This window comes from Coffea arabica, chromosome 11e (genome assembly GCF_036785885.1).
Source record: "Coffea arabica cultivar ET-39 chromosome 11e, Coffea Arabica ET-39 HiFi, whole genome shotgun sequence".
In the NCBI taxonomy this organism is placed as follows: Eukaryota; Viridiplantae; Streptophyta; class Magnoliopsida; order Gentianales; family Rubiaceae; genus Coffea; species Coffea arabica.
The window spans coordinates 13585998-13658086 of NC_092331.1; the positions used below are offsets into that span (position 1 = coordinate 13585998).

Sequence of the window (72089 nt, forward strand, 5' to 3'; positions counted from 1 at the left end):
ATAAAATCTTATCGATGTTTTTGGACTTTCTTAAGAAAATACCTCAACAAATGTTCTATCTATAACTTTCTCGGACTTGTAAAATAAGAAATTATCAAATAAAACACAAACTCCTAAATAACTTAACCGTTGAAATCTGCCTCTAATAAAACTAGTAAATAAGTAAATAGGTTCTTCCACACTTGGTTTATTTTGTCAACAGCTTTGCTCTTATCCTAATTGGAAATGGCATTCTGGTGTTCCACAATGACATTCTCATGTTCCTGTTGCTGCAGGAGATAGTGGCACTGGACAATTACGCGGATGCACAATTTTCCTTGTCTAAAATCACATGGCAGTAGACACCTCTGACTTCTCATCATCCTCAGAGGAAAACGCCTTCAAATGAAATTTCTTAAAACTTTCTTCAGTAACTTGATCCAAATGATCCATCATTTCTCTTTCAAGATAGTTTTGGGAATCACCAACCTGACCTTCCCTGAAAAAGGTCTTGTTTTCTATGACCCGAAACCCGACCACCGAGTGTGATCCTGTTTTATTCACATCCAGATTGCTCAGATTCTTAAAACTACAGAACTCTACCACTTTACTCACCAGGCTTTCACCTTCTTTGTCTGTGGTGAAAGGCTGCCCCAAGAATTTTGCTAATCTCTTTGTATGGAAGCAAGGCTCTTTCTTCAAGTCTTCATATCTAAGAAAGAATACTCTTTCAGGCCATTCTATACTTGCTTTCCAATAACCCAACACATGATTCCAGTATGGTCCAAATGGTAAAGCACCTTTAGAGAACTTTTCAAATGCCTCTGCTAATGAAATTCGTGGCTCTGCTTCGGGTTTCAGCTTGTTGACAAAGTGCCACCATGACACTAACACATCCTTCGGGTCTCGATAAACATAAACAATATGGCAGCCTGGAGATTTTGTTGATTCTGGTAAAGAGTTGTAAGGAATGTGAGTGTGCATGAGAGAATTGGGTGGCTTTGGGTTTACAGGATTCGCGGCGGCATATAATTCCAGCGTGGGAACCAGTTCATGAGGGTTTGCCGTTAGCAAAGGATTTTGATCGGGATGACTGATACATGTACGATTTGTTATGGTAAAAAGAAGTGCCTTTAACCAGGTTGTTCCCGATTTTGGATATGTGGCCAGGAGAATGTCACTTGGTTGTGCCCGAAAATGTTTCTGGAGAATTAGGAGTCCCTTGAGAACTATGGTGGGACACCAAAAACCTTGGTACAAGTGAAAGTGCTCACTTAACCACCCTCTTTCCCTAGGGAGCACAGAGAGGATTTGATCACTGTCATCTTCTTTTTCTTTGTTAAACAATGTTTGTTCATCACCACCTTCAATGTAGGAAGAAGAGTTTTGGGTCAATGAAGGGATTGCCATGAGGAATTGGGACTTGAGATCTGGAGGCTGGTAGACACTATATTTATGATACGACATTATTGTAAATAAGTTAGTTGGATTAGTACATGTGCAAGCTGGCAGGCTCAAAATTCAATCATTCTTGCGAATTTGACGAGGAGGACCGCAATAAAAGAGAGGGCGACAGAGAAATGGACCTTACAAGAGAAGAAAATACTAGCATCCCTCTCCTGCATAAGAACGTGTGATGGAATCTCAGTAAAGATAACAACAAAATTTGATGGAAGCCGGTCTGTTTGGATTGTAAGTTATTTGGATTATTTGAGATATGTTTACTGTAGCATTTTTTGTGATGTGATGTATGTGAGATAAAAAGATATTGGAAAGATAAAAAGGTGTATTGGAAATTATAAAGATGATGTAAGCAAATAAAATTGGGGAAATATGAAGCAATCCAAACAAACCCCCCGATGGGTTTGAACAATTACACTTACCTCCCCTGAGATTTCTGACATTTACACTTACCTCCACTGTGGTTTGAACAATTACAATGACCTCCCCTGAGGTTACTAATCCTTTACAAATTCAGTCCAAATGATTAAAATATTATTTTAGAGAGTGAAATTAGAATTTTGTACCTGATTTGTCCTTTATGCCACATGTCCAATGAATGGCAAAGTATTACAAATTAATTAACAATTAATAAACTTTAACGAGCGTAGTTTATAGGCAAATACATATTACCTATTTAAAGTACCAACTCTTTACATGTATTTTATTTTCAAACATTTACTTTATCACAAATATTTATTCTCAAATACAGATTTGTATTTACTCTCAAATATTTAATTTTTGTTAAACACAAAACCTACCAGTTTTTCTTCCGTAGAAATATTAATATAACATTTTTTCAATTTCAGTTACAAATATTCATGTATTTAACATAAATTAAATGATTCAGAATAAAATAGTCATAAAGAACTAATACTTTACTCATGTAATGGATGAAAGTCATAAAAAATTAACATTTTATAGGCCATTTCTTTTTTTTTTTTAATTTATATTAAATAGATAACCTATCGATTTTCTTTTTACAAGACTATTATTGTAACACCTTTTAATTTTTAATTACAAATATTGATATATTTATTGTAAATTAAATATTTAAAAATAAAATACCTGTAAAGAGCCGGTACTTTAAATAAATTATGCGTATTTGCCTATAAACTACACTCCTTACTTAAATCAATAAACTACACTCCTTAACTTAAATCAATAAACTATACTCCTTACTTTAAATAGTGTAATTTATAGGCAAATACGCATATCCTATTTAAAGTATCGGCTCTTTACAGATATTTTATTTTCAAATATTTAATTTATGATAAATATATTAACATTTGTAATTAAAAATTAAAAAGTGTTCAAGTAATATTCTTGCAAAAAAAATTAGTAGGTTATCTATTTAATATAAATTAAATATTTTTTAAAAAATAAATGGCCTCATAAACTATTAATTTTTTATGACTTTTATCCATTACATGAGTAAAGTATTGATTCTTTATGGATATTTTATCCTGAATCATTTAATTTATGTTAAATACATAAATATTTATAATTGAAATTGAAAAAGTGTTATATTATATTAATATTTCTACGGAAGAAAAATTGGTAGGTTTTGTGTTTAACAAAAATTAAATATTTGAGAGTAAATACAAATCTGTATTTGAGAATAAATATTTGTGATAAAGTAAATGTTTGAAAGTAAAATACATGTAAAGAGCTGGTACTTTAAAAAGGCAATACGTATTTGCCTATAAACTACGCTCGTTAAAATTTAATAATTGTTAATTAATTTGTAATACTTTGTTATTCATTGGATATGTGGCACAAAGGATAAATCAGGTACAAAATTCTAATTTCACTCTCTAAAATAATATTTTAATCATTTGGACTGAATTTGTAAAGGATTAGTAACCTCAGGGGAGGTCAGTGTAATTGTTCAAACTACAGGGGAGGTAAGTGTAAATGTCAGAAACCTCAGGGGAGGTTTCTGAAATTATCCCTATTGTAAATAAGATAGTTGGATTAGTACATGTGCAAGCTGGCCGGCTCAAAATTCAATCATTCTTGCGAATTTGACGAGGAGGACCGCAATAAAAGAGAGGGCGACAGAGAAATGGACCTTACAAGAGAAGAAAATACTAGCATCCCTCTCCTGCATAAGAACGTGTGATGGAATCTCAGTAAAGATAACAACAAAATTTGATGGAGCCAATAGATCGCTAGAACAGCAAATCTACATTATCAATATGCACTAGCCAGCAAGGCAATCAAGTGGCCAGCAGGAACATTTCTGCTTGAGAGCTGAAATGGCAGGAAACAATATAGACATGGCTGATGTGAGTCATCCATGGGCAATTATTTCAATGGCATCGTAAACAGCGCAATTCACTGTAGAACTTGACAAATGGATCCAAAGCTCAAAAGTCATAGGTAGGGATTGTTTAGGAGAAAAGAACGAGTGGGAATATTTAGCTCAAAATTTTCATAGACAGATATCCAGGGCACATGTTAAATGTTAAATATGAAGGCCAATATTCATAAATTTTGTCCATCCAAAATCAAAATGTGGTATTGCAGTAAAGCAGGACCATCACATCTCCCCAACACTGCTCAAAAACAATCATTAGTGTTTTCCTTTCAACCTTGACCTCAAACAGTGCTACGGAGTCCAAAAACTTTCACATGGTTGCCTAATTATTGTATGTCAAAAGAAAGATTGCACTAAAGTTCAGAAAGTTTTGCTGGAATATGTAAGGCTAAAAGCAAAGAAAATGGACGCAGGACCACGGTTCATATTATTTTGAGGCAAGAAATAAAGGTAAAAAGACAAGGACAAAATTTGAGTTTCTGACATTAATTATTACCTATACCAGCTAAGAACAAGATGGCTTGATGGCACATAAGGGATTAGAGTTCAGTGTATACAACATACTTCTATTGCGCTTATTGATTAGGACTGTCAATGGGGCTGGGCCAATCCGAGCTTGGCTCGTTCGGCCCGACAGAAAGTCCGATGAACCCGATCATTTAGTGAGCAGATCTGAGTCTGAACCTAAAAATTAGGTCCAAATTAAATGTGAGCCGAGCTTGGGCCTTATTAGGTTCAAACCCGATATAGGCCCGGTCCTTTAATTACCTATATATATAATATTTATATTTTGATATTATGTATAATTATACATCCAAATATATTATTACTAAATACTAAATATATACATAAATTACAAAACACAAAAATACATCTAAAAACTCTTTCATGAGCTTTCTTGAGAGCCAATATTGGTAATGCATAACTAAATCTCTAATTTTTCTTATTGGTTGAGTAAATTTTTGTATTGGCATAATATTGGTTGATTTTTTTTTTGTCTACAAACACAAAAATCATCAAGCATATTTGGATTTAAATCACAAGATTATAAAAAAGTTTCAACTTTTAAAGATGTATTGGCTTATGATCGCATGTTTTATTACTATTTTTCATGCATTTTGAATGGATTAAATATAAATATTGTTGAAAAAATTTTGGTTTATATACGTTTTAAGAACTATTATTTGTTCATGTTTAGTTTTAATATTATAGTCTTGTAAATGTTAAATTAGTTTTACAACTTAATAGTTATAGTAATTATATTAAGAAAATTAAGGAGTAATAAGTGAGTTTGGGCTAAACCCAATTAAGGCTCACAACCCGAATATTATGTGAGTTGAGTATGAGTTTCACATTTACGAACCCGAAACTCATAGCCCGAAATCTGAAAATGATTCAAATTAAATGAGTTAAGTTTGAACTCATCAAAATCCGACTCATTAGGCCCGATTGACAGACCTATTATTGATGCTTTCCGATAGGGTTTTTTGTGTTTTGGGAGCATTTAAGTTGAGGTTGTGCCTGAAATCCCTCGTTTTGGTGCTTCCTTACAGCTATTGATATTGACTTATTCCCTTCTAGTCACCTAACCCACCCACCCCCCCCCCCCTCTCTTGTGTGTACTTGAGAAATCTATTAGTCTTGCCAAAAAGAAATATACCATGGTGACGACTGGCCTTCTAGCATGTTTTGTTAACATTCTAGAAAAATATTTAGTGCTCCTAGTTGATAGGTAAGAAGAAAGGTGATATCAACATGACGTGCGCAAAAAAGTTGAGACAAATTTGACTAATGAAAAAGAGATGGTCAAATCACGAAGTTGAGAACAGTGAAATGCCTAAAACAAGTGTTGCATGGCGTTTGGCCAAAGGGATAATATAATCAGTAGGAGACAATTTTAATAGTTTTGGAACTTTGAAGAAACAGAATATAAATTGCACATGCTTGCTTCTGTCACATGACAACTTGACAAGTCTTTTGGCTTTAGAGATAAACTGCTGGCTCGTCCAGCTGCTAAATGTTACTGCATTCTCAGTGGTTGTTTTCAATATTCAGGAAATTTTAAGACGACTGGAAGACTGTCCTCTTCTCCTGATAGTGAATTTAATAGGTGCTTTATTTGGACTTTTCTTTTCTTAATTTTGGAAAATTATTATGCTAATTCACTGATCCTTCTCATACTTTGTCTTTTGTGTTGAATTTAGGGTTCTTAATTTTGGCAAGATGCTAATTCACTGATTCTTCTCATAATTTGTTTTTTTTTTGTGTTGAATTCAGGATTCATGATTAAACTATGTTTAAAAGAGAAAATTTCAGAAGATTTGTTGAAAAAGAACGTGGCACGTTTGGTAAGGAAATTTCAAGGGTTATGAGAGGTTATCTCTTGAAGAATCATGGAGGCCACGATTGATTCTGTTTATGTGAAGTATAATGTTTAGGAGTTTTAAACATGTTCTTATGTTTTTGATAAAACTTCTTCAACAACTATCTTATCTACTTTCTCTCTCCTCTCGAGAACAAAAACTCTAGCTCTATTTTTATTTTTCTTGACTGGTTTCTAGTTGAAGGATAATTAATGCTTTGGTTCAGAAAAAATTGTGAGAAAGAATTTATTCTTACTATTTTGTGTATTCATGAATATTTTTATATTTCCTAAATTAACTGCTCATGGTTATGTTGTTTAATATCAATGGTTCGATATTTAATTAACTAGATGATCTAATGCCAATTAAAATGTCAATTCCATAATTGTTTGATAATTTTAATATTTGTGACAATTGGCATAGTTGGTTTTGTGTCGGGAAAATGTACAATCCAATCTAAATGAACAAAATCATGAGTTTGTTGGATAGAATCGATGACTTTTCTAACCTTAATGTTGTCGGTAGATTAAATCCTAAGAGCTTGTTTATAATTGTCTGTTGGCAAGAGAAGTAATTAAAGAGTTTGTTTTAATTATTGAGAAAGTAAAGAAAGGCAAAGAATCAGACCATATTGACTATCATAACCAATTTATTTGTGAATATATAAATTGATTTTTGCATCAACAATCAATTGATTAAATCAAAAGGTGAAATTACTCCTTTGGCTACAAGGATTGTTTTCATTGATTTAGTTTTACTTCATTGTTCATTATTAATTTCTTTTATATTATTGTGTGGTGTAGTTTCTCAAAACTTCCCTCTTAATTCCTGATTTTGTGAAGAAAATAAATTCACTAGTCCCTGTAAATACGACCTTACTCACTGCTATTTATAAATTTGTATTTTTGTTGAGTGAGAAATTTTATTTTATTGGATTCACCACCCACCATCTCCTATGAAAATAATTTTCTTTCATGTACCTTTTAAATTGTTGGCTAATTGTGTTAGGGAATTGCTCAACTCGCAAGGAGTAAAGTGAAAAAATAATGCACACACTTAATTTACTTGGAACTAGAATCGACTTTTTTGTCGAATATGAGTGAAAGTAACGACAAGAATCTTTGTAGTCAAATATCTTTTGGCAATCCCTAGAAATGATTCACAAAAAAGACTTGGGATGAATAATTCGAATCATTCACATTCAGGTCATGAATGATTGCAAAGATAAGTTTCTTTTGCTAATCTAAATTGAAGCATGTTATATAATTGATCATAGCAATATGGCAAGGCTTGATGAATTAAGCACGTAGATTAATCTGAGGTGTATATGAACAGCCCTAAACATCACTGACTACTAATTATTTGGAAAAAAAAGAAAAAAAAATTGGGGGCTAATGTGGCGGAATCATGTGGCTGGCAAAAACCACCAAGGGGTAGAAAGAGCAATACGCCTATCAATTAATAGCGGTTGATGATTTATGTAATGTCTATTGCATTGGCCAAGTTGGTGGAATCAAATGAGGGTGACAAACAACGACATCCAGACAAGCTCTAATTAAAGGAAGGACGACTTTATTTTATAGTTGGAATATTGGTGGATAAAGTCACATTGTTTTGATTTGTAATCTACATCAAAAGAATTGAATCTACTTTAAGGTTTTTTTTTGATAAAATATCATAATTTCATTAAAATCCACACTAATGACAGAAATTACATCATCAAACATCTACAGATATCAAAAGACATATATGAAGAAAGGATATTCCAAATCTGAAGAACAATAAAAATTATATTGTAAAGCTCCAAATTTAAAAAATAAGATAAAAAAATTGTAACTCCGCGAACATTTGTGCATGCTTCCACTCGCGCAAATTTGCTGATTAAGTGCTTCAAGCCCAGATATTATGGTGAGATCTGCTGAATAGATCAAAAAAATTCCAAATCTGATAATCAAAATCTGAAAAAACTCAAATCTAATAAAAGATAAATGAAAAGATTATCAAAAACTCTCACTAAGAATCCCTAAGAGAGAATAAAACTCTCACTAAAAAATTTAGGAGAGAAGAAAACTCGCATAGACAATCCTAAGGAGGGAAGCACTAGAAAATCTTAAGAGAAATTTTATTCACACAAATAAAAAAAAAAACTATAGAGAGGGCTCCTCCCATGAGAAAAGATCAGAAAAATCTAATCTTTTCTATGGGAGAGTTGAAGGAAGTTTTAGTTAAAGAGTTTTCTTCAAAGAGAAGGAAGAGAGAAGGAGAAGAAAAGGAACAGTATTTCTAAAACCTGAATTTTGTTATGTTAAGATTGGTATGGTGGTCGTTTGTAGATAAAGCCATCCAAAAGAGGGTCTTCTTAATAGTTATTGTTTCCTATTTCTAAATTAGATGTTCGAGTCTAGTGATATTTTAGTAGTTTACTTGGTTAACGTAAGAGTAACTGTTTGGTAGTTTGGTGTTTTAGTAGTTTTTTAATTTCCAAAGTCTTATGTACTACATACAAGGTGTTTTAGTATTGTAATCGGTTGAGAAAAATGAGAGGACAGGTGTTTGTAAAGGCAATTTTGCCTAGATTTATGCCAGCCTTAATATGAAAGTCGGGTGTACTTGTTGTTTGTGTGATTAATAATAAACTCCACTTCTCCCATATATTTTTATATGTATCAAAATTGTTTCCGTTGTGTGCTTTTTTTTTGTCCCAATAAGTGGTTTCAAAGCTCTGCGCTTTGATCATGGAGCTTGTTCACGAAATTAGGGAACAAAGTTAGAAGATTTGTTATTGACAATTAGGATGGAAAATTGGTAGTTTGGTAGAGATTTAAAAGGATACCCTACCAGGGTTGTTAATTTTGGTGATTGGAATTGACAACAACAATCAAACAAACTTAAGTTCCTCGTTGAAGTTGAACTTGTTGCAATTTGTGGAGTCCAAAAAATTAACCGAGATATATTACTGATGAATACTTTCGTCAAACAGGTTAGTTGGCATTTGATCCTATTTATCCATTGTGTATAGATTGGTTACTGACGAAAAATTTGGTGTGATGACAACTTATATTAGATATTGTTCTGGTCACATATGTCGGAGATAACCAATGTAAAGATATCTTTACTAATGCGATTTAGGACAGACTATTTATGATATCGTGCAAATTAGATGACAAAAAAAGAAAGAAAAAGAAGATAGAATTTTTTTTTTTCAAATTGTGAGAAAATCAATTTTTGAGATGCTTTTCAAAAAGCTTATTTGTTATTCTCATGTGCCTCATATCTTTTAGCAAGATATTTTGGACTTTGTGATAGATATGGATCCTTATTATGGTTATGTTTCAAAATTTGGTAATACATGGAAAGTAGATTTTGATTAAGACTGGTATACAGATAATGGAGAAATTTGGAAGTAAATAGAGGGATGGGTTGGGTGGTTCGGGGGAGGGATTGTAAGTGAGAGATTCCAAATTCGAACCCTGTAATTTACACTATAAAAAAGAAGATAGAGAAATTTATGAAAATTTTGAATTAGTTAATGATTCTAGGTTGCATGCATTGTTTGGTGCAATTATTAACAAGAATTTTTGAATGAGGCAGATAAAAAAAATTGCATAAATTATGGATGCGCACAAAGATGAAATGAAGTCATTGGTGGAATTGAAGAGGTCATTGAAGACATTGGTGAGACAGAAATTGTTGATTTTTGCTATTGATAAATTATTTAAGGAGAAAAATTAATTAATGAAGTTGGTTAATACCAATTATGAAGTTGTGAGATTAAGTGAAAGTTGTATCTCTACTTTAATTAGTTGGATTGATGGCATGAACCAATCAAAACGAAAGTATAGTTATGCTAGAAATTTTGGTGCTAATAATTATGATTTTGTGCTTTTAGAAAATTTTTTTGGTGATGGAAAAATTAAATTATGGAATATTTGATGAAGAGTGCGTGAACATATTTGAGTTTTTCAACAAAGGAGATGATGCCAAGAAATTATTTGACAAGTACGAGTTCCATACAATACCTTGTGTGAAGATGAAACTTAGAGTCATTTGCAAGTTAGTGTTTGCATCATTTATACATCAATCGAATTATTCATGGAGATTCAAGTTCAAGATAGTATTGGAAGTAATGACAATAGAGAGGCCATGATGAAAATCAAACTAAGCTATTTTATATCCTAATTATTTTAGTTTCTTGTTTTGGCGTTACTAGATTAAAGCTTTGTTTGATAATTCAATTCAACACTTAAAATTAATAGGTTTAGATCTTAACATGTTCAAATGTATTTAATAATAAAAAATAGAACATTCAAATTAATGAAGTGGCACTAAATTTTTTTAAAAAAACTTGCTTTGAAAAATAAGTGAAAAACTATTCACCTATCATTTAATATGATAAACACTCAAATACATCAAATTTAGTACTTAACAATTTAATAATTTAACAAATTCATATTTCAGATTTCAATTTTCAAACATCATCAAATGCACCCTAAATCTTCAAGGAGTTTACTTTTTTTTTTGGTCGATTAGAGTCCTTACACTTATTGGTTTCTTTTATATGTCCTAGTGGGTTGAACAGTCAAGTCTTGGTAAGTCTAGTCCTAGTGATAATTGGTTTAGCGAGTTTCCTTTTCTTTATAATTTGAGTCTGCAGGATGCCTTTATACATTGCATGCATCATTGTTTGATTGAAGGGGAAGCTCCAAGAAATTTGAGAGCCTAGTGAGATTTGTTAGTTGCCGGGCGTTAGAGAAAAAACTATGGCTTGGTCTTATTGTTGAGATTTGATTAATAAAATTTTTAAGTATTTGTTGAATTTAATTATTTTTCTCTTTTCACATATTTCTTTATGTGTTAAAAATCGCTTCTGCTGTGTGAAATTTTTTTATACCAATAAGTAGTATCAGATTCATAGGTTTTTATGTTAGGTGTTCGTCAAGTTAGAATAACAAGGAGATGCTAACAAGATTTTGAAGTGTGATTTTTTTTTTGAAGAGTTAGAGTACTCAAACATCGGATACAATTTGAGATTGCTTTTCAGACGCGAGCTTCCAACTCACATTATGAAACATACTAGTCTAGTTTTCCTTTTTCTAGAATTGGATGTTGCGGCAGTATGTTTAGATGTCAAAACAGAGGTGTGGAAAGTTAAGGGAAAAGACATTCAAGCATTTGTGGCCACAAACGGTAGGGGAAGTGTGTTGGCTGGGCACGTGGAAAGGGCTTTTGTGACTTGTAACCGGAAGAGCTATTGGGCGTTGAAGGGGACTCCATGTGCGCACGTGAAATGTGGAGGGGGCGAAATTAAGCAACTGGCAAAGTGAGGGTTTGTACGCGAAAGTACGGGAGGTAAAGAAGGCGCGAAGCTTACTGGATAAGCTAAACAGTGTAGGCGTATTAGAAAGGAAGAAGCGCCAAAACCGGAGCAGGAGGAATAGCAGAAGATAGGGATTTGTTATGGAGCTGGCGGCCGAAATAGATGCTTCGGATATGCAGTGGGATAGCGAAGGAGAAAGCGAAAATGTAGTATCGCTGATGCATGAGAGTGGAACACCTTCGAATTATAAAAGTTGCAGCAGTGAAAGGAAGGGCATTCGTCGGACGGCGGAAACAATGGTAAGCCACTCAACTCATTCCGTGAAGAATATGGTGGATTGGCTCTCGGATGAGCAGCGGTAGGCTGTCAGAGACTTTGGATTCGCTCCAATTTTGAATGTGAAGGGAGTAGAGGTTGACGAAGAGATGTTGAACTGGCTGATGGATAACTTTGATGTAGATCGGAGGACACTGAACGTTCATGGGTACTGTCTACAGGTGACAGCCGAGGATGTGGAATGTGTACTTGGCTTGAGCAGCCGTGGGAAAGATATTGAAAGCGAAAAGCGAAGGCAAGAGATGGATACAGAGTTGGAAAGAGAATTGAATATCAGAATAAATAGCGGTGAAATTGTAGTGGAGGAATTGAGGCACAGTATATGTAGTTTGCATAACGAAAGCTTAGAATTCAAAGTGAAGTTCGTACTGTTTGTTGTTGGTAGGTTGTTAGCACCAAGTTTGGATGACACAGTGAGGCGGGATCTGGTGGCTGTAGTGGCTACAGAGGAGAATATGGAAAATTTGAACTGGTCGAAATTCATACTAGACAATTTGGTGAAGAGCATCCGTGATAGAGACGGCAACGGAATAGCGGGATGTGCACTTTTCTTGATGGTATAAGAAATACGCACCATTTTGTATTAGAGACAGGAATTGCTGGAATAATGAAATTAAAGTTTGATATAAAGGACCTGTAAATGATGGTAGGCGTGTTTGTCCATGCAGATTTACTATCTGGAACGATTCTATATCGAGGGTGAGGACGAGTTTCGCAAGTTCCAGCCGAGAGGGCCGAGGCTAAGGTTTTGGGGAAGGTACGAGATTAATGAAAGCGTGCGAATATTGAGGAGGAATCACATATTTGAGGGGGAACAGGTAATGTAAAATCCTTTCGTGTGAATTGTTGTTGAAATTGCAAGCTGCATTTTGTGACGTTACTAGTAGTACAAAACTGAAGGCTTGTAGTGACAGGGCAATGTGCAGTTTTACAATAACATAAGCTGTAGAGAAGACATTGATAGAAGACTGATTGAAATTGAATGTGGTAATAAAGATGTGAAGGATAGTATTGGTAGAATGGAAGCAATGATTGAATGTCGTTTTGAAAGGCTGAGGAGCATGTATGAAAGTGGAAGGGTGTGCAAAACAAACCGGTCACTTGGTGTGGAGGGTGGGCAGAAGGACGATTGGCGTGGTAATGTTAAAAGAGGGAGTGAGTTACATAAAATTAGTCCTACAACGCCAGATGTTAGGTCCAAAAGCAGGAGTGAAAATGATAGAGTAACTACGAATAGTACTGTAATGGGTGAAAAGAGTGCATCAAAAATTACAAAGTGGAGGAGTAGAAAGAGACTAAGGATGGACAATACGGAGAAGCCTGTGTGGGAAGACAAACAAAACAGAAGGCAAGGTAAAAGAATAAAGGTATGCATCGGTTTGTGGCAAGGTATTTCGTAGCATTAGAAAAGTAAAGTATAAATTGTAGTTTTATGTACAGATGGATAGCAGTGGGATGAACGAGCCTCAAACGAAGATGGTTGCTTTATTGGCAAAGGTGAGTATTCCAACGTTCCAGAATTACTAAAGTATGGGAAAATATAGACAATGAAAGATGACATATTTTTGTGGTAGCAGGAAACGAGGCTGGCATCTATCGGCGAAAAATTGAGTGAGGGACGAGCAAAAATACTGAAGTTCTTGTTTGACACTCAGCTGTCGCAAGGGTATGTACTGGATCATGGATTTGTTAAATCAACAGTTCTATTTTGTTTTATCCTTTATTTGAAATTGCAATGGCAAAGGGGACAGAAAAGTATTTGCAATTATAAGGTTGACTAAATATGTAGTATGATTATCCCCATAGGGGAGAGGGCATAGCAACGAAAATGTTGGAAGCAGTTAAAATTGGTTTACAAGTGAGCATAAAACTTACAATTTGTGTGCTGTCAATCATGCCTGCTTATATAAAAAGCAAGGGTAGGTAACATGCTTGCATATAGAAAAAAAGGTGAGTATTCAAGAAGTTTGAGAATGGAACTACAATGATAACTCAATGACCCTTATGGTTAGTACATAACCGCCTTAGGCTAACTCAATGACCCTAAGGACTGATTGAGTCATTGAAACCGTGATTGCTGGTTGTATTAGTGAGGAAGAGCGAACCTACTCTGGCCGTTTTAACTCTCATCATTGAAAATGATGATATCAAGTTTGTAGATTATGAAACCGTAATACACATAGGGAAAAGATTAATGTACCCTGTTGTAATGACAGGGAAGTACTGGTGTCAATTAAGGGGCAGACAGCAAGCCGGGATGCAATGGGGTCCTTGCTTCCTGAAAAACCCATGGCATGCGATGTGAGTAAATCGAGGGATTGAAATTGGGTGGTGTTATGTGGACTGTTTCATGGAGGACGAAGTGATGTGACTTGAGTTTGGTGCAGATAATAAATTGCTATTGTGCGATGAAAACAGCAAGGCAGCAAAGGCGTGCTGTAGATCAGTCTATTCGATGGTGGTTCATGCCAACTTGGTTTCAGGTACAAGTGTTCGGCCAAAGTTGGGGGGTGTGAGTACGTACATTCATATTAAAATGTCATATTTTACTGTCGTGTTGTAGCAAGAGATTTTGGAGTTCAACAAATCAGCAGACGAGCTCTACTGTACGTATCTACAGGAATGTAAAGTAGGAGGTAATATAAAAAAGTGTGAGAAGGTACGAGAAGCTGCCCTGTTATGTAGCATAATGGAATAGATACAGATTCCCATGATGATGACCAACTAACCGCTGCTATGCTTCAGATATTCGTGCCAATGTGGCACAATGAGCATTGGTATATGTGTGTGGTGGACATGGCAAGCGAAGAAGTATTAATTTATGATTCAATGAGAGGACACGAGCAAACGGATATGAATAGGCGCAGCTCCGTGGAGACAATGGTAAACTAAGTTGGTTTGTCAAACATTTCATGAACACGACCATCACCTTTACAATTGGTGGCAGTAAACTTAAAATCGCATATGTTTTTCTTGTATGGCCCTCAGATTGAAAGGTTGGAAGCAGCGCTGACTTATGGTTTGGAGGGGCAGTATTCGTCATGCCTTTGGCTGTACAAAATAAAAGCTGCAGCCACATGTCCACAGCAACGGAATGCGTAAGTTGCACGTGCATAGGTTTGGAAGTTTTTTCCATGGTTCAGCAACGGTTGTGTCTAAATTTGTGGTTATGGTTTGTAATGCAGGTGGGATTGTGGGTTATTCATGCTGAAGTACATGGATATGTTATCAAGTGGAATTGGAAGCTGGAAATGGAATGAGGTAAGCAAAAAGGAATGGCGCCGTGTGGTGTAACAGTAGTGTTTGCTTGCTTTGGTTGCGAACGATGGAGATAGTAACAAATTTATCGGTGCAGTACAATTCGGAGCAGGAGCGGCGCAAAGTAGCACTGTCTTTGGTTCTGGATGATGCCAACGTTGTCCGTCATCAAATTATGCGGAAAGCGAACATGCACAGGAGGTTGGAGATGAATAAAGTTGAGGTTGGATGAAGGTGGCAAGATAGAGAGACAAAGTAGCGGCATTTTGTGGAAAGGGGCATGTAATAGGGGCTGTCATACTCGGATGCACGTCGTCGTAGCCCAAAATGTAGAAGACGGAGACAGAGTGCAAAAGCTGCCATAGTAAGGCAAGCGGTTGGTGTGTATCTATGAGTTTCATTAGAGGAAGGGAAAGCAAAGTGCAACCGAGCAAACTCGCCGGCGGTGGTGTGGGGAGACCCTGCAATGGGGATAACGAGTACCACAATGTTCATGTGGTGGAGAGTTAAGAGAAGATTCGTGATCCATGGTATGCACTCATTAGAAAGAAATGAAAAAAGATTGAAATATTTGATTTGTGGTAATTAATAATTAACGCGTTTAAATTTATGTTTCGCGAGAGTTTATGAATTAGGTGTGTTGACGTATCCGAAACAATTTGTCTTCAAACGGAGTTTAAACCTGCAATAGGTTAGTTTCTTGCTTTGCATTCTATGCTAACGGGTAAATGGCACTCAAGTATAATATCGATCCGATTTTATCGAACAAATAAATTAGCCATACATAGCTGGTGTTTTATTGCAAACCGTGTTGAATTAAAGTTTATCCGATAAGTGAAATTGTAAGTATGGGATATTGGTACTCTGTTGTCATAGCGGAGGAAATCCATAAAGAGCTTATTGGAAAAGGGGTTTAATTTACATTTAGCCGATAAATGAATATTTTTTTTAACGGAAAATGGTTACCTAGTACGGAGAAAGCCATAAAGAGCTGCTCTTTTACAAAGAGCTGATCTTTATTCAACAACGGCTTTAACTATATTTCATCCGGTAAATACATTTGTGTTTAAGGCACCTGGATACTACTTTGTCAGTGTAACAGGGTCGCAAGCCATAAAGAGCTGATCGACACTTTTCAACAACGGGTTTAACAGCAATTTCGTCCGATAAATACATTTGTATTTGATGCACGTCGGGGACTGTGTCAGTTTAACGGAAGAAAGCCTTAAAGAGCTACTCTTTAATGAACAACGGGTCTATTTTTTTGCTTTTCGATAAATGAATTTGTAGCTGAGGAACTTGGGTAATTAGGTGAGTGTATGAAGGAAGAAAGGCATAAAGAGGTTGACTCTTATAACACAACGCCTTTAATAAATTCGGAAATTTCCTAAATTTCCCACTATATCCTAAAATAAATTTCTAAATGCACTGCAAAGCTTTCTCGGTGGCCCTGTCACTGTGTCATGTACTTTCTCAACTTCCAGCAAGTCGAGGAATCAGAAAACTGGGCTTTGTTCCGTTCGTCACCCATAATTCACCAATAACTAAAATTTTAACGTTCTTCACCTATAATTCACCCGTAATTCTCTTGTTCCGTTCTTCACCCATAACTAATATTTTATATAATTATAATTATATAATTTATTAATATTATATACACATATATATTCTACGGGATAATTTCACAAACCTCCCCTGAATTAGCGTATGGAAAAATGGGAAACTGGATAATTTATGAACGAAAGCCATAAAGAGCTGGTGTTTTATTAGACAACTGATTTATTTTTATTCAATAAATAAATTCTTTTATGGAAAAGGGTACTGTGTTCTTATAATGGACAAAAGCCATAAAGAGCTGGGGTTTTATTGGAAAACGAGTTTTAATATATTTTATCCGATAAATAAATCTATTAATGGAAAAAGGGGTGCTTTGTTCTTATAATGGAGGAAGGTCATAAAGAGCTGGTCTTTTATGGGAAAGTGATACATTACGGAAGTGAGCGCGATTTGGTTTATGAAATTATCCCAAAATATTTAGAATTAGTTAATTTATTTATTTAAATAATTATAATATATATTTATATAATAGATTATGTAATTGTACTAATATTTTTAATAATTATAGAGAATATTATATATTAATTAGTATAATTTTTAGTATATATTAGTATATTTATAATAACAAATATAAGTATAATTATATAATATATTATTACCACATACACATATATATTATAAATATATGCACATATAATATACATTTATAAATATATATGTGGAATGTCAATGAGCTGAAGGTTAACATTTTGAGTAAAATTGGGCAAATAGGTCAAGATGCAAGAAAAAAATAGCAACTTATTATTTGGAAACGCAACTTATTATTATTCACCTTGTAGGAATGCATATGCAATCGTTTTAGAAATTTGTCTTGCTCAAATATTCTATTTATTGGAACAAGAAAACTAATCTTTGGACTTTGATTTAAAAATTGAAAGGGCAAATATGTAAAGTTGCATTCTCATAAAATTCTGTTTTTCCACATCTCTCCAACTCATACAGACTTCGTGTTGGTTAACAGATTCCATTGCTGGAGTTTATTTTGGTACAGACGCAAAGCAAGGAGCCTAGCTCAATTAATGTGAACCATTGCTCCCTGACCAACTGTTAGTATTGCACGTATCCGAGAGGTTAACCAGACGGACAGATTTAGTGTGTGACATTTAGATCCTTAATGTTTACACGAGAAGTTGCCAACAAACAATTAGAATGAAAACAGGCTAAACTTACTACATGCCAACGTTTGTAGCAGGAGTATATGGCTGACGCATCCTGCATTTGACAGCAATTACAGCCATTATCTGATAATTTTTCCTGATGTGCATTCGGGAACCTGCAGACAATAGGGTGATTTCCAACTGCGACATTTTTAGAATTTGCATAAAAAAACTCAGCTTGTATCCTTTGCAAACAAAAACAGAAGTAGGGGAAGAAAGTAGTACCAACATATATGAATTAGACAGGCCCAGTGTCTCACTAAAGCACAACAGGCACCTAATGTGTCCCATCAGAAGAGAGGTTCTCTCCTTCCAATGGTTTGGAGAAGGCTCCGTACGGTGAACGGTCCATAAACTGATCTTCCTCATGCTTTCAAATTTTCCTTTTTTTCTTGCTCTGTGCATATGATCAGACGCAATTTTAGCTATCATAACGAGGTGTTGAACTATTGTGAACATATTCCTGAACATGAATGCAATGGATACCTCCGGAGAATATCTGTTTGGGGCTTCCCGTTTGCGCGTCACTTGCTTTGTTGTGTTATGCAGTCCAAGCTTGCTGACAACATTAACATAAAAGTGCCAATCCACACTGCCTTCTGTTACAGGTGATTGTCCAAAACGGTTTCGCTTAATGAAATCTTGTACATTATCAGCACTGGCCAATTTCTTCAGGTGTCGTACAAAATCTCCTTCAGGATCTGCAAATATGTTTTGTGTCAGGCTAGCTGAACACGCTGTGCTTACCGTAGCAAAAGCCACATTTCAAAGCATCGCGAACCGCGTTTTACCCAAATAATTGTCTTCTACAGTGTAACATGTATAAGAGGTGGGGAAGATGGCATTGTACGGCTGAAGAATGAGTAATATGGAAACAGTTAGCCCTGATCATGTTATTTGTGCATACCGGAACATATACATCATAACGATCAGTGGGTATGGTGCACTTACAGAATTAAGGAACGATTTATACGGAGAATCATCGACTAATATCGTGTTAGAGCTGTTGTACGACTTATATTCTCCCCACACATGTTTCAGGTCCTTAAACATCACCGTTTTGTCTGGATTTTCCCTAAGGCTGGTTTGTGTCATAGTGCACCGCGACTGATCCTGCACAATATTGATTGTTCCCGACTTTCCTTTATCAGAAGTCTTGCACACGGACTGACTACACACAATCGAAGTAATTTGTGAATTACATCTCACCCAAACAAATAACAGTCTCTGCTCCAAACGTTCATTAATTTTTTTGGATAGACTGTCCAACACTGGTTGAATATTGTGGCTGCAGAAAACACAAATGTCTTCAATTTGAATGATAACACAAAAAGTTGTATTGAAGTTCCAGTTAATGAAGTAATTCAAATATAGGTTCGCGGATACCTTAGCTTCGATGACCAAACAGCCACCTCAAAATATGACAGACAGACCTTCAAAAATTCAAAGCAATGTGGCCTGAAGTTAAAGTCCCGATTTCTGGTCGAATGGCGAAATGCACTGCCCAGAACCACTCCATTCAAATCAAGAATAAGAAGCTTCTTCTTTGAATCATTGGCGGACGCAAGTTCTGGCGGGCTTTTTGTTACCCTTGTACCTTCGACTGGGGAAAAATTGAAGGCATACAGCATTTCAGCACATGGATTTTGCATGTGAGATCCAATTTGAATGTCATAATGCGAAATCAAACAAGAGGAATTGGAAAGTGTAAAGCAAAGATCTGGGGTCGAGAATTTATTACAATGTCGTGAGCAGCAGCCCTGCAATAATGGAATAGCGGGAGTAGAAAAGCAATTTGTGAATGCGATGGTCACGGGGAGATGCATCGGAACAGAGGTACGTACACTTTTAATGGTTTCCTTTATACAAGATTAATTTCGTACCAATAATTTGCAAATGCCCTAAAGAATTTAAAATTTAATATTGCCTTCATATGCAACGAACCAATTACAGTAAAGGCGAGACATAATGTACCGTTCCCTGTTTCCTGATGCCCCACATCGTTGGTAGCATCATTTTGCAAATCTCCTCTGGTTACAGCCTCATGTGCCTGTTTATTTTCTATCAGGAACGCAGCATAAGCGAACGGGTCCGCAAGTTTCCCCAAAGCGATCTCCCAGGCAATAAATTTTCTATCAATGACAGCATCAAGCTGTACATACATTCAGAAATGATGTCAGACGCAATAAAGTGAGCTTGCCACAAGGGATTGTATATTTGTGCACTTACAAATAGTGGCCGACACCCCTTTGCCCAACATTGCGCAAACTTCAAGGTGAAAACCCCGCAACTTGCCGCGTCTGTCTGTTTTAGTTTGTGTTTTACAAGAATAAATGTCCAGGGTTGATTTTCGTGGAAAATTTCCATCAAAATCCATTCCTAAAAAGGAAATAAATACAGCAGACGCTCGAATGTTAGAAATATGTTACCTTCTTCGGAAATGAAGCTAAGGTACGATTTCGATGTTTACTCACCACAGATTGCATCAAACCTTGGTAGAAGGTTTTGTAATTGTCCATAGAATCAACAATGTACACTTCTTTGTCCTTGACATGTGCAATCATGAGCAACCAATGATTTGAATAAATGATTGGGAAAAAAATCTGCAATCACATACAAGCAATGTCGAATGTGTTAAAAGCTAAGGCATATTAGGCTGAATCCAATTCCACTAACATGCAGCTGCTACTCATATTGTATAAGAATGTTAAGGCGAGAATGATAGCTAATGTTTACCTTTTCAGGATTTGTCATGGAGTCGTCATTGCTTTGATCAACGAATGGCTTTTTGGTTGCGGGAGATATGCATGGATAGTCTAACACACATTTCAGCTACAACGAAGTGATTGAGAAGCAAGTATTAGTTCCACATTTTGCAAGGCACAACAGCACATACAATAATTTTCGTTACGTACCCAAAACATAGGATTGAAGAAAACAAATTGCTTATATTGTTTCTGGAGTAAGTGAAGGTACTGGGTCACAACCTTCACAGAATGGAACAAATTCAAACATTCAATAAGAGTGGAAATACAAAGCGAGATCAGTGAACAAGGTAGGCCTGTGCAATCGCATAAAAAACTTACTTTGTCACTGAGACATGTCTCCTGAAGCATCACTTGCTCCAGTTCTTCTCTAGTAATATCAAAGAGATGCTGCCTATCTAGTGTACTGACACAGCTGTGAACAATGATTGACATGATTACAATAAAGAGATGAAAGCGAGACCATTGTTAGCCATTGACAGTACCGATAGTTTAACATACATCTGCGGGACGAGTTCTCTGACATGAAAGCATACGGCTTCTTTCAATTCATCAGGTGGTACGCCGGAAGCTTGTGGTAGACACTGGACAATAAAGGTATTAGCATATATAAAGGGGATTATTTAAAAAGCGCAAGAGCATGTCTTACATCTCGTAGAAATGGCAATGTCTCAAATCCGCAGTCCTTCACTTTGATGGCACCAACCCCTTGTAAAATTTGTTTCACTTTATCCACAACCTAGTCATACAAATATTGGGTTATCCTCCTGTGTTGCCATCGAGAAGAAGAAACAAGGAGTAAAATAACAATGTCACATACAGTTGCCCCTTTTCTGGTCTGTTCATATAGTAGGACAACTTCTTCAAGGTGTGGTTTTTCCCCCACAACCGGCCGCACCTCGACCCCAGCACACTTCCCCCCCTTATCCATCTCTTTTATTTCTACAAGTTTTCTATTCGCGTCCCCAGTCTGACCAATGACAGCATCAGAGGTATAGGATTTCTTCCACATCCAACCACCATCTTCACCTTTGAATGCCAGTCTTTTGAAGTACGATACCCCCATTTTTTGGCCGTAAAATCCTTTGTCAACATGGTCAGCCAAGAATGGCACATCAAAGCGCCTAAACAGCCTGGTCAGCAACATACCAAAAGGGAGATGTGTTCTCTTATTCTCCCTGCTCTTAATCTTCCTAATCCTGTTGAGCATAGTTGCAATGATCAAATTGCCTATGTTTACTGGTTGTTTGTGTAACATATGCCACAATATAACTCTTTCTAATGCACTAACGGAAGTGATACTTCCGGCTTTAGGAACAATGCTATGCGTTATTATCAGATGTAACAGCCGTGGCAACACTTTCATATACGGCGCATAAAACTTATTCTTTTTGCCCAATTTCATAACTCTGTAACCATTTTGCCGAATCTCTCCAAGAAATTCTAGGTCATTGTACCCCTTCACAGCAACCTTATCTACATTCTTTGCGCTAATCCGTTTATAGTCAACAGTGTATCCACTGTCAACCAACCCAAACTCTGAACACAAAACCTCAGCAGACAATTCCATGTGTACCTTCCTAACCACTGAACGCAGAACAGACTTCTGCTTATTTGCCCTACAGTTAGCATAGAATTCCCTAACCATTGCATCATAGCACTTGTCATTATTTCCCAGCAAATTTAACAAATTTTGGGCATTAAGATATTCCGTGATATCGATACACTCACCAGCGAGAGCTTGTACGTCGACCCACATGCCTGCATACACTGGAAGACTCATACAGGCCTCCATTTTACTGCCTATGCTTGCTTCGGGATGCGGTTCAATTGTTGAGTACGTTGAGCAACAGAGGAACCGAACGCGATAAATCCGATTTATTTGGACCTTGCCGCCTAAAACGCTTCGAACTGCTCCAAATTTCAGAAGGGGGGGAAAGTTTAAACCGAAGCTTTTCAAGTGTGTTTACACCACAACAACGGAGCTTTTAATGGGCTAAACAGGAGAAACGATGAGAAGTTCAACAAAGACGAGCTTTTTGTGGGATAATTGATCAGGCGGGGACGGGCGTGGAGGGGAGGCAAACCCGATTTCTTCAAATCAAGATCAACCCGATTCGGTATTCCAGCGTGTATTCCGAAGCGGGTTATGCGGAAGCCAAATCACAAGGGGTTATATTACAATCTATTCTTAATAACAAATGTAATTATGTATTTATATAATTTAAATATATGATATACACATATATTATAAGGGATACTTTCACAAACCTCCCCTGAATTAGCTTATGCAAAAATCAGAAAACGGATAATTTATGGACGATAGCCAAAAAGAGCTCGTGTTTTATTCAGGAACTTGTTTATTTTCATTTAATCCCATAAATAAATTTGTTTACGTAAATCGACTTTATTGTAAAGGAAAGCCATAAAAAGCTCCGTCTTTTATTGTAAATCGAGTTTATTTTTTATTTATCCGATAAATAAATTTAGTTATGTCCGAGAGGGTACTCTGTTCTCATAATGGAGGAAAGCCATAAAGAGTTCAGAAACATCAACGTAAATCGATTAAATTTTTATTTCATCGGAGTGAACAATTTATTTATGGAAAAATGGGTACTCTGTTCTTATAATGGAGGAAAGCCATAAAGAGCTGGTCAATTAACGTAAATCCATTTTATTTTATTTTTACCCGATAAAAAATTTTATTTATCTAAAAATGGGTACTCTGTTCTTATAATGGAGGAAAGCCATAAAGAGCTGGTCAATTAACATAAATCATTTTTTATTTTTTTTTACCCGATGTTTGGATTTTATTTATGGAAAAATGGGTACTCTGTTCTTATAATGGAGGAAAGAAATAAAGAACTGGTCAATTAACGTAAATCGCTTAGAATTTTTATTTTACCCAATAAAAAATTGGATTTACGAAAAACTGGGTACTCTGTTCTTATAATGAAGTAAAGCCATAAAGAGCTGGTCAATTAACGTAAATCGATTTTATTTTTTTTTCGCCGATAAAAAACTTTATTTATGGCAAAATGGATACTCTGTTCTTATAATGGAGGAAAGCCATAAAGAGCTGGTCAATTGACGTAAAGTGATACTTTACAGAACATACAAGGGTGAAGATAAGCTATTTAGCTTTTCATACCAGTAATATTAACAGAGTAAGAAGTAGCGGTCAATTTACTGAAAAAACATAATTAATTTGTACACCATGGTGACAAATTTGTGCATCAAAAGGAGTTGTCAACATTCAATCTTATACACTAACGATAAGGTAGGGCAGCACAAATTGCTCCAATTTCTTCATCGCAAGCGCAGCCTTCACATGTACTCTCCTCCACGTCATCGGCATCCATAGGCCATGAAGATGTTTTCCTCTCGTGTGTCATGGCACAACAAATGGGCGTTGGGTTTAGAAACAAGGGGTTCTTGACCCATATCATCCTCAGCAGCGCTCGCAAATTGTCACGACAACGTTGATTTCTGGCTTTCAGAATTCTGGATTTCTTCAACCCGCTCAGCAGTCGCATACCTTTGCGCTTTAACTCGTCCCCACCAACAAAGATGTAAATTATTCCCAACGCATATGCCGCATCGGCATGGCCTGAATTGGCAGCTTCTTCCAGGCATTGCAATGCTGAGCCCTCATGCTTGTCCGTAAAATAATCAACCTAAACAGCGCAAGGTTGATATTACACTCTTCCGTAAAAGTCATGAAATAGTAACGAAAAAATAAAAAATGTCCAGGCGGAACAGTGGCGGCGGGGCAGAAAGCTGCAGTAACCTGTTGTATATATCTTTTGGGGTAAAGTGTGCATACCAAAATCATAATTAAGTTCAAATGAAATAGATGACGTCAGCTTAGTCTACAAAATTTCGAGCAAACGGGACATCGGCCCGATGCTTACCACTCCTTTTCGATACAAGGCTTCTGGATTTTTGCTTTCTCTACACTTCTTCAAGAACCTCGACACTTGGTCGTTTTTTGACCACGGAACGATTTCAAACTTGTCCAGTGACACCCGGTGGTAAATGTTGTCTGCGTCCGAAACTTCGTAAAACAACTTACAGCTGCAAAATAAGATAAATGATCCATTAAACGCAAACGATTGTAACATGTCAAACAAGAAAACGCCTCTGTCCTGTTTGTATCACCAATAGCAGAACGAACCATAGTTTTGCCCGAAAAAGATCAGCGCATGAACAAGATGCGACACGTGCAAGCACCTCGGATAGCACCTCGGTCGGAAGGGAGAGGATGGAGGTTGTTGAACTCCTTTTTTGTTCGTTGGCCATGTCCGGTTAACTCCTTTTACTGGCCACAGTTGAGTGAATCCGTCAAACGCCCAAGAATGGAGTAAACTTCAAACAACACCTACTTCCTTATAAAATCCAATAATGATTGATAAGGTGTAATATATACGGAGTTTGTGGGAGACCGACTAACCGTAGCGATAAACGAACAGAAATGGGAAAGTGGCGACTTCTCCTGCAAAGGACGCAACATTCTGTCGTCAAAAAACAGTCATCCGAAACAATTTTACAAACCGACCAACGTATCTGTCAATACGGTTATTTCATACGAACCGTAACAAAACACCGATAGCAAGGGAACATGAACAGTCACGCTCTACACGTACATCGTTAATTGGCCGACGTTCATCGCAGAGCAAAGGATAGCTTCCACAGTGATAAACAGGGAGTCTTAGTTCGTACCTGTAATGGGTCGTCAACCAGCAATTCAGGTTAATGGTCGCTAGCACAGATTTGGCAGAGAGGTCCGGCGGGTTAAATGGCAACCAAAAGGTCGCGTCCGATGCATATACTCCCGCAAGACTGACTCCTCGTATGCTGCCACGGATGTTCCGTTCAGTCTGTCACCCATTAATTGAGAAGAGGCATAAAGAGCCGGTGTTTATTCGCCAAGTGGGTTAAAAGTAATAAAGAGCTGGTGTTTATCCTCTGTAAACCTGGGTACTCTATTATAATATGATTATGTATTATTTTTTGTTATAAACTAAAATTCATGAAATACTATAATTCAATTCAATTATGAATTATAATAAGTAATGATTTTACCTATAATGGATTGTAACTTCTATACATAATATAGCAATATTTCATGAATTAATCCTCTTGGGAATACATAGGGACCTCTACTCACAAATTGTTGTTTCATAACATTTTTTATTTTATGTAACTTTCACATATTTGATTTATGTTACACAGAACAAAACAGACGTCGGGTTTCCTTTTGGCCGCTATTAAACCCATTTTCCCTATAAAGAGCTGGTATGTTTGCAGCAAAAAAGCGGAGACAAAACGTACTACAAAACATGCCAGTTTCCCATTCAGCGCTGGTATAGTACAAATAATATGTTCAATTTTTCCTAATAAAAACCATACTAGTTCTGTCTTGGCCAGTATTTGCTGCTATAAAGAGGTAGTATGTTGCCCATAAAAAGTTGGTACAAAACATACTAGTTTTCCTTTGGCCGCTATGTAACCAAATTTTTCCTATAAAGAGCTGGTATGTTTCCCATAAAAGCCGGTATTTTACAGATAAAAAACTGTCAATTTCCCATAAAGAGCTGGTATGTTAAATACATAAATTTAACTTTCACAAATTGGCGCCAAATTACTTCTTCTATTGCCGCCTACGAGTAATAATTTTTTAATCACCTTCATTAGATATTAAATTTCTGTTATTCTAGTTAAATGTAATTACCAACCACCATATACATTTGGCAATTACTTAGCGTAAGTAAAATTTAAAAGGTGCATACTAATATTTTTACGAAAGGAAAAGTAATAGGTTTTGTATTTAACATGATTTAAATACGTGAAAGTAAAAAAAAAAAGTGATTGCCCAGTAATATATCCGTTTTGTATAGGTTTCCACTATTACGAGTTTCTACCATTTAATTAGTCTAATTAGTTACTTATTTTATGTTAAATAGATAACCTACAAGTTGACTTAAAATTGATGAAATTCGGCATTTTTCCTGCCACATCTGGTGCTTACAATTTTTTGTATTGTACTTATAACCCCTCAACTTTAGTAATCATTCCAATAATTTATTCTTCTTTCAATCTTCTACCAATACAAGGACCAAACAGGGCATACAAAATATATAAAAATACCTTCTCACAGATGAAAATAATATTGTAATCAGATTTGGACTGCATTGTTACAAAAAACTGAAAATTAAGGGAGGTCAGTGAAATTTTGAGAAGGTCGGGGGATGCCAGTGAAAGTGTCAGAAACCTCAGGGACAAATTTGTGAGATTATTCATATTTATTGTATTCGTTCCAAAACGTCAACTAAACAAGCAAACAAATGTGTTGACTACTTTAGAGTAAAACCTATTCCTTCCTTCCAACCCCCAAATTCTTGTTCGTTAGGCGGTGTACCGGAGGAGATTAACGTTTGCGAATGGCTTCTTCGTCTTCAGCCGGGTCGGCCAATAGCACGGTCTGGCCTACATTATATTGCAATTGTGGTCGAAGCTGTGCAGTTCGTGTTGTCTGGAAGTCTGAAGCAAACAGGGGGCGCCACTACTATCGCTGCGCTAACGCCCTGGTAAGTTCCACGGCAGAACTGTTCCGAACAAATATTTCAGATTGCTAACGTAGTTGTATTGCAGAGGCCCTGTCGAACGTTCATTGGCTGGTGTGATGAGTTTGCTCGAGCAACGGGGTTTGAAGTTCCCGATCCCGCCCCGTCAAGTACCGCCCCCGTCAGCAATAGACCCGCGGCGGAGGTGTCTGCCATCATAGCTGAACTGAGAAGCATGCAAAGGAACGTGACGATCCTTAACATTGCTGTGGTAGCTGTGGTGGCGGTAGTCCTTGTTCTGGTTCTGAAACCGTGAATGAATGTGTTGCCGTTGATTGCATCCCCTCCAACCCCCCCGGTTGCAGTACTGTTTCTATGGTCCCAATAAGGATAGAATGGCAATTTAGGCTCGTTTACAGCCTCTTGTATTTTTGTGGTTGCTACTGCTGTGGCATTGCCTTTTGTCCATCCGTTGTCAACCGGTGGTTGCCGCATATGCGACTGAGTTGGCCCAACCGGCGGAGTGTTACTGTGTAATTTAAGATTTTCCGTTATATAACATACTAGGTTTCCGTATTTGGTTTTTGTTTACATTGTGCATGATGTGGTTTTCCGAAATGCCTGTTCCCTTTGTCCCCCGCAATGTGTGTGCGGATGAGGTACTACGGATCGTAGATGGATCGATGAACGTCATTAGTCACTGCGATGGCAACCGCTGCGTTGTTAAATATGAACTTCAGCTTAGCCAGCCAACTGAACAAGCTGAAGCTTACGTACAACCAATTGGGATGTGGCACAGCATTGTTAGGTTTACCAACGCGAAATTTGTGGAGTTGAACGACGAAAACAAGTTCTTCTCATATATATTTGGATTTAAGTACATCCGCTTACTGCTTACATATCCGACAATAGGGTGCACGGCTTACATTTTCAGGCCTTGCATAATATCATCCCCTAACCCCTACCCTTCATACGCTTACAATAAAAACCATGCATGGTACGCCCAACAACAGCAAGGTCAATGAACAAAAAACCGCCCAACCTCCAAATATGATGTTCAACCAAAAAAATTAAAAGCACACCGCTGTAACTGCGAACGTTCACTCGAAACGCTCCACAATAAGACCAAACATAGGGTTTAAGGAGGCAACCGTGGTAGCTACCCTGAGAAAGCTGCGGTATTTCTTGCGCCGCACAGTGAGGAGAAGGCTGTCAATAGCATCTCTGTCTTCAAACGTGATCTCTACAGCTGATGGATTCCAGCAAATGGTTGCGGTGTGAAGGTTGTCCGCAATGGCAACGTTGCGTGTCATACTGGCGGCATACCCCTGTTCAGCCAGAAACCGTGTTACAGACCAGTCTTCAAACTTGGCGCCGAAGAGGATCCACACGTCGGTATGGAGCAGTGGTTTTAGACCGAGGAAATGTGCAACAAATTCCTCCTTGCCCACAAACCAGGCATTGTAGGTCATGATGTAAAACGCCTTCAGGTTCTGTATAAGGGGGAGTGGACGACGGCGCCACTTGACCAGCGAACGGAATACTTCCTCGTTCGCAATGGGGTTGCGAACCGGTATGCATGACACCAGCATCGACTGCGGAAACTCCGGTCCCGGAAACCTATCTAACCGCACCAGCGCTTCCTCAACTATCCACTTCACGCCAATGTGGTGAAGTGGTAAGAGCTCATGTTGAAAGTAGGCGACCATGCCTCCGTTGTTGAGGACATGCATTTCAGGAAGTCGTCCATACCCTGCCATGAGTCAGTCTGAAAATCGATTATGTTACGAGGAATAAAGGGTCGGTTCAGAAAAAAAACATACATAACGAAGAGAATCTACCAGTACTTACATGTTACGGGTGGTAAAAGGAAGATGCGAAACTGATACAACGGGGTTGTATGAAGCTCAAGCGGCATGCAATAGGGTTCTCTGTTGTGCGAAACCAACGCCGGGGTGAATGGGCATGCAAGGAAGAAGTTTAGTTGTGTGAAGCTTTAATAGGAGGAGATAAGGGTACGATGGGTACTCTGTTCTTATAATGGAGGAAAGCCATAAAGAGCTGGTCAATTGACGTAAATGGAATGTATTTTTTTTTACCCGATATAAAATTTTATTTATGGAAAAATGGGTACTCTATTCTTATAATGGAGGAAAGCCATAAAGAGTTGGTCAATTACTGGAAAAATTGATTTTATATTTTTTTTTCCCGATAAAAATTTTATTTATGCTCCTTAATGGGTACTCTGTTCTTATAATGGCGGAAAGCCATAAAGAGCAGGTCAATTAACGTAAATCGACAAATAAGGAAGTTTTTTACCCGATAAAAAATTTATTTATGCTCCTTAAATGGGTACTCTGTTCTTATAATGGCGGAATACCATAAAGAGCTGGTCAATTAACGTAAAAAAAATTATAAAAAAAATTAACGTAAATCGATTTTATAATTTTTTTACCCGATAAAAAATTTTATTTATGGAAAAATGGGTACTTAGTTTCCCTTCTACAAATACATTTAGTTGTCCCCTGAATAACAATGCAACCGTTTTCGAAGAAAATTGCAGCTGTTAGACATTCCTCCATTACAACAAAAGAGTACACATGGTTCCATACACAACTTAATTTAAGGGATAAAATATAAATAAAAAAAAATTTTGAAGCGGTTAATACTACCCAACTAGGTAGAGAGGTTGGTGTAAGGCACAACACTGGCTTTTTTTTAAGCCGGCAGAAAATTTGGCTCTCTTAATCATACGACTCACATGGCAAGTAATGGAGCTTATGTTTTTTTTTTTTTTTTTTTTTACAGGGAGCTTATGTTAGAGAGTCTCCATTAGCTCGGTTGGGGTGTAAATCTGGTGCGGACAAGACTGGCGCCAGTCTTTCTTATAGGAGAAGATGCAAAAGTTGTACGGTTGCCAGATATTGAACGGTCCAGCGTCAATGGTGGCCCACCTTTGCTTGTGTGAATTCCAATGTGTGAAATCTCACTACTGTAAAGCTTTTGAATGACTACTGCACCATGGCCCTTCACATATGCTTTGGGGCGCAACACTGGCGGCTCCCAATCCCGTATGGCGAAGGATACAAGACCATGTTCCCGCCCAAAAAATTAATCCAATCTTTGCAGGCCATAGGCGGAACAGTGGCAGCCGATATCATTCATGACAAATCAGCAAAATTCACAGTTTTCTTTACATTTCATAAACTTAAGTGTTAGTAATTCACAATTCGCGGCTTGTGAAGATTAGCGAAAGAATTAAAGAGTTGGGTTCAGCAAATGGGTTGTTCATTTTATTTGTTTGCAATGATGGAGCCAAGGGGGGGCAGAGGGGGGTCATGGCCCCCCCTAAGTTTTGAAAATTTTAATTCATAATATGTAAATATATGTATAAGTCAAAGTTGGCCCCCCCTAATTTTTTACAATTTTAGTTTATATTATGAGAGTTTATATATATATGTATATATATCTGTGTGTGTGTGTGTGAATTACCACCTTTTGATTTAATTTTTTCTTCAAAAAAAAGTTATTTATTTTTTATTGTACTAATTATTTAACATTCAAAAAATTATATAATTTGATGATCCATAGTAAATTTACCCAATTTGATGTATTATAATAAAAGACTTTATTCATAATTATCAATGGGCTACAATAAAAATAATTACTTTATTGGGCCATATACAAATATACACCTTAGCCTAATTGATAAAAAAATTTAAAATTAGTGATCTATCCTCTTGTTGACTCATATACAAATAATTACTTGAAGGCTTGGTGAAGACAAGAAATTGAGTGATATATCCTGTTATTGGCAGATTGATGATATTTGTTCTCACTCTTTCTGTATCAATTGCAACTATAGAATGTACATTTTCAATTGTGAATATAATCAAAACAAAACTCTAAAACAAGATAAAATATAATTTCTTGAATGATTGTCTAACAATGTATATAAAAAAAGGATGATCAAAATTTAACACTGATTCAATTATAGATGAATTTAGTTCTATGAAAGAATGTAAAACTCAATTTACTTTTAAAAAAAGAGGTTGAAATTTCAAGGTATGCTAACATAACTTTTATCTTTTATTAATTGAAAATAGTTATATTATATTGTATAGTTATATTTTTATTTTTGCACAAATGACATATTGAAGCATCTTCTCATAATGTACAATTTGGGTAGTTTGTTATGTTATAAGATATTTAATCAAAGGTTATTTTTTGTCCTAATTTTTGTTATGAATACCCTGCATATTTATGTAATAGACATACCTTTATAATTAAAATTAAAATTTGATATTTTAAGATATCATATATTTAAATAGATGAAAATTATTTTGAACTATACATATTAAGATAATTTTGTTCAGAAAAATTTTGGCCCCCCTCCCAAGGAAAAAATCCTGGCTCCGTTTTATAGTCTATAGAATGGACATTTTCAATTATGAAAATAATCAAAATAAAGCTCCAAAACAAGATAAAAGATCATTTCTTTAATGATTGCCTAACAATGTACATAAAAAAAGGAAGTTGTTCGAAAATTTAGCATTGATTCAATTAGAGATGAATTACGTTCTATGAAAGAACGTAAAACTCAATTTATTTTTAATAAAAGAGGATGAAATTTCAAGGTATATTAACATAACTTTTATCTTTTTTTAATTGAAAATACTTATATTTATGTTACATAGTCATATTTTTGTTTTTGCACAGGTAACATATTGGAGCATCTTCTCATAATGTGCAACTTAAGTGGTTTGTGATGTTATAAGATATTTAATCAAATGTTATTTCTTATCTTAATTTTAGTTATAACTATGCTACATATTTATGAAATAGACATACCTTTATAATTAAAATTAAAATTTGATATTTTAAGATGTCATATATTTAAATAAATAAAAATTAGTTTGAACATAACATATTAAGATAATTTTGTTCGAAAAAATTTTGGCCCCCCCAAGGGAAAAATCCTGGCTCCGTCACTGTTTGTTTGCAACGGTAGAATAAGCGATGTTGTTCATTTTATTTTGTCATGGTCCCATACGAGTTGATTGCGTAAATTGAAATTTACAAATTCGGCTGCTGAATCAATTATGAATCACGATAAACGAATATTTTATATCTCTTCATTCATCATTTTGAATGACTAGCTTGTATCCATGATAGGTAGTTAATTTTCATGGTTTTAATTTTAGCAAATGATAGCTTGGAAATAAAAGAAGTGCAAAATTAGATTTCATAATCTTTTACTGAAACTGGTTGTATATGACTTACTCTTATCCTTTTCTATTGCCCATAATGATAGACAATGTAATTAGAGTTTGAGCTGATTGTTACGCATAGAAATGGACATGTCATTACTATTTGGCTAAAGAAGTTAATAATAATTTGTTCATTTGACTAGCTAAAACAATTGCAGTTTTCAAAGGAATGCATTTGGTGGTGGAAGTTATTATTCAGGCTTTTAGCTTAGAGTGTTACTCTACAAAATATTATTACAAAATTATATTTTGATTAAGAAGACATTTTTGCAATATTACAAATTGTTGGATTTTAATTTGCATATGTAGATTTACAAATATGGCAATTCATGTTTTTATTTAAACTTGCTATACATATTCTATAACAAGTTCAGCCAGAAATGTTTTCATCTATTTGTAATGCTATTAGACATGATTTAAATGGATAGCTTAACGCGCTATTTCTCTCAAAAAAGAAAGAAAAGTATGCAAGTTTGTATTTTTTTTTATTGATGTTGAAGATAGTGACAGTTAATTTTTTGTGGCTTTCTATATTTTTTCTAATTATTAAAATTTTAGAAACATTATCACTACTCTTTATTTAATTACAACTAAAACTATGCTGCTATTAAACCGATAATGCACTCATAATGGATGTGCTTTCTTTTCTTTTTTGGTATCATTACGTGCACATAATAGTGGTTAAAAATTCTTTTTCCAAATCACAATAAATTGGGGTTAACTTTTTATAAGCCGGAAATTTCTTTTCACAGCAAATTGAAAAAGTGTTATATTAATATTTCTATGGAAGAAAAACTGGTAGGTTTTGTATTTAACAAAAATTAAATATTTGAGAGTAAATACAAATCTGTATTTGAGAATAAATATTTGTAATAAAGTAAATGTTTGAAAGTAAAATACCCGTAAAGAGTTGGTACTTTAAATAAATAATACATATTTGCCTATAAACTACGCTTTTTAAAGTTTATTAATTGTTAATTATTTTGTAATACTTTGTCATTCTTTGGACATGTAGCACAAATGACAAATCAGGTACAAAATCCTAATTTCACTCTCTAAAACAATGTTTTAATCGTTTGGACTGAATTTGTAAAGGATTAGTAACAAATGGAATGAGATCAGTGTAATTGGTCAAACCACAGGAGAGGTTAGTTTCTGAAATTATCCCTTTGAAGCAGAGCCACTAACACACATTTTTTGTGGGAGGCAAACCTCCCACCCCACCAAAGCCTCAAGGGCTCGGTGCTGGCCACCAGCCCAAGAGCTGGTGGTTTTGGCCTCTAGTATGAATATATGTGGAATGTTATTTTTTTTTGAAATATTAACCCGTGTCAACATAGTAGTGTCATTGGAGTTGTGGCAACCCGTATTCGTTTATCGTCCGGACCATCCATTACAGTTGCTTTTCAATTTTAGCTGTTAATGTCCCGAAATTGCGGTTTGTGTTTTTAAATTCAAAATTTTGCATCTTTTCTAATCCAATTTCCCCCCTTGCTATAATGAAACGTTCGGAGACATTTAATTGCTTACGACGCGCAGGTTGGCCACAATACTGTTTCCGTAGTCGTCCAAGTAAAACTGAAAAGGGTATGTATGTAAAGGCCAATGAAAACATGATATTTTACACGCGCCGACCGTCACTGTAACACATATTTCCCAATTTGCAACCCTACTTAGAAGGTACAAGGGCATTGCACGCCCAACCTGGCCACAGCCGTCCAAAATGTCTAACTATTCAAATTTCTGAGCGAAGAAAGACGCCTACGCACATACAAGGCCGCAACACTTAACGGCAAAGCTGTTCATAATCGCGGGTGGGGCGACAGGGATTTTGTGATAGGCTGCGCCGTCACAATATTCGTCCAAAATCCAACTCCAACAGCCGTGCGATGGGCAGGCTCCATCGCTACCGGCCTCCGCGTGATGAAGAACACTCGCAAGAACTGCTGGTTGATCGGAAAAGCCACATATCACACATTTTCCTTGCACAGGGGGTAAATGTTGCAGAATCAATGTCGACAATTACTTGTGCTTATTTTGCCCTAAGTCCTCATTTGGTTTATACATATATAAAAATGGCTGAATTGGTTCTACATTAATGCACAGGAAGTCTATTCAATTTATCCTAGAGGGTCGTCAGTCGAAATTATGGAGTGGTGGAAGAGGCTGCCTCGTAAGGTGGCCGCGAAAGTTGTTAGTGCTGGGTTTGGGGATTTTCTGAGCCACTTGCCCGTGGCCGATAGAGATAGGAAGTTGCCTGTCGCACTTGCGGAGCGATGGTGGGACTCAACAAACTCCTTCCATTTGCCTTTCGGAGAGATGACACTGACACCCTTGGACTTCACCTGTATAACCGGTGTTGCAGTGGGCGGCTTGCCCATTCCGTGGGATTACAATGTTAGGGAAAATGCCAATTACATCAAGGAGCAATTGGGTTGGGTGCCAGCTTTTGCTTCTGCCGGTGCCATCAGAGTTACCGATATATTGTCATTCTACAAAGACAAGGCGATTGACGAGAACGACGACGTCCAGCTGGCACATCTGACTAGAGCTTTCTTTCTATACATGCTTGGCCGCACTTTACTTAGCAACACGGCCGAAACAATTCACCTGTGCTGTCTGCCAGCGCTGGAGGACGTAGATCGTATAGGGGATTATAACTGGGGAGGGGCGGGGATGGCAACCTTGTACAGATTTATGTCCGCCGTCTCCCGACGCCTGACGAAAAGCCTAGGCGGCTACAGCTTCGTTTGGGAGGTAAGTCCAGATTTGCCTTCACTTTGTGTCAATTCGACATTTCCATGTTCCGTTACATAAACTTTTCTAGCAGTTAGTGTTCATCTCGAACGGTGGACATAATTTGTACGACCACGTGTAGGTGTGGGCTTACGAAATTCTTCAGTTAAGTCCGTATAAACTGAAACAGGACGAGAGGGACGTATTGCCCAGAATGTGGCGATGGCGCTCGTGTAATAGAGCCAACCGACTATCACCGTCTACGGTCGAACATTTTCGCCGCGCAATTGACACCATTAACCCGGAAAACGTTAGTTCCCCTACTTAGAACATCCAATAGTTTCTACCGCCTAAGTGTTAACAGTTGTTATGAATTTGTTCCGCCTGTCGAACAAACCAATGTTACATCGCTTGTTAATTGTGTGTCATAGGTGAACTGGCTGCCCTTCCCTGCAATGGCATTGCCGAGTCGGTATCTCAAATCCAAGGAACTAACTGCAACGAGATTGCTTTTGGATGGCCCCATGGGAAGATTTTACTACCTGGGCGAGAGGGTTATTAGGCAGGTGTATGCAGGTGTATGTGCAAAGCAACCTCCCCATCGGCCATCAGATATGTACAGCACTGATACAATTTCGGGAAACAGGCTACATGATGTGCTTCGTGGACTGCCCATTGCAGGCCTATACCCAGATCCCCCTCCATATGCTACGTATGACGAGTTTGTGCGCAGCAGGCTAATGAAACCAATGACTTCCTCCACGTTGGCACCCAGTGGGAAGGAGTGCGTAATTCATATATGTGACCAGTTGCCACTAAGTGAGGCCACAACACCGTCACTGAAACATCCAATTAATTACCCTCCCTGGTCTGTGTTGTGCATACAAACTGATGGATCACTGGAGCAAGAGGGCATTCACAGAGTTGGTGGCGATGTAATAGGGTTGCCTCTTCCATGTGCTGTTGGTGATGTGGTATGGCATTCTTCGCCCTGTACTTCACCCGCCATTTAATTTGCGCAATTTGTGTAAAATTAATACAGCCATCTGTGTTGTTTCCGCTTAGGTGCCTAGACACTGGTACGAGGACCTGCTTGTTCAGTGCATGGGCCTGAGAAAGAAAGTCTTAGAAAAAAGTGCAGAAATATTTCGTTTGGCATCCAATGTGTCGGACAACTCACAAGTGGTGGACCAAAGGCTACATCAAATACAGGTAATTTTGGAAAGTGCATTGAAGCTCCAAAAGGGGACAGCGAAACGCTGCCTTCGCGGTGAACTTGGTGGCCGGAAATCCTGTGTTTGTAAGCGTCCGAACACAAGTGCCGGGACGCAGACATTTACGGATGAGCTTGGTAGACCCAAAGCTCACGAATGTCAGGGAATTCATAATGCCAAAGACTGAGCACCCATGGCCCCAAACCGCAAACAAGGTTGTGTAGCCGGACGAATGAGTATGCAAACTTGTTGGTAGTGCCCACCAACAAAGCTAAGCTGTGAGCAATCGCCACGTGTGTTGCGTAATTCTGATACAATTTTAAACTTGAACACGGAAAATGTTAACAGTTGACAGATAATTCCCACAACTAATTTATAGTCCTGTTCTTATTTTTCGTCTGTCCCAGATTGTTCTTCACCTACAATTGAAGTTTGCAGTGAAATTAAATATTTACAACAAAACAATTTAAATGGAAGTTGTTGTTATTATAAATCTATCACATTTAATGCATTACATTTTTCGAACTTATTTATATCATGACAGAAAAGCCTTTTGTATGAATGCAACTCCAACACAAGAATATGAGTTCAAGTTTGTGCAAACTAGTTACGTGAAATATTGTACTCCATTGGAAATGTACAAATGGTGTAAAAAAATTTAATCGTTTTCAGCTCTGTTTCGTTACTTTGTGCACAAGACACATTTCCCTTTTTCTTTCACTTCAACAACTTCCTCTGCAAATTTCCGAGACTAAGCTCCTACTGCACATTTTTCCGAGAGTAAACCCCCTCAAAGAAATTATAAATATGTATCTATAATTACATAATATATATAAATACTAAATAACTAATATTTTACACAGTTATAACGTATATAAGATATTAAGTTAAATCATTTTGCAACCTTATATGCATAATAATAAACATATTTATTATTATATAAATTATTAATCTTACATACACATATATATTGTAAGGGCTAATTTCAGAAACATCCCCTGAATTAGCTTGTGGAAAAATGGGAAAACGGATGATTTATGGAGAAAAGGCATAAAGAGCTGGTGTTTTAGTGCAGACCTGGAGTACTTTTTTTACCCGATACATAAGGAGGCTTTGAATTCACTGCGCTAGTTAACCAATTTTTCATATATAAACAAATTTACTAAAATTAAAATAGCGTATTTCAAAGTTGCGCTTCTATTTCGAAGTCAACTACTCTTAAACAGCTACTACTTAATTCATATAATGGAACAAACCCGTAAAGAACTGGTATATTATAGCAAACAATTTTTTTTGTTTACTTTAAAATATTTCATTTATATTAAATAATTCAAAAAATGCTAGTTTTCCTTTCGTAAAGATGTCTCTGTAACGGCTTTTGAATTTTATTTGCAAATTTTTATGAAAATTAAATGATTTATAATAAAAGCTTCATACAAAACGTGGTACTTCATTCATGTAATACAGAAAAGCCATAAAGAGTTGGTACTTTATGGGATATTTCCTTTTTAAACTATTTTTTACATATATTACGTAGATAACCTACCATTTTTTTTTCAAAAGAAATTACTGTACCATTTTTTGAATGGCATTTCAAAAACATTTCTAACTGAAACAGCACCCACAATAATGGCACAAAAAAGGTGCCTTACTCCCTCATCCAGCTTTACTTCATGTATTACTCTCACAGTTTGTGTTATTGTTGTTAGGCTTCATTATTCACTGTAGATTCCCTTTTCTCCGACTAAACGGTAATAATAAACCCCAACATCAGTAATTAATCCCAACTTCATACCATATATTTGTAATTTTGGCCTTCATGATGTCAGCTAAGGGACCCAATAACTCAAAGGCAAGGGAGGTCAGTCAAATTTTGACAACTTCAGGGGGTGCCAGTGAAAGTGTCAGAAATCTCAGGGGAGGTTTCTTAAATTATCCCTAATAAATATATTACAAACCACATTGTAATTGATAGTTATTGGCTAATTAAATATATTAGTACAAATGTATTAGTAAAGTTACTCGAACTAATTAATAATTTCTATTAGTAAATATGTATAATTAGTAGTATAATTCATAATATTAATTATATTACATAAATTAATGTACATATATAATACATATAAGTAATAATACCATTGTTATTGGTGCACTGAAGAGACGCATAAGCATTGTGAGCAATGAAAATAGATGGGGAGAAACATAAGTTACTGTTCCTACACATTAATGGAACGATGGGCAAAAGAAAAGGCGTTGGGCCTTACGGTCGTTGGTTAGGATAGCAAGGCGAGGAACAAACAGCCCAATCGTAAAAGCAGTTTATAGCAGCAGCGTACGGCACCAGTCTACAAAAGCTGGGCAACTGAAGCTGATTCCCAAGTAGCCACTTCGGAAAACGTCTATCCCACGAAGAGATTTTGCGCAACATACGCTTCCACTTAATTTCGTATTTACAAAAACAGGAACAAGTTTGGCTCGTCTAATAAACAATTTGTCAACTACTTACTCTCCTATTAACCAGTGCAGTAGCGGTATTTGCTACAGCAGTGCTTACGACGCAACCTTGACAGTCATGCATCTGGTGATCCTTCTGTGCATGACCCCTTCGGTGGAACTACAATGACTTACCCATCTACACCTAGCAACCTTGAATACTCTTCACCCCACCGATACATAACAAAACACAATCCCTAAAGCCGGTGTTGCTCTGTAACCTGTCTGTCGTCACGGCTGCTACTTCCATGCACAACCATACCATCTCTTTCAACCTCTGCATTTCACACCTAGAAGAATATATAATAGGATTTACACACGCAACAGCAGTGAAATAAGAACAACAAAGCCATTTACCAACAGGTACTGCATCAGTACAATGACTGTTTACTACCTTTCAGTGGCTGTGGTGATAACAGCTTACAATGGCCCATGACACATTCAAACTTACATTATTTACACTTCAAGGGTAACGGAATCAAATTTTTTTAAACACTATACCCAGCTTTCCCCGCATTCACGAATACCTTGTAGCCTTCTCATGCTCAAGACAAATTAATGCGAAGGAAAGATACAAACCCTTCCCCTTCTACAATTTCGTACTTGTTTCATGGAAAGACTACTCTTGCACCTCTACTCACCAAAACCTGCCTTATTTATTGCGTAACTGCAAACCGAAGCATCACAACAGTAGTGCCTCATCTTTCTCCTGGACTTCTTTGTTGGCCACCTGTGTCCCTTCCACCGCTACCGAATGGTTGTGGTACAAATGCTTGTCCTCTCCATTCGCCTGAGTCGCTCCAGCCCGTACCAATTTCAAATGATTTTTCCAGCGAGTCATCCAAACAGTTTTCCATATAATCATCATGAACTGCTGTGTTGTGCGAATTATTTTTGTATGGGCATGTTCGTTGGTTGTGGCCTGCCTGCAATCTTCAACCCATATATCACATGTCAAATCATTTGTGACTGCAAGTAATCACGTTAACTGAGCACAATGCTAACATTACACCACTTCAACTTTCTTGCATTGCCAATAACTTTGTATACTTTGTATGCACTTTTAATTATGTGTTTATTTACTACTGTTGTTAATAAGAACGAAAAATACCCACTTCTTCATTATTACCTTCACTGTCCACTTCATGTATTTTATCAATTAACTACTGTATAACTACGTATGCAATTCCGATAGTACCTGCAATGACCACACTTTCTTTTCTTCTTTGCTTCTGCATGCTTGTGATCACCTTTAGACCGGGACACCCTGGGATCTAACAGCCCGAATGTTCTTCTACTTCTATCGTTCCTCACTCTTGAATCCATTGCAAATCCATCTCCCCCATATCCCCTATCAATCCACTTCTCCTTTAGGTCCACAGAATGCTTGTCAAACATCTGTTGCAGGTCATTAAACGCATCATCCATGTAGGAGGCATAGTAACACATAGTATTACAGCTGGACTTTAAAGTGCCATATCTGGCCATTTGTGTCAGCTGTTCGTCTGCAACAAATGCTTTCATTCCATTATTAGTACAGTGAACTCCCTTTGTCCACCGCTTCGAAATGCATGCTTCTGGGATCCTGTTCATTCCTTCTACCACCATCACGCGAAACATGTGAGCACAAGGAATCCCCTTTGACTCGAATTTCATGCAAGAGCAGATTAGCTTCTCCGTTGACCTATCATAATCCACCCTCCAACTTATTTCGTGTCCACCATATTTCGAGTAATAATATGTACGACTCCCTCCATCCTCGCTCCAGCCCTCAGAAATTAGAAGTTCTTGCCTGTTCAAATGCTTCCTCACCATGAAGAACACATTCCTTGTAAACACCTCCGCTGCGCTCCCCTCTAATTCGGGCAGGATTGTGGTTAAGACTGGTTTTGTGTTTTCGCTTGTGTGAACTGCTTTGCTCTCAGTATGTCGAAGCCATGCTATTGCCAAATCAAAACTTCTAACGAATTCATATAGTCGCATTTTTTCATTCAAGTACTCATTCAAAAAAGCATTCATTTTCTCACACCTTTGAGTACTTCTCATACCTGCAAAAAAATGACCGCGTAAATAGGCCTCTGCCCATAACCTTCTCCTACGGTACAACTTCTTCACCCACTCATTCTCTACCACCCCACATTCATTAACCAACCTAGCCCACCGATCCTCAAACTCAAGAGTGCTACACTTTCTCGCCATCAGGTTATAGAACCTGTTATTAAACTCCTCGCAGCGAATATTACTCCGTGCATTTCTATGCAAGTGCCACGAACATAGCCTGTGACAAGCATCCGGGAGAAGATTCTTTATGGCTCTTCGCATTGCACTGTCCCCATCTGTCATCACTGCTACTGGCTTTCTACCTTTCATAGCCTCTACAAATGTACTTAGCACCCATTCATATGTTTCAATCCTCTCATCTGATAGCAGTGCACAGCCAAAAACAGTACTGTTCAAATGGTTGTTTACCCCTGCAAGTACAACTAGTGGCTTGCGGTATTTATTTGTTTTGTATGTTGTATCAAACACCAATACATCTCCAAATACACTGAAGTCCGCACGAGATTTAGAATCTGCCCAAAACAACCTTGCCAATCTTCCTTCGTTATCTACATGATATTTATAAAAGAACATGTCATCGGCATCCTTCTTCGCTGCCAAGAACCCAAGTGCCCCTTCTGCATCGCCATTAAAAATATCTTTTCTACGTTCCTCGTCCATTCGGTTATACAAATCCTTAATGCAAAATCCCACGTTACTATACCCTCCGGCTTTGATAACAAAATGTTTCATTATCTGGCATATTCTGGCCCCAACCAACTTTAGACTTTTTGCCTGCGCATATTCTGCATCGCTCACTTTTCTATGCGACCTAATGTGTTGCACACTTGCCTCTGATGCCAGCGGGTGATTGTGCTCCATAATGAAACGTGTCACCACATACTTTACCGATTCTATGTCATATTTCACGCGAAAGCAAGCCCCACACCCGGTTCTTGTGATTGGTTTTGCTTCTCTTTTCCGGTCTTCATAATTAAACCACTTTTCATTCCTATAACCTTCACAGCAACATACCCATTTTCTAAATCTTGAAATGCCATCTGCATCTCGTTTGGCATTACTTTTACGAATCCCAAATCCGCTTAGTTTCGCATACAAATTATAGAATTCCCCAGCTTCTTCTTCCGTGTCAAATGTTAATTTCATTACGTCATCCACGCCTATTGCGCCCACCAATTCATCTGCCTCCTCATCTTCGTGTCCTCCTATTGAACCACCGCTTTCTTCAATGAATGTGTCTCGGTCACACTCAGGTTCTTGGTTAAGGTCAAATGACCTTAACCTGCCGCAAACATCCAACCCCATTTATCCGTTCTCTGTTTCCTGCACCATGTCATGAGTTTTAAGCGCCCCATCCTGCCCCATAGTTACAACCCCTGTGTGGTTGTTCAATGTTTTTTCTAACCATGGTCGCTTAACATTTTTTTTTCAGCCTCCCCATATGCTTTCGTTTGTAACATAAATACTGCTCGTCTACTAATGGAACAAAACATATATACACGATCATTTCAGTTAACAAACCATACTTTACCTCACAACTTTCACAAAATGCAACCGATAAACATTACTCTAACATTCATATACACAGTTTTTATAAGTGTGGCTGATGCAATTATATCAACCTTTAGCATAAAATACCACTATCGACATGCATTTTCATTAACACCCACAAACTCAACCTCTACTGTGTGTTTCTTTAATTCTTTTCACATAAGCATTCGCAATGCAGTATGGGGGCCATTATCCATGTCCACACGGCCATCCAAATCACTCTGTTTTAAGACTTTAGTCCTGTTACAACGTCTTCTTCACGTCTTCACTCATTTCTGCTTAATTTCCTTTACACAATTTAATACAAATTAGAGGACCAACATTTCTTACGTACGTACACAAAGCTCGGTGCACAAACAAACTACGATAATATCCCGATTTCGTTTCATCTTTGTTCGAAGACGCAGGGTCTTACACCCCGTATTTCGTATTCCTTATTCCTCTATCATTGCCTCTTACAAGAACTGTAGAAATCACCCTACTAGACGTACTTTACTCGTTATTCTAATCCATTTTTCAAAGTTATGGACAAAAGTACTCACCTTTGATTTCTCTGCTTCTGTTCCACGCCGCTGCAGTCTGTCACCACAGCTTCGGAAGGGCCTTCCTCAGATATATCTACCGTCACCGCCTGCGCCTGAATTTACGCCAGTAGACACCACCTCTTTACCAAATTTGTGCCTTCCATTCCGACCTCGCCACCTGTCTTCAAACACACGCATCACCGCGGGCCCCAACATGGCTCTGTGTTTAGTACCTAATACGCTTCCTCTTCGGTGGCCCCACTATGGCTTTGTTTAGTACCGTTTACGCTTCGTCTTCGGTGTTTTATACAACAGAACCGACACCGGCGTGTTAATTTTTATGCTTTCCGATAAATTATTTTTTTTTCAACGAAATTGGGTTCTCCTAACTGTCTGATGGACGAAAGCCGTAAAGAGCTGGTCGTTTATAAGACAACCGTTTTAACTAAATTTTATCCCATAACCCAACATTTGTATTTAAGGCACGTTGGGTACTCTGTCATTGTAATGGTTGAAAGGCACAAAGAGCTGGTCTTTTACTCACCAACGGGTTTAATTGCATTTTATCCGATAAATCAGTCTGTCTTTATGGCACCTTGGGTATTATGTTGTTGTAATGGAAAAAAGCCAAGGGGAGCTGAAACTTTTGAACTGAGACACACGTTTGAATATAATAATGGTCCTCAAAATGGATTTAATCTTTAGTTGTAGTCCAGGAAAGCCATAAAGAGTTGGCTCTTTATTGAAAAATGCATTTAAATATGATATTGTGCAATCGCTAACATTTGTATTCAACGAAAATGGGTTATTCCGTTGTTATTATGGACGAAAGAGTTGAAAATTGGGGTTGTTTTAATAAAGTTACGGGTTTATTTTTACTCCTTAGCCCATTATATTTATGTTAATTCCGTTTCACCCCAATGCATTTCCAGCTTGTGCAGTACGCTACATTTCCAATGTCCAAACCGCGGTTATAGGTCATCACTTCCTTTTCTGGAATTATTCCCTTTCGGGTCCGTACTTGTCAGGTTGCAACGTGGAGGCTTCTTTGCCATATTATCTGCTTTCCACACGTATCTTCCAACTTTGTGAATGCACTACAGAAATTACCCTTTTTAAAAAATTAATTCAAAGGTAGTTAATTCACACACACACACACACACACACATACATACATATATATATTCTCATAATATAAACTAAAATTATAAAAAATTAGGAGGCTAACTTTGTTTTACACAATATGAATTAAAATTTTTAAAACTTTGGGAAGAGGGGACCTATGGCCCCTATTAGCTCCCTATTTGTTTCGAAGTGTTTGGATAGCATATTTTTTCAAATAATATTTCGCTTGCATCATAAACACATTTTTTAACCCACCTTTTTATATTTTTAATCACCTTTTTATCTTACATACATCATATCACAAAATGTACTATCGTAATTATTCCAAATAATATTTCAAATAACACTCTATCCAAACAAATTTCAATAGCATCTTGATTTCAATATCATTTTTTCTTTTCAAATTTACAGTTTTATCCGTGATTGTATAGCATTATGATATAGTAGTAATACAAAAGAAATACCATGTAAATGATGATAGTTTTTTTTCAAATAAACAAAGTGGTTTACGAATATTCCTATCTAGCGAGCAAAAGGGTAGTTAGGATATTTAAAAATCTTGCTACACAAACAACAAAAGTAAGGTATGTTAGTGATATTTTTAAAACTTTAGGGGTGTCAGGCGAAATGAAGAGAAACCTCAGGGGAGGTTTACAACATTGGCTTACTGAATACACTTATTTATGCCAATTATACTCTTTATACTAATTATATTTTTAAACTAAATTACTATTTATGCATATTTTAAAACTTCAAATTTAATTGCTATTAGCGAAATTATATTGATGTGTTTTTATACGAGTAGTATTTTATTATTTTGGATACTACTTTAATTAGAATTTAGTTTAAAGGCATTCACTGGAGTTTGGATGCATCCAGAGAGCACCGATCGATGTATCTTCATGCATAAATTGGAATAAATATGCAACTTAATTTTTTTTAAAAATAATTCACTACTCTATATCCGAAATTTACTTTTTGGAGAGTATGTTTAGTTCATACTATTTTTCGTAGTATTTTAAAATATATAAGTACAAAAAATTTTTAAATTATACCTATACTCATGTATTATACGAGTATATTATGAATACTTACTAACTAAGGTATTAAGCTTTAATCATTGATAAAACATCTTATCGTTATTTCAAATAAACTTCCTAATACTAGTTTGAGATAAGTTTTAAAGTAAAATAGTACATGTGTCCCATAAATCAGGAAATATTGATTATTAATCAAATTTGCCATGTTATCAGTAATAATTACTATTTATGTATAAAAACTTACTATTGCTTGAATGAAACTTGCTATTACTTGAAGTAAAATAGTACATGCATTTGCTTGCCTTTTGCTTTGGCTAATTATAAAATTAGACATAATTGTAGAAACCTCCTATAGGTTTTGACATATTCATACGGTCTTCTCTAATATTTACAAAACTATACAAAACTCCAAAGACTCTAAGATTTATATTACAAATTTAATTCCAACAAAATTTACTAACATTAAAAAAATTACTTTACATGGGGGAGTGAAGTGAAAAAATGGGAGTATAATAATATCCTTTAATTGTTTATTCCATAAATATCCCTTATACATGTATGTGAGTTGAATTTGTTTAATAATGGAAATAATTTTGGTGTAATGGGCCATTTTTTTGTGCAGTTGGAGCATATTTGGCCTGAATAAAGCTATTTCTAAGATTTTGCTTGAATACCTAAATTATTTGTGCTGTTGGCAGATTTACCTTTAATATAATAATAATAGTAATAGAATTACTATTATTCGCTAGCAAAGCACAACATTATTTCCTTTCCCTTCTATATTTTCTGTTCATGCAGCACTTCCCCACGACATTTCTCTACTTTTTATTGCTCTTTTATTCACAATGTTAATCCAAATGGATACGTGATTTTATTAATTTCAAATGGATAGCTGAATAAAACCAATTAATTAGTGGCTATTAAATGGACAAATTTCGACTACCTATTTATAATTAATTTAATTAGACGTAAATTCAAATTCATTAGTAAGCAAATGAATTTGAATTCGTATACACAATAATTATATCAAAGTTTTTGCAAAGCCATATCTATCCAGTGTTTCCTATTCTTTAATTTTCATTTATTAAAAGTTTTGGAAACAAAATTGGTTTTCATTTATTAAAAGTTTTGGAAACAAAATTGATTACAGTAAAACAAACTGCCAACTATTTATTAAACACTCATGTGAAAGTAATTTAAAAATTGGTTACCTTTGTCTGCCTGACATTTAAACCAATTTTTTTATCATAATTTTTTATTATTATCACACCCATTCGGTGTGTCATAACCAGTGCTCAGAATAATCTCTGGAGTTTTAAGAACCATTATACAACTTTCAAAACAAACAAATTCATTCAAAATTTTTATTTGGAATAATTTCATAAATCAAATCGCGGTCACTTTCTGTAAAGTATCACTTTTTCATAAAAGACCAGCTCTTTATGGCTTTCATCCATTATAAGAACAGAGTACCCATTTTTTCATAAATAAATTTATTTATCGGATAAAATAAAAAATAAACTTGTTTTTCATTTCAATAAAACACCAGTTCTTTATGACTTTCCTCTATTATAAGAACAGAGTACCCTTTTTTCATAAACAAATTTATTTATCGAATAAAATAAAAATAAATTCATTTTTTAATAAAAGATCAACTCTTTATGGCTTTCCTCCATTATAAAAACAGAGTACCCATTTTTTCATAAATAAATTTATTTATCGGATAAAATAAAAAATAAACATGTTTTTCAATAAAACACCAGCTCTTTATGACTTTCCTCTATTATAAGAACAGAGTACCCTTTTTTCATAAACAAATTTATTTATCGAATAAAATAAAAATAAATTCATTTTTTAATAAAAGACCAACTCTTTATGGCTTTCCTCCATTATAAAAACAGAGTACAACCCGTTTTTCAACAAAATACCAACTCTTTATGAATTTTCTCCATTATAAGAACAGAGTATCCATTTTTTAATAAATAAATTTATTTATCAGATAAAAAATAAATTTATTTTTTAATAAAAAATCATTTTTTTATGGCTTTCCTCCATTATAAGAATAGAGTACCCATTTTCTCATAAACAAAATTATTTATCGGATAAAATAAAAATAAATCCGTTTTTCAATAAAATACCAACTCTTTATGACTTTCCTTCATTATAAGAACAGAGTACCCATTTTTTCATAAATAAATTTATTTATCGGATTAAATAAAAATAAATCCGTTCTTCAATAAAACATCAGTTCTTTAATAAAACACCAGTTAGCGACAACAACTTTAGCAAGAAGTAGAAAGGTTGACGCTATTAAGAGGCTTATAGCAAGGAAAAGTACAATACTTCACCAAAAATTGGAGCCATCATATACTTTACGAGGGCGGGGCAAGGACATTTTTCGGTTAAAATTCTCGCCAAAAGAAGCGCGGGAAAGCTTCCCTCCAAATACTGATTCTAGTGACCCAAAGTTTCTATGTTATTGGTGAGAAATCATGGGTGCTTTTTTGTGAAAATTTCAAAATTTTGCTCCCTTCCAATTTTTAGCAGAGCTGCGTATTGAAAATTTTTTAACCATTCCCGGCACAGCACATGTCAAACCTAGCACCACATGAATTCCAAGCCTTCCATACTTGCAAGGCTACTTTCCCAAATATTGTTCTCAGATTAGAGCCCTCGAAAGTTCAATCGCAACCTTCCTGCACCTTTCTCCTTCTATCTCTCTTTCCCTCTCTATCAATTTTCAGTTTCCCGTAGACATATGGTTCCCCTCTTCCTCTCTAGCATCCAGATCTGAATTTATACAATCATGGACACACTTTAAAGACCCTTTCGATGCAATGGCAGACTTCAAGGAAAAGCGATGGTGTAGGTTTTTTAATATGTTATTTTCATCTCTGTTTTGTCAATTGCATTTTTCTTGCATTTTTTGTCAATTTAACAATCGCAAGATAAACCTTTTGAAATTGTAGGCTTCTACTTCAGTGGATTAGAGTGAATGGGCATCTCAGTTGGAGTAGAGAAATGGGTCTTACTGGAAGGCAAAATGAAACGACCCGTCAAAATTGGATCTTGAACATCTATCACTTTTTAGGAGTTTGTGTGAATTTTGGGTTTTTTTTCCTGGTTTTATTCTATGTGGTTTTGTCTGTATGATTGGAAAGTTCAATTTCTGATGTACTTTCGGGGGGGTTTGACTGTAGCAGCAGGGAAGTGGGGAAGTGGGTGGCTTTCCGGTGGCACCGCCGGCTCAGTATAACCCATTAGACGAGCCGAGTCCATTGGGATTGAGGCTGAGGAAAAGTCCTTCCCTTTTGGAATTGATCCAAATGAGGCTTTCTCAAGCTAATTCACCTAAGGGTGCAAGTTCCAGTAAAAAAGAGCTTAAAGGGGCCGCTGCTTCTGGTTCCTCTGAGAAGCTCAAGGCTTCAAATTTTCCAGCAACTATTCTGCGAATTGGGACCTGGGAGGTATATTTATACATTTGCATTTGATCATGGATTTTAGAAACTTGTTTTATTGGATTGCTTATGATTTCGTTAATTTTGATTGCATGTCTTTGTTTTAATTTCTAGTATAAGTCAAGATATGAAGGGGATTTGGTAGCAAAGTGTTATTTTGCAAAGCATAAGCTTGTATGGGAGGTTCTTGATGGCGGGCTCAAGAATAAGATTGAAATTCAATGGTCTGATATAATGGCTTTGAAGGCGAATTCCTGATGACGGATCGGGGACTTTGGATGTAGTGGTATTAGCAACACTTACTGTGTCTTTGTTAATTACTTTGTATGTCGTTATTATGAACTTTTTATAGTGAAAACATGTTTTTTTTTAATGGTGTAGCTTGCAAGACAACCTCTTTTCTTTAGGGAGACAAATCCACAGCCCATTTTATTAAAAAAATGGGATTTGTTAATGACTGTTAATTACTTTGTATGTCGTTATTAGGATTTGATTTGAGTATCTTTGTGCTTTGTACTGTTGATAGTATTGGTTGTAATATATTATTGCTCATTTTGTATTTGTAATGACAAATTGGTTTGTTATTTCGTATACAAATTTTGCTATATCTCAATATTGACATTAATGATACCTCTTGCTAAAAAAATGGTTGAAAAAAAAATAGCAACTACAGTCACAAAGCTGCTTTCGGCAACTTTCTTGCAAGAAAATCATTTAGCTGCATTTGATCGTCTTTCGTAAGGGGTCGATGGTTTCCAATAAAACACCAACTCTTTGTAACTTTCCTCCATAAATTTTCTATTTTTCCTTTTTTCACTGAAGTAATTTATTACTTGGATAAAATCAGAAACTCCATTATAAGAAAAGGTTTGGAGGGAATAAGTTGTAAGCAATCCATGACAATTACCGCCTCTACGCACATGTGAAGGAACAGGGGCCATGACAATTTGCTACATGTACCGTGCAAATCTTATCCCATTGAAAATCACATTGAGAGGTGGGCCACCATTTTGCTATATCTCAATATTGACATTAATCAGTTTATTTTTATTTTATCCGATAAACAAATTCTTTTTTGCCTTCAAAATGAGTACTCTGTTCTTATAATAGAGAAAAGTCATAAAGAGCTGATGTTTTTTTTGAAAAAACGGGTTTATTTTTATTTTATTTGATAAATAAATTTGTTTATGAAAAAATGGATACTTTGTTCTTAAAATGAAAGAAAGTCATAAAGAGCTGGTCTTTTATTAAAAAATGGGTTTATTTTTATTTTATCCGATAAATAAATTTATTTATGGAAAAATGGGTACTCTATTCTTATAATGGAGGAAAGTTATAAAGAGTTGGTCTTTTATTGAAAAATAGATTTATTTTTATTTTATCTGATAAATAAATTTATTTATGAGAAAATGGGTACTCTGTTCTTATAATGGAGGAAAGCCATAAAGAGCTAGTCTTTTATTAGAAAATGAATTTATTTTTATTTTATTCGATAAATAAATTTAATTATGAAAAAATAGGTACTCTGTTCTTATAATGGAGAAAAGCCATAAAGAGCTAGTCTTTTATGGGAAAGTGATACTTTACGGAAAGTGACCACGATTTGGTTTATGAAATAATCCCAAATAAAAATTTAGAATGAATTTATTTGTTTTGAAAGTTGTATAACGGTCATTAAAACTCCAGAGATTGGCAAAAAAATTTTGGAGTTACAGAAAAGCAAAGAGAAGAAGGAGAAGAATTGAGCTTTTTATCCGTTGCAATTGTTCCGTTAAAAATGGCTCCATTCGATTTTATCAATTTTGTGTTGAGTAAAATCATTGTTCTAACGATCAATTCTTCATTTCTCGTTAATTGTCCTTAATTGGCCAAAATTACGAAATTTTGAGGATGCAATATGTTTGGGGTGAAACTTTGAGGATGAAATTGGTCAACCACCCAAATTTTGAGGATAAAAAAGTGCATTTTTTTCCTATAAGATATTTAATCAAATGTTATTTCTTGTTTTAATTTTAGTTATGACTAAACTACATATTTATCAAATAGACATACCTTTATAATTAAAGTTAATATTTGATATTTTAGGATACCATATATTTAAATAGATGAAAATTATTTTTAACATAATATATTAAAATAATTTTATTTGTCAATCATTTTGGCACTCCCTCAAAGTAAAAAAATCTTGGCTTCGTCACTGTCTAGGAGGAAATTGGGGCCTATTGCTAACAAAAAATTGTGAAAATTTACCTTTATATCCTAATTATTTGAAAAAAAATCTAATGAACAAATTTTGCAAAAGAAACCTTGTTTCTTACCAACAAATTAAGTAACTAATAAAATCACCTTTAATATTGCTTTAACATATTTAATTTATGTTAAATACAAATTTTACCAATTTCTCTTTTGTAAAAATATAAGTGTATCACTTTTTCAATTTTAATTACAAACATTTATGTTTTTTACATAAATGTAGTGATTCAGAGTAAAATGCCCATAAATAGCTAGTATTTTGTTGATGTAATGCAAAAAAATCCATAAAGAGTTGGTATGTTATGGGCGCAATCTTTTTTACTTTCACATATTTAAAATTTGTTAAATGTAAAATCTACTAGTTTTCCTTTCATAAAAATATAAGTATAATACTTTTTTAATTTTATTTACAAATATTTATGTATTTTACATAAATGTAATGATTCAGAATAAAATACCCATAAATAGTTAGTATTTTGTTGATGTAATGCAAAAAACTCATAAAGAGTTGGTATGTTATGGGCAAAACTCTTTTACTTTCAAATATTTAAAATTTATTAAATACAAAATTTACTAGTTTCCCTTTCGTAAAAATATTAGTGTAACACTTTTTCAATTTTAGTTACAAATATTTATGTATTTTACATAAATGTAATGATTCAGAATAAAATACCCGTAAATAGCTAGTGTTTTGTTGATGTAATACAAAAAAAAAATCATAAATAATAGGTATGTTATGGGCAATATATTTTTTACTTTCATAAAAATCAGCTTATGTTAAATACAGGACAACCAATTTTCCTTTCGTAAAAATATTAGTGTAACAGTTCTTCAATTTTAGTTACACATATTTATGTATTTTACATAAATGTAATGATTCAGAGTAAAATGTCCATAAATAGATAGTATTTTGTTGATGTAATGCCCGTAAATAGATAGTACTACTTATGCTTCCTTTTCGGTGTTTTATTCGTAGGCCCATTATATTTATGTTAATTCCGTCACACCCCAATACATTTTCAACTTCTGCAGTACGCTACATTCACATTTCTAAACCGCGGTTATAGGTCACCACTTACTTTTTTAGAAACATTCCCTTCATCTTCGTACATGTCAGGTTGCTACGTGCCAGCTTCTTTGCCATATAATTTACTTTCCACACCTGTCTTTGGAATATGTGAATACACTACAAAATTTACCCTTATGTTTCATGTTTCACGAGGAACAAAGAATGGATGTGACTTGGAGCGGTCACCTCAAGCCCATTGCTTCCCGCTAAAGCTAAGAATGAAAAGAAAGGAAAATAGGGGGAACAAAGTGCAAGAAGGACGACGACATTTGAACCAATCACAAAGTGGCAAAATTTTGGGACCACTCACCAGCCAATCACAATTGGCCACATCACCCAAATAACCGCCCTTGCATTCCCAAAGGGAATATAGGGGAGAAAAAGTAACGAGACGTTTGGTAAGAGAATTTCGGAACGGAGAATTGAAATAAACTACATAATTTTTGTTTGAATTACTACTATCCTAATTGAAATTTTGGAACTATATCTAAAAATTTGGAATTCTCCAATTCCCTAGTAACCTGGAAGGTTTTGAACGAAACCCAAGTCTGATTCCCCTTTAGAAACGGAGCTCATCCCGTCACCTATTAAAAAAATTAATATATAATTATATACATATATAATTATATATAATATATATATTACAATTATATATTTTATTATAATATTAGTGTAATTATATAATATATTTATAACTATTATAATATATTCATAATAATAATAATCATTATTATTATCATTATTATATACACATATATAATATATTATATAAATACATATATTATAATTATTTAATTAAATATAATTATAATTATATAATATATATTATAAATTTATTAATATTATATGATAATACATTTGTAGTATTTATAAATATATTTATAAATTTATATTATATGTACATATAGTTATTATATATATGTCTATATAATAATAATAATATATTATATATTTATATTTATATTTATTATTATAAATATAATAATTATTATTATATTTAATATATAATATACAGTATAATTATAATTATAATATAGTAGTGTAATTAATATATATATAATATAATATTTCTATAATTATATTTAATTATATATGATACATAATTATCCATAATATTTAATTTAATTAGTTACAAACTTATAATAATGATATTATTAGCTATATGTATTATATAATGTATATTAGTATATATAGTATAATTGATAATTATACTAAATTTGCTAATACATTTAATTAGTGAAAATTTCTTATATCTCATTTCGAAAGAGCCAACGAACCAAACATCAATTATAGTAATAATATATATTTTTGGTACTGAACCAAACAGATGCATTGAAATGACTGACTCAATTCCAAATCCAAGATATGTGATCCCAATTCCAAATTCGATTTCAAAGTACGAACCAAATGCCACCTTAGTTCACGTGCGGAGGAGGACGACATTTGAACCAATCACAAAGTGGCAAAATTTTGGACGACCGCCCACCAGCCAATCACAATTGGCCACATCACCAAGACAACCACTCATTTGAGCCCTTGGATTCCCTATATACACATATACTATGAGGTGAAAACCGCGCATGCCTAGGGGTGGCAATGGGGCGGGGGTGGAGCGGGGGTTACCTCCCTCAACCCCCGCCCCGTTGCATTTTAATTCCCTCCGCCCCGCCCCACTTCCCCTGCAGGGTTAAAAAAATTTTATTATATAATTTCATTATAATTAAATTTGAGCAAATAATCAAGTACTAAAATATCAACACATTACCAAATTATTATTCATTGTAACTTTACAATTGAAACTCATAAAAATAATTAAACAAAGATTATTTGAATACAATTTAATATGATAAAACAAATATAACTAAAATAATCAAATTTTCATTTTTGATACAAATACAATCACTAAATTATTATTGTGTTTTTTTTAGAAAAAATGTTATTGTATTAAGTGTAGTTAGGAATTTAACATAAATGTATTAATAAATTTAGTATAAATAATTAATAATTTTTATTAATAGACATATATAATTAATAATATAATTAATAATATCATTATATATATATAATTATGTACATATATATATATTTTTTTTCAAACGGGTGGTGCACCCCCGCCCCCCGCCCCATTTCTAAACGGGGGGAAAAAATTCCCCCGCTGGCACCCACCCCGTTGCCATCCCTAGCATGCCTAGCACAGTTTGAGGATTATAAAGTGCCCACCAAAGAAAAATCACGTGCTGTTAAATTGAAAAGGGTGGGAAAAAAATCGAAAAATGATGATTGGAGTGATAATGCACTTAGACAAACAAGAAGTGATGAAGAAAAATCAGATGCTCAACTCCAAAATCCTATATGAGTCCTCCATTTCAGCAAAGAATTACCATTAAGATGAAGCAATGGTGCAGAAAACAGCCAACTTTAGCAGAGAAATTTATCTTGTCAACGATATTATCATAAAAGAAATTATTCATTGCATTCTATATATCAGTTCAAGAACCAAATAAGCCAAGGCATGTTTTTTAAACATTCGGAGATTCATTGTGATGCTAATCAGAGAATGTCTATTATTTGTCTGTGAAGAGGATATGTACCTGCAATCAAAAAAAAAAAAAAAGAAAAAAGGAGGCTTTTGCAAGTCAAAAGACTCAATACTATTTTTAACACAAAAACATGAAGGACATTGATCCATTTATACAAAAAAATAAAATAAATTTTTTTTTCAACAAAAACTGAGAGTGATAATGCATTTAGTTCCACACAAACGACCATCAAGCATTCATCATGTTTACTTCAAATTTCTGCTACTCGTAAATCATTAGCTATCTATTACTTGTAAACTCTTCCTGTTGGATGGTAAAGGATGGCTCACAAAAGAACATTCATTTGCATGGCAGACGATGTCCCAACGTAGTATAAATGCACATCCTCGTACAACAGCATCATGGATATCACATAAAGAGTATTCAGAAACCATGAATATCCTACAAGTTCAGTGCACAGCGATCACAGGAGGACTTCCAATGGTAGTAGCTAGTTGGTGAAATAGGAGACAAAACTTCTGCACCAACAACTTGAGAATGAGGACTTTCAAACACGGTTTTCTCAATGAACTAATGAGCAAAACTTACATTACCAAACATTAAGATGAAATAGTTTTATAGTCAATTCAAGAGTGATTTTTATAAGCTGAGCCAATCTAGAGAAACACAAATACAACTCTATATATATATATATATATATATATATATATATATATATCTCAATACATCTAACGTCAACTGGATTGGTAAAAGCTACAACAAATTCACCCACGAACTTAAAATATGAACCAAGACCATGCAATAATGTCTATTTTCTCAAATTCACAGTAATATCCAATTCCACATACTTCGACAAAAATAATACAGCAGCAGACTAAAATGCAAATTGTGAAAAGCACATAACCCCCTGACCATTCTCCTCACTCAATTGATTAATCATCACTTCCACTATGCAGCATAATCTAAAAAACTTAAAGAGTTCATCAAACTGCAAACATTTTAGTCCAAGACTAAAATAAATACATACATACATACGCATGGATGCATGCATACATACATATACAATATATATATATATATGTATATATTTCTTTCCCTAAGCAAAGATTATTACACACTGTAAGAAACGTCAACAGGCTATACCTCAATCAATCCTTCAACAACAATCAAATTTTAACTTTGAGTAAAATTTGTAAAACGGAAACGAAGACAAAATACAAAATGAAAAACCAGAACTTTATTGACTCACCTGATGATCAGGATTCTAAAACATAAAATTCCTAGGCTTTTTCACATGCAAGAACCCCTAATTCGGAGTGAACAAAACCAGCCACAACCCTCAACTTTAATAACTGAAAATACAAATAACAAAAATAAAAGACCACAAATTTTTTGTACGCATTATTGGCCTCAGATGCATGTGGAGCAGTGATAATGAAAGTTTAAAGTAAGGCTCAGGTCTGTTATCAAAAGTCAGGCAGACATGAGGTTACTGCCATGGCTGCAGATGCAGTTGCATTTGAAGAGGAAAAATGAATGAACCTCAAATGCCATCAGGGTTGCCTCACCAAAATATGGCAATCAACTTAAAGCCTGAAATACAACTAAATAAACTAAAATTGTAATGTCATATTGCAAAAAACCTATGATGTTCCTTATTCCTCCCTGTTTTGATTCTAAAATCTTCTAATAAATGTCTTGAATTTTTGTGGCACTATACTTCTATTATTATCAAAAACTAGTGTTCTTAAATTGTCCAGTAATTCTGAAAGTCATCATTAAAATCAATCAGTAGCTAAAAGACAACGAAATGAACTCCATTTAGCATCCGATTCCTTTTCAAAAAAGAACAATCTTTTTTTTTGTTTCCAACAAATTTTAGACGCGAAAAATGAATGTGAGAAGAAGTCCACTATTGAATACACATAGATACAACTAAGAAGTCAAAAAATGGAGTAGCACAGCAGTCATTTTGCAATATTTAGCAGGCTGACTAACTCAAGTAGAGTTTATTAAAACCTGACCAGAGAAGTACAAAAGATGGAGAATTAAGACCAGTGACGATATAAATGATGGAAAAGGAGCCTGAAAATATGCTTTCTCATTATCTCTGAAGCATGTTTTGATCAATTTCAAGTGGATTCACAGCTTTCGACATCACACCTAATGCCTGCTGCAGAAAACTTGCATACATACACACATACCATTTCCATTTGACAATAGATTGTCAGCAGATAGAAGAAAAGTATGGCAATAGAAAGAACATTTTCATTGCAGGCCCAACATTTTCAACTGCCCAAATACCAACAGAACAGATCAGATATCAGACCACAAGGGAATATTACCTATAAATGGAAAAAGGAACAGAAACAGAAAAAATGCTCACCCATGATACAATTTTCTGGTCTCTTCAAATGTTCAGATTTATAGCAATTTGCAGCATACAAATTGACAACATGTGACCAGAATAGGTTTTCATTTGTATTCTTATTAATCCAGTCTGATAATTATGGTCTAAACTTCAAGAAAGAAATGAGTAGGACATTTGCTAGCTATCAAATCAGGCACAATAAGCATAACAGCTATGAAGAGATAATCTAAAGATGGGAAAGAAGTTTCATTTTGTATTTCTTTTTGTTGACAATGGGAGCAGATATGTGAAGAAGAATAAGAAGAAGAAAACAGAATCCATTACCCATGCTAAAACTTGTAACAATGCATATAAAACATTACCTATGGTAAAAAAAGGACCCAACTGCAGGGGAAAAAAATCTGCGTTAGGCAAACTGTCCTTAAGCAAATTAAAGAGCCCAAGACTTGAAATTCATCTGATACTGCAGAAGATTACCAACTATATAAAATGAACAAAATGCACTAATTGAACAATTGCCTAAATAATTGAACAAAATGCCAAAAAACTGATGAAAAATAGTATGCAATTATGCTGGTATCCAGAAAAACGTACAGACAATTTCTGTATAAACTGAACTGCTTTGGCGGAATTGTATACAAAACTCAAAAGGGTACTCGGTAAACTATTGTAATTTGCAATTAAACAGCATATAGCAATCTCAGAAATGCAGAAATTTTCAAAAGGAAAAATTTTTGTATAGCACAAAAGCGAGAGTGCCAGACTTACTACTGCGACTATGAAGCTCTGAACTCTTTACTACCTTCAAGAAAATTCTGTAGTGTTCCTTTTTTTCCGGTAATTGATTGAATTAAGTGCCTGAAGAGTGAAGAAGTTTGGGCTTCTGAATGTTTATAGTCATCAACAGGTAATAAAAGTCATAAAAAATGAAAGTTAACGGACATGCAAAGCTCGATGGATCTGGTCCGCACAAAATACAGAAAAACAAAATGGTAGTAGTAGAATTGAATACTTATCCTCAAACACTAATTCTTTTGTTTCTTTATCGACTTGGTTGATGTCACTCTGAACAGAATCCAAGATCATTCCAAACCTGCTTAATGAAGTTTCCATCATTACAATCCTTTGCTCAAGTTCTTCAATAATTTGGCCTGCTCAAGAAGTAAATACCGGAAACTTAGAAGAAAAACCTTGTATATCCTGGAAAACAAGCTTGTTTAGACAACATGCAATACAGAGTTACTACATTCTCATATCCAATTGAAAGTCCAAGCGGGAAGGCAGAATCTTCAGAACAAAATTGTTCTTTCAAAGTTGATGATACTATTTAATTGATAATTGTAAACTTACACTTCTATTCAGGAAGGGACCATTTGCACATTTGATTGGCAGGAGATCTAGAAATTTGTATTTGACTCTCTTCCCTTGGGAAATCAAGAACACGTGGTCGACAACGAAGGAGATATCCAAGAGACAAACCAAAGAGAGGGAGCGGGTAGAACAAGGTCTACTTTTGATATACATTGAACCATTGTTCCTGATACCAAGCAAGAAACAGATGGCGGAACTTTGGGGTTTGGAGGAGAGAGAAGAATACCACCTAAAAGCTTAGAAGAATCTCAGCTTTGTCCTCGTTTATCACATACTTCTACATACAGCAGAAAGGGTAAACGAAAGAAGGCAATTTTGACCAAAAAAATTAAGAAAACAAAATAAAAGAGGAAGAAGAAGGATGAAGAGGAGAGGGAGATGAATGAAAAAATGAAGAAAGGAAAAGCACTGAGGGAGTGGGTAGAAACGTGTGAAGTTGCCTGGCGAAGTGGGTAAGCTGCCGATGTCCATCGAGCCCCGCATTAAAAAATCACCCTCAGAACTCTTTCTTCCAATTGTTAATTGTTAACCAACAAACACGTGAGAATCACGTGCAAATGGAGGACGACTAAAATGTAGCCAATACGTTCCGAGTCTCTTTGTCTATCTGATTGATGTTAATAAATGTCAAAAAAGTATCAGCATACCTTTCTGCAGAGAAAACCACAAATTCTGAAAAACCTTATTTGGCAATACCTTATGCTGCCCAACCCAAACAGGTGACTGCATAATCACATGAATTTTCTTCCAATTATGGGATCCTGTTGCATTGAATACAGTATAAATATTCACTCCCCAAATTCTGAGACCCAAACTTCTTGCCATCTCAAAGAAGCACTATAACCAGCATCCTTCATATTGGTGCTCAAATACCCCAACATTTCATATATCTCACAGCAGACAGGATGGGCTTCATCTTTAGATGCAAAACAGTGTGCTACACCAGAAATGTTAATCCAACTGCACCCTACCTCTTTTGTCAGACCTTTTTCCCTCATTCCTCTTCTCACCCTATTTACATATTCCCAGTTTCCTTCGGCTGCATAAATATTTGAAAGTAGCACATGGTAACCTGTCGTCTTATCTCCTCCGGCCAAGGCAAGCAACTTGTCAGCAACAACTTTTCCCAATTCAAAATTTTTATGTATTCGACAAGCAGCAAGAAGTGAACCCCAGATTCCTAGAACATTACACTCCTCATCTATTTCATCAGCAAACATGTATGCTTCAACCACTCTACCAACTCGTCCTAACATGTCCACCACACAAGCATAGTGCTCCAGAGAGGGCTGCACCTCATGATCTCTCATTGACTCAAAAATTTGAAGACCTTCAGTAATCAATCCTGAATAACTGCATGCAGACAAGGCCGCTAGGAAGGGAACTCCGTCAGGTTGGAATCCACTTCCCCTCCAGGCATTAAAAAGCAAGATAGCTTTGTCACCCATCCCATGTTGGCCATAACCCACTATCATGTTAGTATAAGTAATAGAATTTTTATTGGGTGACTTTTCAAAAACACTTTCTGCATAGTGGATTGCACCTGATTTTGAGTACATGTCCACCAGGGCAGAGCCCACAAAGACATTATCATCCAGAAAGTTGCGAATAGCAAAACCATGGATTGCCTTACCCAGAGCTAAACTTCCCGACTGACTGCATGCAGGGAGAATTGATGCCAATGTGACAGCAGTTGGAGTGAGATCCAGCTCAAGCATCTGCCTAAGGACAGCAAAAGATTTCTCAATTAACCCATTATGGGTATTTGCTGAAATCATAGCATTCCACATGGCTGGGTCTCTATCCTTTGAGCAGTTCATATTGAACACTGCTTGTGCAGCTTTCATCATACCAGATTTAGCATACATATCTATTACATAAGTATTCATCCCTTCAAATTGAATTCTATGCCTGATCAAGTAAGCATGGGTCTGTTTTCCAATATCCAGATTTCTTAAATTTGATGCTGCAGAAAGTACAGCAGCGATAGTTACACCATCAATCATAAATTTTTGAGATTGCATCTCGTGCACAAGCATCAATCCCTCAACATCCATTCCATTCTGTACTAGTGCAGAAACCATTGTATTCCAAGAAACAATATCTCTTTCTTGCATTCCATTAAAAACTCGAAATGATTCACTAATGCTATTGCACTTCGAATACGTGGACACAATGGCATTTTGAAGGATAGCATGTGATACCAATGAATTCTTAATCAAGGATGCGTGTAGCTGCTGAGCAAAACCTAGACTCTGCAATTGTGATGTTGCAGTTAACGCTGAAAGAAAAGTCACATCATCAACTCCAACATCATCTTGTGCCTCTAGTGCTTCGAGAAAAAGATGAAGTGCTTCAATGGCACAATTATTCTGAACACATCCACCAATGAGAGAGTTCCAAATCTCTATATTCCTCTCCAAGCAATGGTCAAAAATCCTCCTAGCATCAGCAAGGCAACCGAGCTCAGCATACATATATATTGCTGAACTCACGACAAACAAATCATTAACATACTCATCCCCAAATTTAATAACCATGCCATAAAGAACATGAGCAATTTGAACATCCATCACTCTAGAAGTGGCCGGAAACACATTAACAAAACTAACAGGAGTCGGTTTTATACCCATTTTCAACATCATCACAAAATGGACTAGCCCTTCAACAGGTCTCTCTGTTTTCAAATACCAAGAAATGATGGTGTTCCAAGCAACCACATTTCTTTTAGGCATAGTACTAAACACCCTTTTCACCAAGTCACAGCTATATAAAGCATCAAAACTGCTCAGGCAAGTGGCATACACATTCAAAAGAGAGTTATACACAATCCTACCAGCGTATATACCCGACCTCAAAATATGACAATGAACTGCTTTACCTATTCTGAGCTCTTTCGTTTCGGCGCAAGCTTTCAGAACAGATGAGAAAGTGTAAGGATCAGGCTGGTGCTGACTGGAACTCTTCATCATTTTGGAATACAAAGCAATGGCTTCATGGTGCAAGTCGTTGCAAATATACCCAATGATAATCGCGTTCCAGAGAACCGTAGTTGGTTGAGGAATTGAGTCGAACAGTTGGCGGGCAACATGTATTTGGCCCTCTTTGCAGAGCTGGCTGAAACGGTACCGAATGGTTTTTGCCTTTTGAGGGAAGCCGTGGTCGAAATGGCGTTTGATGGAGTCCTGGGAAGAGCATTGTTGATCAAGGTGGGGAGAAGCCAATGGGGCTTTGTTGTTTACAGGTGTTGAAGAATATGTACGGTTGGATTGGGCGAATGAGGTGGTGGTGGTGAACGAGCATCTGTGTGGCAAAGGCAAAGCGGAGGAAGACATGATGGTCTGACTTAGCCGCATTTGGATAGCATGGCCCTGTTTGGTTCTCACACCTACACCATACCTTTGATAGAGGTTATGTAATGTCATCAAATTTAATGGCAAGTTTTTAGTTTAAATAAATATGCCAATTCTTATTTCTAGCCTTTTTTTTTTGAAACTTGAACATTTTTTGGAAATCATTTTTATGCTTAAGTCTTCAATCAGTTACACATTTCAAGTATAACCGAAAATCCATTTTTTTTACTAGCTAGTGTTACAGTCCTTACCATGGACATATGAATTTGTTCTCAACTAGTAAGATATATAGGAAACTATTATGATAGTGTATAAGATATGTAAGATGGGATAATATCATAAACCACCTTTGAGGTTTCTCTTAATATCACTTGACGCTCCTAAGGTTTTAAAAATATCAATTACCTCCCTTACTTTTTATTATTTGTGTAACAAAATTTTTAAAAACCCTAAACTACCCTTTCACTTGCTAAATAAAAATATTCCCAAACCACTTTGTTCACTTCAAGAAAACCATCACCTCAAATACAATATCTTGTAGTACTACCACATTACAATGCTATACTACATAAGAATATAATTTTGAAAAATAAAAAAGATATTTGAAAAGAAACACACTTGCTTCAATTTTATTCTATATGCTCAAAACTAATTTCTTGTGAATTTATATTTTTTTTCAACATCTTCTCAACCCTTACTCAAACCATTAAACTATGCCAATCATTATAAAAATCAACTCAAAATAAGCAAATAAATCATACCCCACTTTATCATAATCACAAAAAGTAAAAGATAAACAAAATTTAATTTATTATAATCTAGAAATAAAAGATTTGCATAATCATCCAAAAAATATGAGTGAGAGAGAATGATGGAGAAAAGGGAAAAAAAAGAAAGGGACTCTCATTTTTTTAAAAAAATTTTTGAGCTCCATTTATTTGATATGTTGTAAATTATGTGTCAAGTGAGGGTTATTATAGTCGTTTTACAATTACTAGGCGAGATAAGTGATATTTATAAAACCTCAAGGGTGCCAAGGGATATTAAGCCAAACCTCTAGGGAGGTTTCTGATATTAGATTTGGTGGGTTCAATCTAGTGGCTTTTACTGTTTGATTACCGTGAATTTTAGGTTGAGCTCTGGTAGGTCCTAACAATTTTTTGAAGAAATGTGAAATGTCCCACTAAAAGTAGTGTACTTGGAGGGCTAAAGGAATACCATAGTCAGGGCCCCTACAACCCTCGCGCCAGGCTATTAAGCCTTATATAATTTTTCTAATTCCTATCACTAGAAGTAGTTCTTTATAAATTAGGAGGAGAAAAAATCTTTGCATAAAGTTAAATTTTTCAAGCACTATCGTTTGCAAAATTGGGCATGTAGCGATTGAAAGAAATCAAAGGAGAAAAAGATAAATTAGGAGATGCTCTATAATTGAAAGCTTATCTAACTATAAATTACTATACAATTTTCTAATGGTGCTCCTTAGGTACTATGCATAATCATTCTTCCTGCATAAACCTTCGAACCCTTCCTGCATAATGATCTTACTCATTTTGAACTCTTCTTGCATAAACCTTCGAAAATCATTAAGCCTAAACTTATGATATGAAGGGGTCATAAAATCTACATACAGGGCTCTTTGTTTCTCGATTTTTGCATTCTATCTATTAGTGTTGAATAAATGAGAGAGTTCAAAGAAGTTGAAAGATCAAGGGTTGGATTTTAGAATTGGAAACACCGAGATTGGTGCTTGATCAATGAATTTGGAATACAAAGATTCTTGTCAAGAAAAATTAAAAAATGCTTGAGATATATGTTAATTATGTGTTACTTAAGGAATTAAATGTTGTAATCCCCCTAACATTTCAGTATTTTGGTAAGTATTTAGATACCTCATTATTTGAAAAAAAATTCTTTGACTTACATTGTAAACATATTTTCGATCCCTTTTTTATCTTTTTCAACTACAATTTTATCTCAAATATATCATGCACACTACAAAAAATATTATAGTGTATATAAATAAAATTTTCAAATAATTGGTAATTAAACATCCTCTATTTTTGTGCTACTTTAATCCTTCTATTAGTCAATCTTATGTTTGACTGTTACATGCTATCAAAAGTTAGTGCAGAGAAAGACATGATGGTCTGACCTGGATGCATTTGGATATCATTCAAGCTTCAAATGCTGCATTTTGCTTTTTGGATTAAATACACAATTGTTCTATTAAATTAGTAGCAGTTTTTGTTTGCTATTGCTTTAAATTGTCTTTTCTTTTCTCATATATATTGAAAAAGTTTCAATTGCATAAATTCAAAATTTCTTTGGTCATGCAACTGAAGATAGGAGATTAAAGACTAGCATCCTAGTGTATAACAAATGGATTTCATGAGTTTTCAAGAGAACATTTTGAGCATTTGTATTGATCTTACTAATGAATCTGTCCAAAAGTCCAAAGAATTACCAACTTTTCTTTTATAAGAATATGGCACCCTTTCTTTAGTTTGAGTAAACATATCCTTGAATCCATATTGTTGCTATTTGCTACAACCTAGTCTAAAAAATAAGGGTAAAATATCAAAAAAACTCCCTGTGGTTTGACAAATGTTCAATTTAATTTTTTGTGGTTTGGAAACCTACACTATAACTCATTGTGGTTTCGACTAAATTAAAAATTGGACAGAAAGCATCAAATCTAATGGTTGTATGTGAAATATCAATATTGCCCCTACCATATGTAAGATGCTTGCTATTCAATTTTCAATTTAGTCGAAACTGTAGGGACATCATAATGTAATTTTTCAAATCAGGGGGAGTTAAATTGAATATTTGACAAATCATAGGGAGTTCATTTATATAGGGGCAATATTGATATTTCACCTATAACCATTAGATAGGATGCTTTCGGTCCAATTTTCAATTTAGTTGAAACCACTGGGAGTTATAGTATAGGTTTTCAAACCAGAATGAGTTAAATTGAACGTTTAGCAAACCATAAGGAGTTTTTGGGTATTTTACCCAAAAAATAATTATTCTTTTATGTTCTTCAACTTTATAGCTAGAAAATAAGATTCTCCTCTTGTTTTCTATTATTTTCTACCCATTTAGCATGCATATCTCTATTAAATTACTAGAACAACACTTATATTAATAATGACTAAATTTTTCCCAATTATGTATAGAATAATTCTTTTTAGTTGCTCATTATTTGAATGATTAGTGTTACCTCTTTGCTAGTTAAAAAAAAAATTACCTTTGCTTTGGATTCTACAAATACCTATGGCCCATTGTCTTGGTCGTCTTCCTCTAAAGTTTCATGAGATTTTGCTATTGTTGATTGATAAGTGACTATTTTGTGTTATATTTAAATGATATTTTATATTACTTTTAGTCAATTTTGTAGTATTATATGAAGAAATGGTCAAAATTTGCCGGAATTGGGTCTAAATGCAATCTAATGCTTAATTGAGAATTTGTCCCTTTTACTTGTATATTTTTTTTTTATTTTTTGTAAAGTTGAAAATGGACTTCATTTTGGACAAGAAATAAGCTTACATTATGATGATTGAAGTCCTAAAGTTTGCAAGGATGATGAGCTTCAAATGTGGTTCAAATCACTAGAAGAAGAAAAATGAAGAAATGTCGAAAATGACAGTCGACTCGAATCCCTCCACCAATTTTTGAAGGGATTCATTGGAGAGATTTGAGGCAGTGAGTTGGATTGAAGAATTAAAATTTGAAAAACATGGGAGGAATCTGGGCAATTTTTGGAGGGATTGCTTGGAGGGATTCTAGTCAAACTCTGCGGCTTCAACTTGCATAACTTTGTTTCAACTCCATTATTTCACTTCTTATGAGGGACGAATTTGGAGATTGTTTAGCTGTAAATGAGTAGATCGAGAACCATCTTTTGGACCATTTCTTCTCTATATAAACACATTTGCTTCAAGAATCAAAGGGAACTTGGATAGGGGCAAGGAACACCACAAAAATGTTGTTTCTTAACTCTTTAGTGTAGATAGTGTAGGATAGTTTAGTTTTAGTTAGTTCAACCTTTCTTGTGTATTAGTTAGATGAAAATAATGTTGGAGGATGAAGGAGGTAATGAGGGAGTTCATGTGACAAGGGTTACTCTATCTCCCCAACTCTTCATCTTTGGTATTGATTTTAAATTTAATTAATATACAAGTTTGGATTTTATTTTTAATATGCGTTTCTAAAGTTTATACCTTGGATTTTGGTTAAACTTCTTATAATTGTATTGTGTTGATTTCTTGGCTATTTGGTACTATTATTTTAACCAAGTTATTTGGCACTTTGGCTCTTCTAATCATGATTAATTTGGTATCATTAATTGTGATTATCTAAATGCGTTGTTTTTTTCATGAAAATTGGGATTTAACACTAGTTCAAAAAGTGCTAAACCTAGAAGTACATTCACAAGAGTAGAGGTGCACCTTTGTGACTTTTCTGACTTCATTACATATAATTTCACAGAGGTAATGAATTTGTAGCTAATATCATAACCACGAGAGTAAGTATGGATTAGTTATTAGTATAGTTGATTCACTACGATAGTAGGTTGTACATGCATGAGAAAATTATGCCATAATTAGCCGAGTTAGTAGTACTTAATGATCCAAAAATTGCACTTGTATAAGTACTTAGAGATACCATGATTTAAGTAGTTTTCATTTGCTATTTTCTTGCATAGTTTAACTTAGTTTTATTTCCTGTAATTTGTTGATTGTCTAAATTGATAGAGAGTAGATTAGAAGAATTTTATAAGTATTCTTGAGACATAATTATGTTTTATGGATTTCAATTGGACGGAAAGCTGCTCATTTGAAATTATTTTGATGTCACAGGGATATAATTGAGCAATTGAAGGAATTAGGAGGAGAAGATGAGAAGAATCCAAAGTTCGAAGGCCAATATATAAATTCTAGAATTTGCTCAATGACCGGCGTCGAACATTACCAGAAGCTGGATATTGCAAGTTGAAATTCAATGACCAGTGCCAAACTTCACGTCGGACACTGCGCCGATCTTCATCGTACAATTTTTGCACACGCTTTTTGTCCGCAATAAGAAACCTATTCTGAAAATGATTCGAAAGCAATATATAATAACTATTAATAGGGGTTCTTTAACTCATTTTCAGAGGAGGAAAACACTAGTTTTAGTAAGGGTAACACATTATTTCATCTTTCCTCATAGCTTTTCTTGAAAATCAAGATCAAGCATGAGCAAGGAGAATCAATGAGCACAAGGGAGAAAGTTGGAGTCAAGCACTAAGAAGTTCCTTTCCCTCAACTACTATCATTTGTATTGCTTCTTGAATTGGCAGTTTAATTTCTTCATTATGTTACACTAAACTTATTCTCGGGTTAGGGTTCTTATGAATGAGATTTGATTGATTCTTTCAATTAAAGTTCTTGTCTTTTACTATGATTCATCTATCTTAATTTTAATTACGTGTTTATACTTGATCATCATGAATATGACTATAGAGTTTGTATTGAATTGAGAAAGAAGATACAACTTGGCAGTAGATAGATAAACATACTTAACTTAATCACAAGAGTAGGTTAGGATTTGTATGACGCACTTATATCACCAAGATTCTTAAGGGATTTAATTGAATATTTGTGGTCTCGAGAGAAACGTAGAATTTGATTAGGCACAATTTAGATGTATCAAGAGATAATCTAAAATACAATTATGTGATGTGTTCATAACTTGACAAGAAAATAATTGGAAAATTAATTCAATCTCTGGATTAAAACCCGAACCCTAGACTTACTCAACTATCGTTTTCTTACTTCTTATTAATTTAATCAAATTAATTGCTAGTTCTTCTGTGATAATAAAAATTTTCTACCAATTTGAACTTTTGTGAGAATAATTAAAGTAGAGAAATTTGACTCATTCCTATGGATCGACCCTGGAATACTTCAGGTAAATTATTACTACGATCAACCTTGTGTGCTTGCAGGAATTCATCAATCATAAATAATAAAGAAACTTTAGTAGTGCCGGTACTTGTCAATTCTTCCCTATGGGTTCAATCCTTAATACCCTATATTCAATTTCGACTTGTATACTTGAAGACAAACACGTGTGGGGTATTTAAAAATTTATAAATGTACAATTTGACTGTGGAATGAATTTAATTATTATATGCATAACCCGCGCTCATCAAGTTTTTGGTGTAGTTGTTGGAGAAGATTTGTGACAATAGCAACATGAATAGCAACTTTATTAATTTAGACATTTACTTATTTTATTGTGTTTGTTGTGTCTAGTTTTCTTATATGTTTGATGAGTCTTTGTTTGTGTGTTTGTATGTGTCGTGTCACCTATTCTTCTTGACTAAATTTGTTTTGATTTACTTTGAAAGTGTATTTAGGGACTCAAGAAGAGGAGTAAATATGGGCTGACAATGCATGAGAAGTGAAAGTTGGGCAACGAATTGTTATCACATGCAAAACTCCATGAATAGAGGTAACCAAGAGGTGTCCGAAAGTATGTCTTTTGAAAATGGCTTAAGGAGTTTAAAGGTAAAACTCGATTATATAACGTTAAAAGTTAATTGGACACCATTATGCATTTGATTGAACAAAAAAGGAATGTTAATAATTTTAATTATGCAATTTGTGACTTGTGTGGAAGTTATTATGCTACTCATATATGTAGGCAAGTACAAAATGTGGGTTCTTATGATGAATTTGGACATTATAATCTTTATTTTGATCAATAAGGTCCTAATTGGGATAATTCTTATACTTATAGTTGGGATAATTAATGTAATTATAGTAATTCTTCATATTTTACAATTACCAACCCGAATGTGTCCACTATAAATCTAAGTCATCTTAGAAATTAGTAATAGAAAGGCTAGTTAATGCAATTTCTGATAGTTTTGCTAGGGTTGAGGATAGGTAAGATGAATTAGCTTCTCACTTTGGTAGAATTCAAAACCAATTGCATGATTTGTGTGAAATTATTTCTTCTAATAATATTCAAATAGACCCTATTATAAATGGTGGGAATGATGCATGCGAAAATGAATATCTTTGTGATGATAATGATGACCCTTAGTATTGTTTCAATGAGAAAGTGTCCATTTCACAAGATAATATCTTTGGAACTAATGATGAAACTGAAGAGATGAATATTAATGATTCATACTTAACAACCCCTTTTGAGGAGTGCTTTAAAGATGTAGGGTCTAAAGATGTTATCTCTCAAGAAGGTCATGTGGACATTTCTTTAGTAAGTATTCAAGTAATGCACATTCAAGATAATATCTATGAATCATTTAGGATTGGTATGTCACTTCCATCTCTTATCTTTTGAGCATGTGGCTTTTATCATTGAGCCACCATTTATTGATCCACTTCATCCTCTAAAGGTGGATTACTCATTAACAAAACTTTCTTGAAAAATAAGGTTATATAGTACAACTAATAATTATAAAGAAGCGCTTGTTGGGAGACAACCCAACGATTTCTTGTTTATAGTAGTTTTCAAGTGTTTTTGTATGTTTTGTAGGTTGCGAAAACAATAATTCATGCAAATCATTTCAAGTGCAAAAGTGTCTATATTGAGACAAAAAAAGAGTTTTCATGTTCAATTGATGCATTTCATAATTTCAAAATGTTTCATGTTAGTAAGGGTGTCAATGGATCGGGTTTGGACCCGGATTCGGTCCAAACCAGATAATTTTTTTCGGGTATGGGTTAAGAAATAATTTTGATGCCTAGATTCGGATTCGGACCAGTTAACTCTAATAAAAAAAATGGGTCGGATACGAAATATAAGATTTCGACGCGGACCCGAATAATATATTAATAATTATAAAATATAAATATTTTAAATACATTCTTTTATCAAATTAATAATTTAGTAATGAATTTGTAAATTGATTTGTGGTTAGTTTTGGATTGACTATTGACTTATTTGTGATTTAGTTTTATAATTTGATTTGTTTAAATTTGGAGATTAGATTTGTGATTAGTTTTGAATTTATGGCCTGTTTGGAACCTGAGTTTTTTGGGAGTTTGTCTAAAACTTTACTGTAGTGCACTGTAGAAGTTTTTGAAAAAATTTTGTAGAAGTTTTTGTAAGTAGAAAAATTTTGTAGAAGTTTTTGTAAGGTGAATTTTTTTTTCCTTTTCTCTTTCTCTTTCTTTTTCTTTTTCTTTTTCTTTCTTGCCTTTTTCTTTTCTTTCTTCTTCTTCCTTTCCCCTTCCCCGTTACCTCCGCCACCCCTCTCCTCCCTTTCCCCTTCTCCTCCTCTCCCCCCACCACCCCCACTGCCCCGCCACCCCCTCCCCCCTTCCCCTTCTGCCCCGCCACCCCCTTCCCCCGCCTTCTCCCTCAACCCCGCCAGCCCCTCCCCCCTTCCCCCTCTGCCCCGCCAACCGCCGTTACCCCCGCCTTCTCCCTCAGCCCAGCCACCCCCCTCCCCTCCTCCCCCTCTACCCCGCAAAACCCCCGTTACCCCCGCCTTCTCCCTCAGCCCGTCACTCCCCTCCCCCCTTCCCCCTCTGCCCCGCCACCCCCTCCTCCTGCCTTCTCCCTCAGCCCCGCCACCCCCTTCCTCCTCTGCCCCTCCTTCCCCCTCTGCCTCGCCATCCCCTCCCCTGCCACCACCTCTGCCCCTTCCCCCTCTGCCACGCTACCTCCCGCCTCTCCTATTCCCCTTCCCGTTTCTCACCATCTTTCTTTTCTTTCTTTTTTTTTGATAGAGAGGTGGGGGAGGAATGGGGGAGACGCAGAGAGAAAAAAAAGACGAGGGGAGGATGGCAGGGGAGGAAGAGGGGGAGAGGGAAAAAAGGGGGGAAAAAAAAAGAAGACCAGGTGCATCTACAAAACCATCAAGAAGCCAGGGACGAAACGGCGGTGGTGGTCGACACCGGCGATGGTGGTGGGTTGGGATAGGGGTGGAAGGAGAAAAAAAGGGAAGGGAATTTTTTTGTGTGTTGAATTTTTATTTTTATTTTTTTGTGTTTTGGATATTTTGAAGTGTGTAGGTAAAAAACTTTGAGAAGGTTTTTTGGGAATCTTGTAGCAAAAGTTGTTAACAAACTTGTAGGTAAAAAACTTGTCCAAAAAACTAGCTTCCAAACAGGCCCTTAATTTTAGAATGTTTAAATTTGGATCTTTTCTTTTCGGATAGATCAGGGTCCAATCCGGGACCCGTCGGACTTGGTTCCAAAACTCTAAAGTCAAGATCTATCAGGTATACGGGTCGGGTCTAGGTTTACTATAGAAAAACATGTTCGGATTCGAAATTTTCAATTCCAGCCCGTTGACAGGCCTACATGTTAGAATTATATTAATGCATGATCTTGTGTTTTCAAGAATAATTTGTTGAGAAAAATGCATTTTCTAGGTTAAAACTTGATTTTGTACATGGAACATGAAAATAGTTGAAAATTGGGTAAATGGTAGAAATTTGGCCAAGCAAATTTGGAGGAAAAACTGCAGAAAATTACAAGAATCGGGCCAAGAAAATTATTAGAATTACAATTTTCTGCAGCAAATCCAGCCAAGAATCGGGCCAATTTTCGACTGAATTCAAGGCCGGATAGGCAAGGCAAGAAAAAAAAAATTTCGAGCTTTTGGTTAGAATCCCTACCACAGTCCCTCCATGAATCCCTCCAATTCTTGGCTAAATTCTACTGGGACTTCAATTTTAAAGGAAATCCATTCATGGATTCCCTCATTTTTTTCCTCCTCCTTCTTCTTTCTGACCCTCACACACTCACCCCTAGAACACACACCACTTATAAAACCTCATTTTTCACCATCAAATTTTCAAATAAACTTCACCACATCACTCTCTCCATCCTCTAAAGTGGATTTCATGGTTTCAAATCTTTCAAAAACAGCTCTAACTTTGGATTCAAAATTCATAAGAGTTAAGGTTTCATCTTCTTGACCTTTCAATTAAGATCAAATTGGAGTGAGTTTCTTGAGAATTTTCACATCATTTTCATCTCTAATCATCACCCAACAAGAGTGAGCTAACAAGAGTGAGCTAACAAATCTTCATCTAACTTTATTATTTGAATTTTGCCATGGTTGAATATTTTTTATTTTTAGGCAATTTCAAATTTCATTAATATGTGAAGTTTGGTGTATTTATTTGAGTTTATTGATATTATTGGAAATTATTAATGATAAATAAATCTTGGGTTTTGTGTTTATTATATTTATTTGGTGAATTTTTGCTAACTTGATGCTTAATTTGGCTTGGTGAATGACAAGTGTCAAGTGTGTAATAATAAATAGCTATTCAAATAAAATACAAATTTTTGTATATAGCAGTAAGTAGGATCCAATCCACAGAGATTGGGAAAAATTTGTTTCTTCTATAACTCAAAGTATGGGGGATTTTTATAAAAATGAAAATAATTAAACAACTCAAATAAAATAAATAAATAAAAACAAAATGACAATTTA

The 72089-nt window shown here is 35.3% G+C and overlaps 4 protein-coding genes and 1 long non-coding RNA gene across 6 annotated transcripts; 1 reads left to right on the forward strand and 4 right to left on the reverse strand.

The window, feature by feature from the left end:
• Positions 1–327: 327 nt before the first annotated feature.
• LOC113718094 (cytosolic sulfotransferase 6) lies at positions 328–1446 on the reverse strand. The gene has a single exon (XM_027243014.1). The coding sequence runs from the start codon at positions 1444–1446 to the stop codon at positions 328–330; it is 1119 nt and encodes a 372-aa protein (XP_027098815.1).
• Positions 1447–23884: 22438 nt separating this feature from the next.
• On the reverse strand, positions 23885–25506 carry LOC113718093 (uncharacterized). The gene is made up of 5 exons (XM_072071908.1): positions 25448–25506; positions 25209–25337; positions 25069–25110; positions 24530–24692; positions 23885–24292 (listed from the first exon to the last, which is right to left on the reverse strand). The coding sequence occupies exons 1-5, from the start codon at positions 25504–25506 to the stop codon at positions 23885–23887; spliced, it is 801 nt and encodes a 266-aa protein (XP_071928009.1).
• A 13533-nt stretch (positions 25507–39039) lies between these two features.
• LOC140021138 (protein FAR1-RELATED SEQUENCE 5-like) lies at positions 39040–42260 on the reverse strand. The gene is made up of 2 exons (XM_072071909.1): positions 40093–42260; positions 39040–39184 (listed from the first exon to the last, which is right to left on the reverse strand). Exons 1-2 carry the CDS (start codon positions 42258–42260, stop codon positions 39040–39042), a joined length of 2313 nt encoding a protein of 770 aa, XP_071928010.1.
• A 5565-nt stretch (positions 42261–47825) lies between these two features.
• On the forward strand, positions 47826–49258 carry LOC113719560 (uncharacterized). The gene is made up of 4 exons (XR_003454918.2): positions 47826–48060; positions 48165–48662; positions 48768–48939; positions 49035–49258. It is a non-coding gene; the product is annotated as an uncharacterized lncRNA (long non-coding RNA).
• An 8494-nt stretch (positions 49259–57752) lies between these two features.
• Positions 57753–61662, reverse strand: LOC113719226 (pentatricopeptide repeat-containing protein At3g22150, chloroplastic). 2 transcript variants are annotated; one of them, XM_027244376.2, is made up of 3 exons: positions 58954–61662; positions 58237–58864; positions 57753–58037 (listed from the first exon to the last, which is right to left on the reverse strand). In XM_027244376.2, the coding sequence occupies exon 1, from the start codon at positions 61611–61613 to the stop codon at positions 59046–59048; it is 2568 nt and encodes an 855-aa protein (XP_027100177.1). In that variant the 5' UTR covers positions 61614–61662; the 3' UTR covers positions 57753–58037; positions 58237–58864; positions 58954–59045. The 2 variants fall into 2 exon arrangements, with proteins under 2 accessions (XP_027100177.1, XP_027100176.1); XM_027244375.2 differs by having other exon boundaries at positions 58237–61662.
• Between the last annotated feature and the right edge of the window lie 10427 nt (positions 61663–72089).

Coding starts and splice junctions, on each gene's coding strand:
- LOC113718094 (XM_027243014.1), bottom strand. CDS start 1,446: ATGTCGTATCATAAATATAGTGTCTACCAGCCTCCAGATCTCAAGTCC.
- LOC113719226 (XM_027244376.2), bottom strand. CDS start 61,613: ATGCGGCTAAGTCAGACCATCATGTCTTCCTCCGCTTTGCCTTTGCCA.
- LOC113718093 (XM_072071908.1), bottom strand. CDS start 25,506: ATGGGTGACAGACTGAACGGAACATCCGTGGCAGCATACGAGGAGTCA. Junction 25,111..25,208: donor GCTATCGGTGTTTTGTTACG/GTTCGTATGAAA, acceptor CGTCCTTTGCAG/GAGAAGTCGCCACTTTCCCA. Junction 24,293..24,529: donor CCTTGTATCGAAAAGGAGTG/GTAAGCATCGGG, acceptor TGCGCTGTTTAG/GTTGATTATTTTACGGACAA.
- LOC140021138 (XM_072071909.1), bottom strand. CDS start 42,260: ATGGGGTTGGATGTTTGCGGCAGGTTAAGGTCATTTGACCTTAACCAA. Junction 39,185..40,092: donor AGAAAGTGTGGTCATTGCAG/GTACTATCGGAA, acceptor ATATTCTTCTAG/GTGTGAAATGCAGAGGTTGA.